The sequence below is a fragment of the Salvelinus alpinus genome, chromosome 28, assembly GCF_045679555.1.
Source record: "Salvelinus alpinus chromosome 28, SLU_Salpinus.1, whole genome shotgun sequence".
In the NCBI taxonomy this organism is placed as follows: Eukaryota; Metazoa; Chordata; class Actinopteri; order Salmoniformes; family Salmonidae; genus Salvelinus; species Salvelinus alpinus.
In genome coordinates this window covers 31,572,279-31,626,595 of record NC_092113.1, presented here as the reverse complement: position 1 = coordinate 31,626,595, position 54,317 = coordinate 31,572,279, and the positions used below count along the sequence as shown (strand labels likewise).

At 43.0% G+C, this 54,317-nt stretch overlaps 4 protein-coding genes and 1 pseudogene across 6 annotated transcripts; 3 read left to right on the top strand and 2 right to left on the bottom strand.

Annotated features, from left to right (window-relative positions):
* Nucleotides 1–11,694: 11,694 nt before the first annotated feature.
* LOC139557683 (protein QNR-71-like) lies at nucleotides 11,695–17,502 on the top strand. The gene is made up of 3 exons (XM_071372774.1): nucleotides 11,695–13,191; nucleotides 14,455–14,550; nucleotides 14,865–17,502. Exons 1-3 carry the CDS (start codon nucleotides 13,131–13,133, stop codon nucleotides 15,065–15,067), a joined length of 360 nt encoding a protein of 119 aa, XP_071228875.1. The 5' UTR covers nucleotides 11,695–13,130; the 3' UTR covers nucleotides 15,068–17,502.
* Nucleotides 17,503–19,257: 1,755 nt separating this feature from the next.
* LOC139557680 (tubulin alpha chain) lies at nucleotides 19,258–21,910 on the top strand. The gene is made up of 4 exons (XM_071372769.1): nucleotides 19,258–19,405; nucleotides 20,274–20,496; nucleotides 20,590–20,738; nucleotides 20,843–21,910. The coding sequence occupies exons 1-4, from the start codon at nucleotides 19,403–19,405 to the stop codon at nucleotides 21,821–21,823; spliced, it is 1,356 nt and encodes a 451-aa protein (XP_071228870.1). The 5' UTR covers nucleotides 19,258–19,402; the 3' UTR covers nucleotides 21,824–21,910.
* Nucleotides 21,911–21,967: 57 nt separating this feature from the next.
* LOC139557677 (melanocyte protein PMEL-like) lies at nucleotides 21,968–34,410 on the bottom strand. Of its 3 annotated transcripts, none has more exons than XM_071372767.1 (12): nucleotides 31,621–34,410; nucleotides 28,723–28,818; nucleotides 28,262–28,408; nucleotides 25,506–25,640; nucleotides 25,208–25,369; nucleotides 24,733–25,077; nucleotides 24,326–24,535; nucleotides 24,101–24,223; nucleotides 23,731–23,839; nucleotides 22,980–23,185; nucleotides 22,713–22,803; nucleotides 21,968–22,417 (listed from the first exon to the last, which is right to left on the bottom strand). In XM_071372767.1, exons 2-12 carry the CDS (start codon nucleotides 28,772–28,774, stop codon nucleotides 22,297–22,299), a joined length of 1,701 nt encoding a protein of 566 aa, XP_071228868.1. In that variant the 5' UTR covers nucleotides 28,775–28,818; nucleotides 31,621–34,410; the 3' UTR covers nucleotides 21,968–22,296. The 3 variants fall into 3 exon arrangements, 2 of the variants coding, with proteins under 2 accessions (XP_071228868.1, XP_071228867.1); XM_071372766.1 differs by lacking the exon at nucleotides 31,621–34,410 and adding an exon at nucleotides 30,117–31,599; XR_011671447.1 differs by lacking the exon at nucleotides 31,621–34,410 and adding an exon at nucleotides 30,117–31,604 and having other exon boundaries at nucleotides 22,392–22,417; nucleotides 22,887–23,185.
* A 6,189-nt stretch (nucleotides 34,411–40,599) lies between these two features.
* On the bottom strand, nucleotides 40,600–45,468 carry LOC139556876 (serine-rich adhesin for platelets-like). Its single transcript, XM_071370972.1, has 6 exons — nucleotides 45,347–45,468; nucleotides 45,079–45,253; nucleotides 44,792–44,933; nucleotides 44,583–44,648; nucleotides 41,662–44,461; nucleotides 40,600–41,484 (listed from the first exon to the last, which is right to left on the bottom strand). The coding sequence occupies exons 1-6, from the start codon at nucleotides 45,466–45,468 to the stop codon at nucleotides 41,292–41,294; spliced, it is 3,498 nt and encodes a 1,165-aa protein (XP_071227073.1). The 3' UTR covers nucleotides 40,600–41,291.
* A 4,811-nt stretch (nucleotides 45,469–50,279) lies between these two features.
* LOC139556875 (SAP domain-containing ribonucleoprotein-like) lies at nucleotides 50,280–53,835 on the top strand (annotated as a pseudogene).
* The last annotated feature ends 482 nt before the right edge of the window (nucleotides 53,836–54,317 follow it).

The following is a 54,317-nucleotide window of genomic DNA, read 5'->3' as shown; positions in this document are numbered from 1 at the left end:
TAAGGGGAAGCGGATAACGATTCTTAACCGTTATGTCATTCAGCCCTCGATAATCCACGCAGGGGCGCAGAGTACCCTCCTTCTTCTTAACAAAGAAAAACCCCGCTCCGGCGGGAGAGGAAGAAGGCACCACGGTACCGGCGTCGAGAGAAACAGACAGATAATCCTCGAGAGCCTTACGTTCGGGAGCCGACAGAGAGTATAGTCTACCCCGAGGGGGAGTGGTCCCCGGAAGGAGATCAATACAACAATCATACGACCGGTGAGGAGGAAGAGAGTTGGCTCTGGACCGACTGAAGACCGTGCGCAGATCATGATATTCCTCCGGCACTCCTGTCAAATCACCAGGTTCCTCCTGAGTAGAGGGGACAGAAGAAACAGGAGGGATAGCAGACATTAAACACTTCACATGACAAGAAACGTTCCAGGATAGGATAGAATTACTAGACCAATTAATAGAAGGATTATGACATACTAGCCAGGGATGACCCAAAACAACAGGTGTAAAAGGTGAACGAAAAATCAAAAAGGAAATGGTCTCACTGTGGTTACCAGATACTGTGAGGGTTAAAGGTAGTGTCTCACATCTGATACTGGGGAGAAGACTACCATCTAAGGCGAACATGGGCGTGGGCTTCCCTAACTGTCTGAGAGGAATGTCATGTTTCCGAGCCCATGCTTCGTCCATAAAACAACCCTCAGCCCCAGAGTCTATCAAGGCACTGCAGGAAGCAGCCGAACCGGTCCAGCGTAGATGGACCGACAAGGTAGTACAGGATCTTGATGGAGAGACCTGAGTAGTAGCGCTCACCAGTAGCCCTCCGCTTACTGATGAGCACTGGCTTTTACTGGACATGACATGACAAAATGTCCAGCAGAACCGCAATAGAGGCAAAGGCGGTTGGTGATTCTCCGTTCCCTCTCCTTAGTCGAGATGCGAATACCTCCCAGCTGCATGGGCTCAGTCTCTGAGCCGGTGGGAGGAGATGGTTGAGATGCGGAGAGGGGAAACACCGTTAACGCGAGCTCTCTTCCACGAGCTCGGTGACGAAGATCTACCCGTCGTTCTATGCGGATGGCGAGTGCAATCAAAGAGTCCACGCTGGAAGGAACCTCCCGGGAGAGAATCTCATCCTTAACCTCAGCGTGGAGTCCCTCCAGAAAACGAGCGAGCAACGCCGGCTCGTTCCAGTCACTGGATGCAGCAAGAGTGCGAAACTCTATAGAGTAATCCGTTATGGATCGATCACCTTGACATAGGGAAGCCAGGGCCCTGGAAGCCTCCTTCCCAAAAACTGAACGATCAAAAACCCGTATCATCTCCTCTTTAAAGTTCTGATAAACGTTAGAACACTCAGCCCTTGCCTCCCAGATAGCTGTGCCCCACTCCCGAGCCCGACCAGTAAGGAGTGATATGACGTAAGCGATCCGAGCTCTCTCTCTTGAGTATGTGTTGGGCTGGAGAGAGAACACAATATCACACTGGGTGAGAAAGGAGCGACACTCAGTGGGCTGCCCAGAGTAACATGGTGGGTTATTAACCCTAGGTTCCGGAGACTCGGAAGACCAGGAAGTAGCTGGTGGCACGAGACGAAGACTCTGAAACTGTCCTGAGAGATCGGAGACCTGAGCGGACAGGGTCTCAACGGCATGACGAGCAGCAGACAATTCCTGCTCGTGTCTGCCGAGCATTGCTCCCTGGATCTCGACGGCAGTGTTGCGAGAATCCGTAGTCGCTGGGTCCATTCTTGGTCGGATTCTTCTGTTATGCTGGTGAATGAGGACCCAAAAGCGACGTAATAGAAACAGAGTCTTTATTCCAGTCTTAAACAAACAATAATTCTCCTGGATATTATTAAAGGTAAATCCAAAACAGGAAACTGAAATCCTCTCGTCAGAAGAGAGGAACGACTGGAGACGCGACCACAGACTGCAGGTCGCTTCAGGAAGGCACAGGCCGTAGCTGACATAGACACCTGCTCACACGCAGCATCTGAAGAAGGCAAAAACACGACAGGGCGGAACAAGGACACAGAACAGCAAACATCAAACAAGAATCCGACAAGGACAGAAGCGGAAAACAGAGGGAGAAATAGGGACTCTAATCAGAGGGCAAAATAGGGGACAGGTGTGAAAGAGTAAATGAGGTCGTTAGGAGAATGAGAAACAGCTGGGAGCAGGAACGGAACGATAGAGAGAGAGAGCGAGAGAGGGAAAGAGGGAGGGGGAGAGAGAGGGATAGAACCTAATAAGACCAGCAGAGGGAAGCACAGGGACAAGACATGATGATCAATGACAAAACATGACATTTATGGTTCTAAAGGGAGGAGAGGACAAAGCTGCATGAATTTAGGAGTCACAAGCGCCCTAGTAATCTTTATTAACTTTACATTCCTGCCATTTTTCCTGCTTGTAAGTAGTCTCTCTTAACAGCATTGTATGACCTATTGTTCTGTTGACACAGAAACGCTTCACTAATCAGTACAACTTCCTCTGTATTCCAGTTATTATACCTCAGATTGTTGAATTTATGCATCAAGAGTGTTGTGGTATTTTATTCACTGTTTATTCTGGCAAGATTTAATCATTATTGCTCGGATTGTCAGAATATTTTAATACTGAATAGCCTCATTAGAATAGAGCTGCAACTATTTGAGGGTAAATCCCAGAATCATTAGGACTACTTTGGGACATATTGAGTCCAGATTGGCCTAAATGCAATGGGTCAGGTTGTATTTTAAGATGGCTATTCACTTATTAGCACGAGTTTTCACACGTGACTCTGTAATCACCAATGATTTATATATAGGCTATACTAGATGACTAATAAGGCATTTTATTATATTGTAAAAAATATTTTGGAAGCAATAGAAATTCATTTATTAATGACTACATTTGTTTGTGACACGTTTATCATATTACAGACACGTTAATGCTTACTTTTAAATTATATTATGTGAGCTAAACATACAAAACCATTTTTTCCCTGAAGTATAATTTTTTAGAGATTACTGAAATCTATGTCCCCACTACAGAATACTTAAATACATGTCATTTAATTGAAATACTGTAGAATTCCATTCATTCCTATGGAGGAATGCTTTTACCCGTGGAGTACCAATATGGCCGACCGGTGTTTTCAACGCCTCTCAATAGCCAATACATAGCAAACACCAATCCAGGGTTTATATACATCACTGGTAATTACCCAATTTTAATAAAAGCTAGTAACATTCTCAACACTCCAGCAGTTTCACTAGACTTCTTACAGTATCCTATAAGAAGTACATCTACTGTACACACCATAGTAGATATTTAGTGGCGATTTTAGAATGTAAATCTTGGTGAGGCAAACTCCTGTCATGACGTTGGCCTGTGGGTAAGGTTTATGACCCCCCCCCCCCCCCCCCCCCCATAAATACCTTTCTCCCTTCCCTCTCTCTCTGACTCTACTGAAGGACTCTTGAATAGCCTTTGTTAAACATAGAGAGTCTGGGAACATCAAACAAGTGGGGGGAAGGAACCATATTTCGGTAATAGAACCAGTTGAATATGATGTCAGTTCGGTTGTCATCTGAGACATCATGACTGATGACAGGACGACATAAAATGTATCTGGGAAAGTCTACACATTCTAGTTATCAGATTCACAAGGAATTGTTGTGCAATTTAAATATTTGAATATGAAACTATTTGTGAAAAGATTAAATGTAATTTTAGCTTCCAAATGAGAGAATTGGGTTTTTATAAGGTTAGAGCTCTGCTCAATCAGTGGCCCGCCCCTGTGAAGAGACATGGGTTATAAACTATGAAACACACCCTTCTCTCCCTCCACTATATAAGCCCTTGACGAAAATGTAACCTCCTGTTCCGAGTACACGAGGGTACATTAGGGTACATTAGGACGACGGTCCGATGTCAGAAGGATTCAGATAATAACTACAGAACGAAGCCAACCTTAGCATGAGCTTTGGTTGCGAATGGTATGAACTTTGAACTCTTATTCACTACAGAAGTGATACCTCCTAGCCGTTGAGTTAGCAGCGGCCGCTGTAAACGTGGGCTAGGAAAGGACGGACGACGTGTCCAGTCTAATACACAATGACGATACTACAACGTTTCCAATTTACCACCAGTGACATTCTTCCGAGGACAGGAAGTACTCTGTTGGCCAACACGGCCAGCATCTACGACCAACCTACCGAAGCGCAGCTCAGAGTAAATATATTATTGCATTTCCCTTCTCCAAATGGGTGGTAATTTAGAATGCATAAGATACTGTATTTACGATAGCATAGCTTATCCCTTTGTTCCTCAGTCTTCCCGCTCTTTCACTCAAACCCAACCACCTTTCCTTTGTGTAACCAGCCGTTATGTCGGCTCCGTCCACCAGGGACGTTTTCTGTATGACATAATTTGCATTCTGTGTATATGTAATTCTGTGTGATTAGTTAGGTATTTAGTAAATAAATAATTAAACCCAATTTTGTATTGCTGATTCAACTTGTTAGCCAGGGTTCGTGAAGATAACCAAGAATTTACAACTTTCAGATGAGATTAATATTCACTGCTATTGATGTAAAATATTACTTGGTCTTTAAGAGTTTATTCGGAAGATAACAGCTCTATAAACACTATTTCGTGGTGCCCCGACTTTCTAGTTAATTACATTTACATGATTAGCTCAATCAGGTAATATTAATTACAGAGAAAGGATTTGATAGAATAGCATGTCATATCACTTAATCCGGCATAGCCAATGACACGACACTCCCCAATTGTTTTGTTGTTGATGCATGCATGCAAAGCTAAACAACACATAAATTGCACTATAACAGTGACAAATGGTGCCCACAAACTGTTAGAGCCTGCATAAAGCTGTCCCAACAGCAGAGCCTTCTTTTCACCACCATGGTGTTAATCCTTTCCACCACTACACCTGACTATCAGCGGAGCGTTGTCTGGCAGCGAAACAGTTCATTCAGCCTCATTTACTGCCTTTAAAAAAACATAGCAGATATCAAATCAAACTTTATTTGTCACATTCGCTGAACACATGGCTGACTTGCTTAAACAAATGTGGTTTCTACTGACAATTGAGATGTACAAACTATGGCATAAGGGACCGATGAGCGGATAAGAGGCAATCCGTAATTATGATTAAGACAGTAATGAGCAAGTTAAGATGGACGTAGTCAATATAACTATTTGTTCAGCATTTTTTAAATGTACAGCAACAGAATTCAGAACATGGGCTGTTCTTACTGTATTCTCCCTGTACACCAAGTCAGAATCGTAGGATAAATAAAGGGGGCATATAAGCAGACAATGAAAGTTCTTACAATATTCGATGATGACATTTCTCTAAAACAGTCTTTAAGCTACAGTTGAAGTCGGAAGTTTACATACATATTTACTTAGCCAAATACATTTAAACTCAGTTTTTCATAATTCCTGACATTTAATAAAAATGTCTGTTTTAGGTCAGTTAGGATCACCACTTTATTTTAAGAATGTGAAATGTCAGAATAATAGTAGAGAGAATTATTTATTTCAGATTTTATTTATTTCATAACATTCCCAGTGGGTCAGAAGTTTACGTACACTCAATTAGTATTTGGTAGCATTGCCTTTAAATTGTTTAACTTGGGTCAAACGTTTCGGGTAGCCTTCCACAAGCTTCCCACAATAAGTTGGGTGAATTTTGGGCCCATTTATCCTGACAGAGCTGGTATAACTGAGTCAGGTTTGTATGCCTCCTTGCTCGCGCACTCCTTTTCAGTTTCGCCCACAGATTTTCCATAGGATTGAGGTCAGGGCTTTGTGATGGCCACTCCAATACCTTGACTTTGTTGTCCTTAAGCCATTTTGCCACAACTTTGGAAGTATGCTTGGGGTCATTGTCCATTTGGAAGACCCATTTGTGACCAAGCTTTATCTTCCTGACTGATGTCTTGAGATGTTGCTTCAATATATCCACATAATTTTCCTGCCTCATGATGCCATCTATTTTGTGAAGTGCACCAGTCCCTCTTGCAGCAAAGCACACCCACAACATGATGCTGCCACCCCCATGCTTCACGGTTGGGATGGTGTTCTTTGGCTTGCAAGCCTCCCCCTTTTTCCTCCAAACATAACGATGGTCATTATGGCCAATCAGTTTTATTTCTGTTTCATCAGACCAGAGGACATTTCTCCAAAAAGTATGATTTTACTTTTTTTAAATGATTACTTTCTTAGCTACAGTACACTTTCTTAGCTACAGACCTCACCCATTTTATAACCAGCATGTCTAGAGATACAACCTCTCTTATCATCACTCAGTGCCTGGGCTTACCTCCACTGTACCCGCACCCCACCATACCCCTGTCTGCACGTTATGCCCTGAATCTATTCTACCACGCCCAGAAATCTGCTCCTTTTATTCTTTGTCCCCAACGCTCTAGGCGGCCAGTTTTGATAGCCTTTAACCGTACCCTCATCCTACTCCTCCTCTGTTCCTCGGGTGATGTGGAGGTAAACCCAGGCACTGCGGGTCCCCAGGCACCCTCATTTGTTGACTTCTGTGATCGAAAAAGCCTTGGTTTCATGCATGTTAACATCAGAAGCCTCCTCCCTAAGTTTCTTTTACTCTCTGCCAACACTGATGTCCTTGCCGTGTCTGAATCCTGGCTTAGGAAGGCCACCAAATATTCTGAGATTTCCATACCCAACTACAACATTTTCTGTCAAGATAGAACTGCCAAAGGGGGAGGAGTTGCAATCTACTGCAGAGATAGCCTGCAAAGTTCTGTCATACTTTCCAGGTCTATACCCAAACAGTTCGAACTTCTAATTTTAAAAATGTATCTCTCCAGAAATAAGTCTCTCACTGTTGCCGCCTGCTATTGAACCCCCTCTGCTCCCAGCTGTGCCCTGGACACCATTTGTGAATTGATCGCCCCCCATCTAGCTTCAGAGTTCGTTCTGTTAGGTGACCTAAACAGGGATATGCTTAACACCTCGGCAGTCCCACAATCTAAGCTAGATGCCCTCAATCTCACACAAATCATCAAGGAACCCACCAGGTACAACCCTAAATCCGTAAACATGGGCACCCTCATAGACATTATCCTGACCAACTTGCCCTCCAAATACACCTCTGCTGTTTTCAATCAGGATCTCAGCGATCACTGCCTCATTGCCTGTATCCGCTATGGGTACGCGGTCAAACGACCACCCCTCATCACTGTCAAACGCTCCCTAAAACACTTCTGCGAGCAGGCCTCTCTAATCGACCTGGCCCAGGTATCCTGGAAGGATATTGACCTCATCCCGTCAGTCGAGGATGCCTGGTCATTCTTTAAAAGTCATTTCCTCACCATCTTAGATAAGCATGCCCCGTTCAAAAAATGCAGAACTAAGAACAGATATAGCCCTTGGTTCACTCCAGACCTGACTGCCCTTGACCAGCACAAAAACATCCTGTGGAGGATTGCAACAGCATCGAATAGTCCCCGCGATATGCAACTGTTCAGGGAAGTCAGGAACCAATACACGCAGTCAGTCAGGAAAGCAAAGGCTAGCTTTTTCAAGCAGAAATGTGCATCCTGTAGCTCTAACTCCAAAAGGTTTTGGGACACTGTAAAGTCCATGGAGAACAAGAGCACCTCCCCCCAGCTGCCCACTGCATGGAGGCTAGGTAACACGGTCACCACTGATAAATCCATAATAATCTAAATTTCAATTAGCATTTCTCAACGGCTGGCCATGCCGGCCAACAGCTCCCCCCCCCCCCGCAGCTACTCGCCCAAGCCTCCCCAGCTTCTCCTTCACCCAAATCTAGATAGCAAATGTTCTGAAAGAGCTGCAAGACCTGGACCCGTACAAATCAGCTGGGCTAGACAATCTGGACCCTCTCTTTCTAAAACTATCCGCCGCCATTGTTGCAACCCCTATTACCAGCCTGTTCAACCTCTCTTTCGTATCGTCCGAGATCCCTAAAGATTGGAAAGCTGCCGCGGTCATCCCCCTCTTCAAAGGGGGTGACACCCTAAACCCAAACTGTTACAGACCTATATACATCCTGCCCTACCTATCTAAAGTCTTAGAAAGCCAAGTTAATAAACAGATCACTGATCATTTAGAATCCCACCGTACCTTCTCCGCTGTGCAATCCGGTTTCCGAGCCGATCACGGGTGCACCTCAGCCACGCTCAAGGTACTGAACGATATCATAACCGCCATCGATAAAAGACAGTACTCTGCAGCCGTCTTCATCGACCTGGCCAAGGCTTTCGACTCTGTCAATCACCGTATTCTTAACGGCAGACTCAATAGCCTTGGTTTTTCTAATGACTGCCTCGCCTGGTTCACCAACTACTTTGCAGACAGAGTTCAGTGTATCAAATCGGAGGGCATGTTGTCCGGACCTCTGGCAGTCTCTATGGGGGTACCACAGGGTTCAATTCTCAGGCCGACTCTTTTCTCTGGTATATATCAATGATGTTCTTGCTGCGAGCGATTCCCTGATCCACCTCTACGCAGACGACACCATTCTGTATACTTCTGGCCCTTCCTTGGACACTGTGCTAACTAACCTCCAAACGAGCTTCAATGCCATACAACACTCCTTCCGTGGCCTCCAACTGCTCTTAAACGCTAGTAAAACCAAATGCATGCTTTTCAACCGTTCGCTGCCCGCACCCGCCCGCCCGACTAGCATCACCACCCTGGACGGTTCCGACCTAGAATATGTGGACAACTATAAATACCTAGGTGTCTGGTTAGACTGTAAACTCTCCTTCCAGACTCATATTAAACATATCCAATCCAAAATCAAATCTAGAATCGGCTTTCTATTTCACAACAAAGCCTCCTTCACTCACGCCGCCAAACTTACCCTAGTAAAAATGACTATCCTACCGATCCTCGACTTCGGCCATGTCATTTACAAAATAGCTTCCAATACTCTACTCAGCAAACTGGATGCAGTCTATCACAGTGCCATCCGTTTTGTTACCAAATCACCTTATACCACCCACCACTGCGACCTGTATGCTCTAGTCGGCTGGCCCTCGCTACATATTCGTCACCAGACCCACTTGCTACAGGTCATCTATAAGTCTATGCTAGGTAAAGCTTCGCCTTATCTCAGTTCACTGGTCACGATAACAACACCCACCCGTAGCACACGTTCCAGCAGGTATATCTCACTGATCATCCCCAAAGCCAACACCTCATTTGGCCACCTTTCCTTCCAGTTCTCTGCTGCCAGTGACTGGAACGAATTGCAAAAATCGCTGAAGTTGGAGACTTTTATTTCCCTCACCAACTTTAAACATCACCTATCTGAGCATCTAACTTATCGCTGCAGCTGTACATAGTCCATCTGTAAATAGCCCACCCAATCTACCAACCTCATCCCCCTACAGTTTTTATTTACTTTTCTGCTCTTTTGCACACCAGTATCTCTACTTGCACATCATCATCTGCTCATTGTTCACTCCAGTGTTAATCTGCTAAATTGTAATTATTCGCTCCTATGGCCTATTTATTGCCTACCTCCTCATGCCTTTTGCACAAACTGTATATAGACTTTCTTTTTTTCTACTGTGTCATTGACTTGTTTATTGTGTTATTGGCTTGTTTATTGTTTATTCCATGTGTAACTCTGTGTTGTTGCCTGTGTCACAATGTTTTGCTTTTTCTTGGCCAGGTCGCAGTTGTAAATGAGAACTTGTTCTCAACTAGCCTACCTGGTAAAATAAAGGTGAAATAAAAAATGTAAAAATATCTCCCTGGCATATTACATAATTTATGCACCAGTATACAAGACATTTTTGAACTCACCGTTGTGCTGTGCTCACTTGAAAAGGAAGGTGGCGCGGCGGTCCTTGCTTGCAAATTTTGTCATGAAACTTTGTCATCAAAGTCTGGCATTCTCTGGATGTATGGTGCTTTCAAGACAACTGAACTCAGAAAAAAACTATGTTAAATCATGACGTCAGGTCGGAGCTCTAGAAAGAGGTCTGAGTTCCTGACTTGGAATTTCGAATTGGATGACCGCTCAAAACGTATTTTCCTAGTTGGAGCTTGTTCTTTTCCAAAGTTCCCAGTTGTCTTGAACTCACTGAAATCGGAGATTTCCCAGTTCTGAGTTTCCAGTTGTTTTGAACGCAGCAGAAGTCACGCCGGATTGACAGCATGACCAATGTATTCAACCTTTTCTGGCCCATGGTGTTGCTTGTGAGTGTTTATTCTTTTAAGCTAGGAAAAGTGACCCTTAAACCCAGACTGGGACCACACACCCTCTCCACTGAATAGCAGGGGAAGCAAAATAATGATTGCTTTGCAACTCTTGCAGTTAGCCACTGATTCCTTCCAAACCCGTCATGTTGCATTTGTAATTTCCAACTTGTGTAATGTCCAATGTCCAATGAGCACTGATATACGTTTTTATCTATAATTTCTCTTCATATCACAAAGATTGAAAAGGATTTGCCAGTAGATTTTCGACGTGCTTCATGAAGATGACTGCTTGTCTAGCTTGCTAGCTAAGATTTTGAAGGTATGATGTTGATCAGTGTTGATCAGTGTATGACATGATCAGTCCAATCAAAACTACAGTAGATATAGTGTGATTTTGGCGCAGCTGTCTAAGGCACTGCATAGCAGTGCTGAGGCGCCACTACTGTCTTGGATTTTACCCCATGCTGTGTCACAGTGTCCGTGACCGGGAGCCCCATGGGGCGGCGCACAATTGGCTCTGGTGGTTAGGGAAGGGTTTGGCCAGGAAGATTTCCTTGTCTCATTGTGTTCTAGCGACGCATTGTGGCGGGCCAGGGGCCTGCATGCTAACTTCGGTCATCAGTTAGACGGAGTTTCACCCTACACATTGATGCTACTGGTTTTCGGGTTAAGCAAGCGGTGTGTCAAGAAGCATTGCGGCTCGGCAGGTCATGTTTTGGAGGACGCATGGCTCTCGACCTTGCAGCGATGAGACAAGATGAACGGAAAGGCACTGGATCAACGAACCTCCATTGCTGTATCTGCCTGGCCGGTTCCCATCTCTTCACTGGGATTCTCTACCTCAAACCCTATTATGGGGGCTGAGTCACTGACTTACTGGTGCTCTTCCATGCCGTCCCTAGGAGGGGTGCGTCACTTGAGTGGGTTGAGTCACTGACGTGATCTTCCTGTCCGGGTTGGCGCCCCCCCCCCCCCCCCCGGGTTCGTGCCGTGGGGGAGATCTTCGTGGGCTATACTCGGCCTTGTCTCTAGATAGTAAGTTGGTGGTTGAAGATATCCCTCTAGTGGTGTGGGGGCTGTGCTTTGGCAAAGTGGGTGGGGTTATATCCTGCCTGTTTGGCACTGTCCGGGGGTATCGTCAGACGTGGCCACAGTGTCTCCCGACCCCTCCTGACTCAGCCTCCAGTATTTATGCTGCAATAGTTTATGTGTAGGGTCAGTCTGTTATATCTGGAGTATTTCTCCTGTCTTATCCAGTGTCCTGTGTGAATTTAAGTATCTCTCTCTTTTTCTCTATTTTTCTCTCTCTCTCTTTCGCTCTCTCTATCTTTCTCTATTTCTCTCTGAGGACCTGAGCCCTAGGACCATGCCACAGGACTACCTGGCCTGATGACTCCTTGCTGTCCTCAGTCCACCTGGTCGTGCTGCTGCTCCAGTTTCAACTCTAGAGACAGCAGGTGCTGTAGAGATACACTGAATAATCGGCTATGAAAAGCCAACTGACATTTACTCATGACATTTACTCCTTGCACCATCTACAACCACTATGATTATTATTATCTGACCCTGCTGGTCATCAATGAACATTTGAACATCTTGGCCATGTTCTGTTATAATCTCCACCTGGCACAGCCAGAAGAGGACTGACCACTCCTCATAGCCTGGTTCCTCTCTAGGTTTCTTCCTAGGTTCCAGCCTTTCTAGGGAGTTCTTCCTAGCCACTGTGCTTCTACACCTGCATTGCTTGCTGTTTGGGGTTTTAGGCTGGGTTTCTGTACAGCACTTTGTGACATCAGCTGATGTAAGAAGGGCTTTATTAATACATTTGATTGAAGATCGTAACTACCAATTGGATTTCACAAAATGGGGGAGAATAAAGGGGGTAAAATATAAAAAATATATAACATGATTTGACATAATTTTTTCTGTGGCCAATGACCTTGAGCCTTCTTGGATGGGCACGTCTAATGTAAATCTGTGGCAGCACCCAAGGGAGTTTGAACTTTCTTGCGGTCCCTGTATATTTCGCGGTGACGTAGTGTCCCCAAGAGTGGCAGAACACTGAGCAAATCACGGCGCAACTAGAGAACATTACCAAACCCTACGCTCTGTACTTTCCGCTGGCGGCCCCACCACCACAGAAAGCACTGAGCTAGGCTGAAACACCTGCATTTTGGAGCTGCCTTACTCAAGAAAGCAAGAAAGAGGCCATGTTTGTATGCAGCTTTATTAACTCAATGCCTTGGGAAGGTAGACTGCTGATTTCACAAGTTGTTGCACCCATCCGTAATCAGATTAACAAATACAGTATGAATCTAAGTTCACTCATGAGGATGTGTAGGTAATAGTGAGTTTATAAGGCTACAGTATGGAAACAAACTAAGATAAAGAAGACAGAAATAATTTCCTGAGTCCCAAGACTCTGCACAGCCTAATGGGAAATAATCACAACAGGTGTGTTCTCTTTTATTCATGTCTTACTTTTAACTGGATTGGTGGATGTCACTCCCCAAATTACTCCCTGTGTCACCAGACAAGTTAAACTTCTTTCTCACACTCAGGTATCTTCTGAAATCTTGTACACATGGTCTACAAAGGTCAACCTAAATCGTGCATGTAAAATACATTTGAATCTCCATTTCATTGTGTGCCTTACATAAGTGAGCCCTCCTTTACTGTTCTAGGAAAACCAGATAGGTCACTAGTGCCTTTGGGGAGGTGGGATCACAGGTTTCAGTAGGGTAGGAGGGGTCTAGTACTACTGCTGTTATGTCAGAGATTAGAGCATTTATAAAGCCAGGAATCACAATGCTTTTGTGAGTTTGTTCTGACCTGCAGTGTAGGAGAAGAAAAGGGATGTTCCATATTTAAGGTGGAAAGGAAGCGTGCACACTTAGGACATGAGGACAGGGACAGCTCTTGCAGTGTTGGTGCTGGCACTTTTTTCATCTGCTACAGCAAGTAAGTACAGCCACTCTGGATATCATTATGTATACCAGATAATCCAGGAATATATACATTATATGTTTTCAAGAAAGTCATTTTTAAATTTACAAAAGGGATTTATTCCTCATTTAAGGCTGTGGCTCACCAGGATTTCCCAATGTGGGGGCCTTAAGGATAACAATGGTTCGGTGAGGGGGCCTTAAGGATAAAAATGGTCCAGTGAGGGGGCCTCAAGGAAAAAAAATTGTCCGGTGAGGGGGCCTCAAGGAATTTCTAACACACCTGCCCATTTTCTTTCCTTGAGGCCCCCTCACCAGACTATTTTTTTCCCCTTAAGGCCCTCTCACCGGACATTTTTTTCCCTTGAGGGCCCTCACCGAACCATTTTTTTCCCCCTTGAGGCCCCCATTATTAGCCAGATAATGATCATATTGCCCAAAAAAATTATCAAGTTAGACATGCCCACTGGGCTAAAAATGGACCAGCACATCTGGCATTTCAGGCAACACTTGTTTTATTCAAACCTTTCAGTGTATTGAGGAACACTGCATTTGGTCTTGTCTTAGATGCTTTATGAAAGAGGCTCCACAGTGCAACACTATGTGCCCTTTGCATGACCAAGGGTCAGTTTCCCAGACACAGATTAAGCCTAGTCCTGGACCAAAACCCTTTCAATGGAGATTGTCCGTTTTGATAGCCAAATGCTTTGCAAACATTGCACAAATCTGAATTAAACCTGTTGACATCCTTGATTTTATGGGGAAGCATCATTGCAGTCATAGGGCCTCTAGGAAGATCCAATGCAGTAATGCATGCTATCTTCAACATAGGTCAAGTAGCATGAGCTTTAAATTAATTGTTAAAAATCAAGAGTGTCATTTGTCACCAATCAGCAGTTTACATTAATTCCAAACAATATAGAGAGTATCTGTCAGCGGCTGTTAATTCTTAATTTAACAGTAAACTTGTACCGTTGGTGGGATCATTGCACAATACAGTAGCCTATTGTAACAATCATACTCTTGATAAGCACCTTGCGGTCTCCCCCAATTGGGATATCCGTATTGTGATTTTGGCTAGGGTGCCATTTATGGATGACCGGCGTTCAATCCCAACTCAGGATTAAAAAGCAAACATACTACTACTGCATATGAAAATAATCAGTGTTTATCAGTGCCCTCCTTTAAGGTTGCAACTGAAAGTGTGGTCAGCTCCTTCCTTTTCAACTCTAATGAATGCATGCTCTGCTTTTATGTAATTTCTATGATTATATTCCAGAGCCCAAAAGTCGCTTCACACGATATCCATCATGGAATACGAAAATGTATCCAGTCTGGAAAGATGAAGATCCTCGGTACAAAGACTCTTGGAAAGGTATGCACAATTATCCTCTGTCTCAACACAATGTGTGTACACTGATGGTGACAGGAATATCTCTGTGAAATTTGTGGACATTTGTGGATTACCTCTGCTGCTCATACAGTAAAGGGGTTTAAAGGCCCAATGCAGTCCAACATTTGATTTTCCTGTGTTTTATATATATTTCCACACTATGAGGTTGGAATAACACTGAAATGTGTGGACATTTTTGGATGACCTCTGCTCACTTTATGTAAAGTAAGTCAAGTAATCTCTGTGAAATAGTATACTAATGATATTGACTTCAAAGTGTACATTCTTCCCAACAGGTGGCAAGGTGAAGTTCATTGTGGGTAATGATGCACCGACCCTGACTGGAGCCAATGTGACCTTTACCATCGAGCTGCAGTTCCCACACAACCAGAAGGTCACGCCCGATGGAGAGGTGGTGTGGGCTGAGAACTGCACCGTCAATGTTAAGTCCTCCTCCAGGACTGACTGGGTTTTGGTAACCTCATCCCATGTCTGGTGAACAAGATCAGGGTTCTGGTAACCTCAGTCCCAAGCTTTTGGCCATATGAGGGTCTTTTGTCACTTATACACCTGGCACCTGGAACCAAATATTGCACGAATGCTGGTTTCTAGCCAGCTATTGCTAAATTGCTAAATTCTGGAGAAACAGCTAAATGTTTTTTTTAAGTGCCAACTGTATTTTTGAAAACTCCAATCTGGTTTTCAGGCCCAACACAGCACAGAGACAGTATTGGTCAAAGTGGTACATGATCTTAGAGCCAACACAGATGCCAAACAGCTCTCTGTCCTTGTACTCTTAGATTTAAGTGCTGCATTCAACACTATTGACCATGATGTCCTTCTGGACAGACTGGAGAGGTGGGTTGGCCTCTCCAGTCCAGTTCTAAATTGGTTTAGGACCTATTTAACCGGTCAATAGTTTTTTTGTCACCCTTGGTGAACATAACTCAGAGAAAATACATATCACATGTGGCATTCCGCAAGGTTCGATTTTGGCTCCGGTACTGTTCAGTTTATATATGTTACCCCTTGCCAACGTATCAGAAAGCACAGCATTGATTTTCACTGCTCTACAGACAATACACAATTTTGTATTTCTTTGTCAACAGAGGATTATAGTTCTACGGATAAATTATTAGACTTTATTAGTGATTTAAATACTTGAATGGCTCACAACTTCCTCCAGCTAAATCAAGACAAGACCGAGGTACTTATTGTTGGAGCCAAAGCACAGAGAGAGAATTTAGCTGCACATTTTAATTCACAGGCAATAAAGATAAAATACCAGGTAAAAACCTAGGTGTTATTTCAGATTCTGAACTCAATTTCAAATCACACATTAGTAATTTTACCATAATAGCTTTTTACCGCCTGAGGAGCATTGCCAAAGTGTTTCTCAGGTCATAATGGACGAGTCTCTCTGATACATGTTTTTATTACAAGCGGGCTTGACTACTGTAATGCTCTCCTGTCTGGTCTACCCAAGAAAGCCATTGGTCAACTGAAAAACATACAGAATGCACGGGTACTGACCAAGACCAGACAGAGAGCACACATTACAGAGGTGTTAAGGTCTCTGCAGTGGCTGCCTGTGAGTTTCAGAATTTATTTAATGATTCTTCTATTGGTTTTACTTATTTTTTCCTGTAGCACATTGTGTTGCATTCCATGTCTGAAATGTGCTGTATAAATAAAGCTTGATTTGATTTGAAGTTGGCTTTAGCTAGCCCAGATAGGTTCCCAATCTCCCAACCTCTTAACTAGCTACCAAGAAGCCATTTCAGGCTATCAAGTTATAGTAGCTACCTGCTGGGCACACACTGATTGAATCAACATTATTTCCACATAATTTCAATAATAATTACGTTGAGCCAACATGGAATAGACATTGAATTGACATCTGTGCCTAGTGAGTCTAACTATCTTAGCTGGCATGCCTGCTGGCAAGGTTGGTAGACTTTAGAAAATCAAGTAATAACTAAATGTACTGAATAAGACTCACAATCCTTTCAATCTGTTACCCAGATTTTAGCATAGATGCAGAAGAGCATACCGTATTTATAAAAAAAAGAAAGAAACACCAGTCAGGAGGATATAGACCTCTCAAGAGGTATGCTTAGATATGCGGAGACAAATATACCTATTTTTTACTTAGAATTAAGCATAATGCTAAATTCTCCAACTTCTGGACATTTTTTACATTTCAATCATTTACCAGAAGCTCTGGACTTAAAGTGTATACATTTTCATACTTTTCCCCTGTACTGGTCCCCTGTGGGAAACGAACCCACAACCCTGACAAACGCCATACCAAACGCCATTGCAAACGCCATACCAACTGAGCCACAAGGGTCAGCCCCCACAGTACCACTACTCCCACAGTACCCCCCCACCCCCACCCACCCATCCATCCTCACGTACTTTGTGCCCCCTTAGATTTTTGGGGCGCATGACACCCCTGAGTAGGCCTATATGTCACGCCCTGACTTCAGTTATATTTGTTTTCTTTATTTTTTGGTTAGGTCAGGGTGTGACAAGGGTGGTTTGTTTAGTTTTTGTATTGTCTAGGGGTTTTTGTCTTGTCTAGGGGTTTTGTTTATCTATGGGGATTTGGTATGGTCTAGGGGATTGTAGGTTTATGGTGGCCTGAATTGGTTCCCAATCAGAGACAGCTGTTTCTCGTTGTCTCTGATTGGGGAGCCTATTTAGGTTGCCATTTTTCCATGTTGGTTTTGTGGGTAGTTGTTTTCTGTTTTGTGTGAGTACCTGACAGAACTGTTGTGTTTTCGGTCCTGCTCTTTGTTATTTTGTTTAGTGTTCTGTTTAAATAAAAATAACATGAACACCTACCACGCTGCGCTTTGGTCCACACCTAATTCAACAGACGATCGTTACACTATAACTGCTTTTTGACTGCATTAAAGGCTTTGTATTCCAAAACATGATCTACCTGTGTTTTATATACTGTATATTTCCACACTATAAGGTTGGAATAATACTGTGAAATTGTGCAAATTATGATAATGCGCTTTTAGTGTAAGAGTTATTTGAAAAGACCGCCTGAAATGTCAGCCTGTTTTGGTGGAATGGAGTTTTGGCCTGCCTGGTGACGTCACCAGGCGGTAAATTAGTTAATAGACCAATAAGAAAGAGTTACAAACGTCTCTGCCAATAACAGATAGTTTTCAGTTTTCCCCTCCCTGCTCAGACCCCTCCCAGACAGTCCTAGCAAAATTCTTGCTTGATAAATAAGCTATTTTTGTTTATTTTTGATCATTTTAATCGAAAACAATCACAGTAAGGTACTTAAGTGTTACCCAGAAATTATTTTATATTGAGATACTAAAAACTTCTACAATGGACCTTTAAAGGAAAAGTGTGCTCGTTCCATGGAGGACCACTCCCATCTCAAACACTCCACCCTCTTCTTGCTTGCAACTGTTTAATGTCAGGCTCCTCCTTGTCCCTCAACTGTTGGGGAATGAGGACCTTCTACTGGAACAGTTTGCATGGGGCCACACGTCTTGTTTTGCCTAAATCACACTTACACTTACTGTATTACCCCACACTTTACATCTTTGTTGCTTGGTAAGCCGCCCAGTGAGAAAAACTGATTGAAAATACGTAATTTCAAAAAAAATTGCTCACTGGGTGGGCTATATTTAGAAAAGTTAAAAATAAAGCTCCAAATAGCTATTTGTATTTGTATTTATTATGGATCCCCATTAGCTGCTTCCGAGGCAGCAGAGAATGTATCGAGGCGACAATTCACTTTGTAGCACATGACTTTGTAGTACAAACTGATGTAAACTTTAATTTAAATAGCTGCCAGCCAAATTCCAGTATTCAGGATAGTCTGACAAAATGCAGGACTTTCAAGCATCGGATGTTGTGTAATCCTTCTGGGGAACATGAGTATCATGATGTACGCTCTGGCTTTATCAGAAAGCTTGGATTACCAAAATGCACTTGCAGAGACCTGAGCCCTAAAAGTCAATACATGTTTGGTCATCGTGGGTATTGAATTGGATAGATGGGTTGAAAGAAAAACAGATTACTTCCTTAACATACATACACTAAGGCCAGCACAGTGCATTCAGCAGCAAGACACTGTGATCACGTGATCAGCCCAGATGGATGACATCATCATTGAGGAGAGTCTAGGACAAAGAGGAAGGAGAGATAGGAGGAGGATAGTGAGAAGGATTGGCTCCTAATTCTGCCATTCTACGTGATTTATCCGGTACTGTTCCACAAAATGACTTTGGATGCAAATTTATATATAACCATACTTAAAAATGTGGGTATTTGTTTTAGGTATGGTGACATTGCCAGTTTTTTTTTTAGCATTCTGGCATGGCTTCCACGGTCACTCCCATTGATTTGTCATCAATTATAATGATAAAGCTGTCCCTACATCTAAACATTGGATTGCTCACTTTCAGTGGTATCCGTGATAAGATGCTTTTTTAATTGGGGTGAACTATCTCTTTAAACGGGGTGACAGAGGACATCCTTTAGGGTAAATCCACTACCTTCCCATGCATTCCCTCAATTGGAGAAAATATGTCTTCTCCCTACATAACATTTCTTTTTTTTGTTCAATCGCAAAGCGATTTAAAAACGTAAATGTCAGCCTCATACAGGCGCATTACATAGTGTGCACTGGCTGTGCATAAATCTGGGAGCGCCGCCCCTCTCCATCAGCAGTTGTTGCGTCGGCGCTGACGGGCTGAGCATACAGTACACCCATTAATTCAGACACAAATAGAGATCTCTCTGCGTAGGCTATTTCTTTGTATTATCCCTTATTGTTCGATCCTCCTCAGAAAAAATGGTAAGTCATGTAGTTTTTCAGCAATAATAAGCCTGAAATAAGTACGTGTTTGATGTTTTCTGTTGAGAATTTCTCAAATGATGAGACAATCACTACACGACCGTATAGTGGCTATAATGGGTCGATTTTTATTGTATCGGTCAATGAATTCGAAATAGGGGCGAATTTGCAACATCTTGGTGTTGCTAACCCACTTTAAAATGACGAATTTACTTAGACTGAATCAACGCGTTTGGGATAGGTATTGCATGCTATTTCGGTTTATCACAAGGCTATTACATAAAATGGGGATGGAATTAAAGAACACTACATTTAGAATGCATACTTTTTGGTAGCTATTGAACACAGTTGAATTGTACAGTATTCATCAAATACAGCAGCATTTATTTATCTATCCAGGTAATGGATAGGACATTGGAATAAAATGGGATCTTATTCTTAAGGTCATCCATTGTGTTGCTAGGTGGGAGAGGGCAGACTAGGTGGGGACAGAAGGGGAATATATGTCTCTCTCTACTGTAACATGTGTCTACAGTTGTAGACTGTCTAGTTTAACCCTGAAAATAAACCTATTCCACCCCAGCTTCCTTTTAATTCCTTAGTGTTGTAATATGACCTCCTTGTCAGCTTAGTAATGGTTATAGGTGTAAATGGCAATATTCCTCTGCACATCAGTTGATTTGTCTCCATTGTAACTGTTCTCTAGTTTATCCATTGTAACTGTTCTCTAGTTTATCCATTGTAACTGTTCTCTAGTTTACATGTAGCCTACCCATTCTTCCACTAGGTGGTGTTTTAGCCAATTGTAAATTTTTGTCAAATGTATTGTAATTCTTTTACATTACATGTTTTTCCATTTATTTTCCAGCGTGAGTGTATCTCTGTCCATGTAGGTCAGGCTGGAGTCCAGATTGGCAATGCCTGCTGGGAGCTCTACTGCCTGGAGCATGGGATCCAGCCGGACGGGCAGATGCCCAGCGACAAAACCATCGGCGGAGGAGATGACTCCTTCAATACCTTTTTCAGTGAGACTGGGGCTGGAAAGCATGTCCCCAGGGCTGTGTTTGTGGACCTGGAACCCACAGTTGTTGGTAAGATTTCTGTTTCTCGTTTAATTGAAAAAGGTTTTCCTTTGCTTTCTTGCTATTGAGCTCCTTAATGAGCTGTTAATTTTCTCTCCTCAGATGAGGTGCGCACTGGGACCTATCGCCAGTTATTCCATCCTGAACAGCTCATCACTGGCAAAGAAGACGCTGCCAACAACTACGCTCGTGGACACTACACTATTGGCAAAGAGATCATCGACCTGGTGCTGGACAGGATCCGCAAACTGGTGGGAATTTCAGAATGACTGAATTAAATATTTTATCAACTATCTGATCATAATGTGGACATCTTTTTCTGCCCATTTATTGATGTGTTCCTCTTTCTCCTCAGGCTGACCAGTGCACAGGCCTTCAGGGCTTCCTGGTTTTCCACAGCTTTGGAGGTGGCACCGGCTCTGGTTTCACCTCCCTGCTGATGGAGCGCCTGTCAGTTGACTACGGCAAGAAGTCCAAGCTGGAGTTCTCCATCTACCCAGCTCCCCAGGTGTCCACAGCTGTGGTGGAGCCCTACAACTCCATCCTGACCACCCACACCACCCTAGAGCACTCTGACTGTGCCTTCATGGTGGATAATGAGGCTATCTATGACATCTGCCGTAGGAACCTCGACATTGAGCGTCCTACCTACACCAACCTCAACAGGCTCATTAGCCAGATCGTTTCCTCCATCACTGCTTCCCTTCGATTTGATGGTGCCCTCAATGTTGATCTGACAGAGTTCCAGACCAACTTGGTGCCCTACCCCCGTATCCATTTCCCTCTGGCCACCTACGCCCCAGTTACTTCTGCAGAGAAGGCTTACCATGAGCAGCTCTCTGTCTCTGAGATCACCAACGCCTGCTTTGAGCCGGCCAACCAGATGGTGAAATGTGACCCTCGCCACGGCAAGTACATGTCTTGCTGCCTTCTGTTCCGTGGTGACGTGGTACCCAAAGATGTCAATGCTGCCATTGCCACCATCAAGACCAAACGTTCCATTCAGTTTGTTGACTGGTGTCCAACTGGTTTCAAGATTGGCATCAACTATCAGCCTCCCACTGTAGTCCCTGGTGGAGACCTGGCCAAAGTCCAGAGGGCTGTGTGCATGCTGAGCAACACCACTGCTGTGGCAGAGGCCTGGGCTCGGCTTGACCACAAGTTTGACCTGATGTACGCCAAACGTGCCTTTGTGCACTGGTATGTGGGTGAGGGCATGGAGGAGGGAGAGTTCTCTGAGGCCAGAGAGGACATGGCAGCCCTGGAGAAGGATTATGAAGAGGTAGGGGTTGACTCCATTGAGGGTGAGGGAGAGGAGGAGGGAGAAGAGTATTGAAATGCCCCTGCAGGCAAGCCATTGTCAAACACTGTTACTGTTGCATGATCTTATTATGACACCTAATAAAACATTGAATCAATTAGCTATTTGTTCTCTTGGACCTTATTCACCACCTTATCTTGACAAAAAGAAAGACATTAGTACAGTTTTGGGGGATTTTAATGGGGAAAAGACATAAAAATGTCTGACTTCACAGTAGTTTACAATACTATTCACTGATAAAACTTCCAGTATAAACATTTGAGGATGCACATTTAAGTTTGATGGAAATAAGCCAAATTATATCCATTAATGAACTTTCAGTTAAAAATAAATATATTTAAAAAACGATAAAAGAAAAAGAAAAACATTTCAGATGACAGATGAAAATAAGATGTTTCTATGCTGTTGTGTATTTGGCAGTTGAATGGGTTGTTTTCCATTCGCACCAGCCTGTCATCGAGAAGTGGGCTGTTCTCTATAAGGCCCCATCAACTCAGAAGGTTCCAGAACAGTAGAGACCCAGAGCTCCAACCAGGACTGCTCTCAGCGCTCTGGGAGGTGGAGCCAACCACAGACTCCTCCTTCAGAGGAAGGTAGGCTTTGAACCGCCTGTGGAACAAAAGGAAAATTATTAATTACATTCATTTTTTGCAAGGCTCACTTACAAAAATATGTAAATCTCAATGTGACTCTTCTGGTAAAATAAAGGATAAAAAGGTCATGAGAAAAGTGTTATCAATGGTACAATATGCTGCATACAGTTGCCCTGAGACATGGCTATACAGTGTAGACAGACACCATAGGGGTCATGTCTCAAGCAAGCTGAAAAGGTTATACCTTGTGGTGATATGGAACTCTTCAGAGAGCTGTGACTAGAGTAGACCAATGTTGATTTGTGACTCACTTGTAAGTGTAGGCCATGGTTCCTGCGACCAGGGCAACGATCAGGACCACCATCGCCATGGCTACAGTGCCCGCTGAGGACAGACTGGAACCTGCCACCAAAAAACCCAGACAATAATTTGTGTAAAACAACTTAATATAACATCATATTACAATATATTAATTATATTATTACCAATAACAATAGGTGTTGGACTGATTGTCCCAGGGACCCAGGTTCAAGACGTGGAGAGGCAGATGTGCAGAGCAGACATCTTACAGTACATACCCACGGTCACACTAAATTTGGTGCTGGTGACTGCCAGACTGACATCGTTGGTCATTGACACGTTGATACAGAAGATGCCGGAGTCATTGAAAAAGTGACGCAGTACCAGCTGGCACTCAGAAGAGGGGGCCACTGTGTTACACATGGTGTGGATGGGCATAAAACAGTCTGCATCGGACACAACCGTGCACACCTCTGTGGGAAGGCTGGATGGAGAACAGACACAGGGTCAGAAACACTCAGTGAAACTCTAAGGACCGGATTCCTTTGCTATTTATTTTTAGATGTGATATGTTTTCTGACTGCTGCAAGATGAATTGCCTCTCTGAGGACATTACAGTTTTCTGAATCTGAATTCCCTGACCCAGACTAATCCTGGACTAAAATGCAAGAATGATTTTAAATCCAGGATTAGGATTAATCTGAGGCAAAGGCGGCTGGTTTCACCTTAATCGGGGAGGACGGGCTCATAGTAATGGCTGGAACGGAGTGAATGGAATGGTATAAAACACGTTAAGCACGAGGTTTCCATGTGTTTGATACCATTCCATTTATTCCAATCTAGCCATTATTATGAGCCATCTTCCCCTCAGCAGCATCCTGTGATCTGGGGCAATGAAACTGATCCTAGTGCCTAAGTGGTGGAATATAGGTCTACATACCTAGTGGATTTGTCTGCTTAGGGAAATAATAAATGGTGGGATTGTCTGAGACAGTCTCCCTTAATTGGGTCTGGAGAAGGAATACTCACCTCCCTTGGCAGGTGACAGTTAGATCCACTACGTTTCGTTCAACCTCAGATTCATCCATCTTGATCACAGCATTGTCCACTTGCACTATCTTCAAACTCTCAATGCCCTCTGAAGACAAAGACAGAAAGACGGTCCGTAAAATAATCCTGAATGTAAATCAAATACAATAATAGGATAGAGATTTACATGTTACATGTTACTCTTTAATTATTTCTTATTCTTATCACTTGCCTTTTTTTTAAGGTATTTTCTTAAAACTGCATTGTTGGTTAAGGGCTTGTAAGTAAGCGTTTCACTGTAAGGTCTGTTGTATTCGGCGCATGTGACAAATAAAATTTGATTTGATTTATTTAGAGACAGTGGACTTACCAACGATGTCAATGCCAGTGCAGAAGGACCCATAGCGATAGATCACACAGTCATCATCCTTTTTGTCATTGGCTTCATGCTTAACAACTATCCCCACGGGAGCTTGGCCTGTAGCAGTCTGTCCTGTATCAGGAGAAACAACAATGGATTCCAGTTACTAAATTGAAAATCCAACAATCTAAAGCACATTAGATGAACAGTTAATTTGTTTAGAACATACAGCACCTGCTGGCTCTAATTCCTCAGCAGCAGGGCCAGTTGGAGTGTCAGGATTAACTTGAGAAGGTATCTTCGTGTCCCGAGCGGTGGAGGCTCCCTCCTCAGTGATGTCCTCTGTGTCAGTCTCAGAGGGAGCTGATGGGCCTACATTTATTGTAGCTTCCTGTGTGGCCACCATCACTGGAGCAGCTGACGCATCAGCAGCAGGAGCTCTCACTGGAGGTAGAAACAGGACGATTAAATGTTCTATTTGCTTTGTCAATCCTGGCATAGCCTACATATTGAGTGAATCTCAAAAGTATTTTCCATGATTCCCCACATCCTCTCTTCTGAAGACACTAAGGATGCAAAAAATCCAAGTTAAGACTTTAGAAATTCACTTCTGGACTAAGGCGCTTCAAGATGAGAATGACCTGTTGTGCCGGCCGGGTTTGCAGGCCCGATGGTGACAGCATTACCAGTGGGCTTGACTCCAGCTGGTGTGGCACATGCTTTATCAGAGATAACGGCCTGTACAACCACCTGGGGCTTGAAGCCACCAGCCACTATATAGGTGTGGGTGACAGTCAGCTCTCTGGAGATGAGCGCCCCGCTGCTGTCACCAAAGTCCCAGTTGTAGGTGATGTCGGCGTCACTCAGGTACTCGCTGGGGTCGTGGAGGCTGATGGTGAAGGCTATGGCTCTGTTCTGGACGAAGCTCAGGTCTGCCTCGTTGATGTCGTTCACTTGGGTCATCGAGACTGCGAAAGGGATTTGATCTAAAGATATAGAGATGGAGAAAAACCCTCAGACACGTATCTTATTTTTCAAGTCAGCTACTCATTCATTCATCCATTAATTCGTTCATCCATTCATTCATCCATTTATTCATCCATTTATGACACTAACCAGTGATGGAGAACTGTGTTGAGGCGTATCCCAGAGGGATGAACTTCTCATGGCTGCGGTAGTGGTAGATTACAATGTCCACGATGTAGGAACCCAGAGGGACATCGTCTGTCCCAATGGTGAGGGAGGAGGATGTGCCATCAGACACTTGCCAGTACTGACCTGTAAAGCAAAGAAAATGGCTTATTACATGCTTATAACAGTGTTATTACAGGTTTATAACATCTTTAGCAGACATTAAGTAAAACATGAATTACGTAGGCCCTAATAGGTGAGAGGGGTCGCAGCTGCACTTTACCCCATGTCTTCCATACAAACACATATGCAGGGGGCTTGTCACCGCCCTTCTTGAAGGGTGTTCCGTCAGGAAAGATACCATTCCAGTCCATGTTTTGTGCAGGATACACTGGCTCAGACTGATGGTAATTTGTTCCTGGAGGAAAACAGGGCGAGTGTTGGTTTCTGCTTTGTCTTTAGACAGAGGAGTATGTATTATGAATTACACTATATATACAAAAGTATGTGGACACTCCTTCAAATTAGTGTATTCGGCTATTTCAGCCACACCCGTTGCTGACAGGTGTATAAAATCGAGCACACATCCACACAATCTCCATAGACAAACATTGGCAGTAGAATGGCCTGTCCTGAAAAGCTCTGTGACTTTCAACATGGCACAGTCATAGGATGCCACCTTTCCAACAAGTCAGTTCGTCAAATTTCTGCCCTGCTAGATCTGCCCCGGTCAACTGTAAGTGCTGTTATTGTGAAGTGGAAATGTCTAGGAGAAACAACGGCTCAGCCGCGAAGTGGTACGCCATGCAAGCTCACAGGACAGGACCGCAGAGTGCTGAAGGGCGTAAAAATCGTCTGTCCTCGGTTGCAATACTCAATACCGAGTTTCAAACTGCCTCTGGAAGCAACGTCAGCACAATAGTTATTTGTCTGGAGCTTCATGAAATGGGCTTCCATGGCCAAGCAGCCGCACACAAGCTTAAGATCACCATGCGCAAGGCCAAGCGTCGGCTGGAGTCTTGTAAAGCTCGCCACCATTGAACTCTGAAGCAGTTGAAACGCGTTCTCTGGAGTGATGAATCATGCTTCACCATCTGGCAGTCCAACTGACGAATCTGAGTTTGGCGGATACCAGGTGAACGCTACCTGCCCGAATGCACAGTGCCAATTGTAGAGTTTGATGTAGGAGGAGTAATGGTCTGGGGCTGTTTTTCATGGTTCGAGCTAGCCCCCTTAGTTCCAGTGAAGGGAAATCCTAACGTTACAGCATACAATGGCATTCTGTACAATATTGTGCTTCCAACTTTGTGGGAACAGTTTGGGGAAGGGCCTTTCCTGTTTCAGCATGACAATGCCCCCGTGCACAAAGCGAGGTCCATACAGAAATGGTTTGTCGAGATCGGTGTGGAAGAACTTGACTGGCCTGCACAGAGCCCTGACCTCAACCCCATCGAACACCTTTGGGATGAATTGGAACGCCGACTGTGAGCCAGGCCTAATCGCTCAACATCAGTGACCGACCTCCCTAATGCTCTTCTGGCTGAATGGAAGCAAGTCCCCACAGCAATGTTCCAACATCTAGTGGAAAGTTTTCCCAGAAGAGTTGAGGCTGTTACAGCAGCAAAGGGGGGAACAACTCCATATTAATGCCATGATTTTGGAATGAGATTTGAAGAGCAGGTGTCCACATACTTTTGGTCATGTAGTGTATGTAGAAAAAAAGAGAATGTGGTATTTAACCTCAAAATGTAATGTTTGCAGACAGTAACATGGCACTGTAGTCTCCAAATGGAGAAAAAAAACAATACAAATACTGTAGTCTCTCTCGTGACAGACTTCTCTAGGATAGGGGGCAGCATTTTCACTTTTGGATAAATAGCGTGCCCAATTTCAACTTCCTTCTACTCATCCCCAGAATATAAGATATGCATATTATTAGTGGATTTTGATAGAAAACACTCTGAAGTTTCTAAAACTGTTTGAATCATGTCTGTGAGTGTAATAGAACTTATGTAGCAGGCAAAACCCCGAGGACTAACCATTAATTTAAAAAAAATGTAGGTCACTGTCTGTTCAATGAGTTTTCATTGGGATACTAGATTTCTAATCACCCTGTTTTCAGTTCCTACCAGCTGGATGTCACCAGTCTTTGGAAATAGGTTGAGGTTATTCCTTTGTGCAATGAAGAAGTACGGCCATCTGGAATCAGTGTAACGTCATGTGTACTGTTTGAGAGTTGCGCAAGACTAAAAAAGTAGCGTTTGTTTGTTGCCCTCCTGTATTGGAAACAGATAGATCCGTCTTCAATTTGATCGATTATTAACGTTTAAAAATACCTACAGTTGTATTACAAAAGTAGTTTGAAATGTTTTAGCAAAGTTTAGAGGTAATTTTTGAGATATTTTGTAGTGACGTTGTGCAAATTGGAAGCTGTTTTTTTCTGGATCAAACGCGCCAAATAAATGGACAATTTGGATATATATGAACGGAATTAACCGAACAAAAGGACCATTTGTGATGTTTATGGGACATATTGGAATGCCAACAAAATAATCTCGTCAAAGGTAAGGCATGATTTATATTTTATTTCTGCGTTTTGTGTTGCGCCTGCAGGGTTGAAATATGCTACACACTTTGTTTACTGTTGTGCTATCATCAGATAATAGCATCTTATGCTTTCGCCGAAAAGCCTTTTTGAAATCTGTCATGTTGGCTGGATTCACAACGAGTGTAGCTTTAATTTGGTATCTTACATGTGTGATTTAATGAAAGTTTGATTTTATATAATTTTTTGGAATTTGGCGCTCTACATTTTCCCTGGCTATTGGCCAAGTGGGACGCAAGCACCTATCCCAGAGAGGTTTTAACAATAGCTGGCTAGAAACCAGCATTCGTGCAATATTTGGTTCCAGGTGTATGAGTGACAAAAGACCCTCATATGGCCAAAAGCTTGGGACTGAGGTTACCAGAACCCTGATCTTGTTCACCAGACATGGGATGAGGTTACCAAAACCCAGTCAGTCCTGGAGGAGGACTTACCATTGACGGAGCAGTTCTCAGCCCACACCACCTCTCCATCGGGCGTGACCTTCTGGTTGTGTGGGAACTGCAGCTCGATGGTAAAGGTCACATTGGCTCCAGTCAGGGTCGGTGCATCATTACCCACAATGAACTTCACCTTGCCACCTGTTGGGAAGAATGTACACTTTGAAGTCAATATCATTAGTATACTATTTCACAGAGATTACTTGACTTACTTTACATAAAGTGAGCAGAGGTCATCCAAAAATGTCCACACATTTCAGTGTTTTTCCAACCTCATAGTGTGGAAATATATATAAAACACAGGAAAATCAAATGTTGGACTGCATTGGGCCTTTAAACCCCTTTACTGTATGAGCAGCAGAGGTAATCCACAAATGTCCACAAATTTCACAGAGATATTCCTGTCACCATCAGTGTACACACATTGTGTTGAGACAGAGGATAATTGTGCATACCTTTCCAAGAGTCTTTGTACCGAGGATCTTCATCTTTCCAGACTGGATACATTTTCGTATTCCATGATGGATATCGTGTGAAGCGACTTTTGGGCTCTGGAATATAATCATAGAAATTACATAAAAGCAGAGCATGCATTCATTAGAGTTGAAAAGGAAGGAGCTGACCACACTTTCAGTTGCAACCTTAAAGGAGGGCACTGATAAACACTGATTATTTTCATATGCAGTAGTAGTATGTTTGCTTTTTAATCCTGAGTTGGGATTGAACGCCGGTCATCCATAAATGGCACCCTAGCCAAAATCACAATACGGATATCCCAATTGGGGGAGACCGCAAGGTGCTTATCAAGAGTATGATTGTTACAATAGGCTACTGTATTGTGCAATGATCCCACCAACGGTACAAGTTTACTGTTAAATTAAGAATTAACAGCCGCTGACAGATACTCTCTATATTGTTTGGAATTAATGTAAACTGCTGATTGGTGACAAATGACACTCTTGATTTTTAACAATTAATTTAAAGCTCATGCTACTTGACCTATGTTGAAGATAGCATGCATTACTGCATTGGATCTTCCTAGAGGCCCTATGACTGCAATGATGCTTCCCCATAAAATCAAGGATGTCAACAGGTTTAATTCAGATTTGTGCAATGTTTGCAAAGCATTTGGCTATCAAAACGGACAATCTCCATTGAAAGGGTTTTGGTCCAGGACTAGGCTTAATCTGTGTCTGGGAAACTGACCCTTGGTCATGCAAAGGGCACATAGTGTTGCACTGTGGAGCCTCTTTCATAAAGCATCTAAGACAAGACCAAATGCAGTGTTCCTCAATACACTGAAAGGTTTGAATAAAACAAGTGTTGCCTGAAATGCCAGATGTGCTGGTCCATTTTTAGCCCAGTGGGCATGTCTAACTTGATAATTTTTTTGTGCAATATGATCATTATCTGGCTAATAATGGGGGCCTCAAGGGGGGGAAAAATGGTTCGGTGAGGGCCCTCAAGGGGGAAAAAAATGTCCGGTGAGGGGGCCTTAAGGGGAAAAAAATAGTCTTGTGAGGGGGCCTCAAGAAAAGAAAATGGGCAGGTGTGTTAGAAATTCCTTGAGGCCCCCTCACCGGACAATTTTTTTTCCTTGAGTCCCCATCACCGAACCATTTTTTCCCCTTGAGGCCTTCTCACCGAACCATTATTTTTCCTTGAGGCCCTCTCACTGGACCATTGTTATCCTTAAGGCCCCCACATTGGGAAATCCTGGTGAGCCACAGCCTTAAATGAGGAATAAATCCCTTTTGTAAATTTAAAAATTACTTTCTTGAAAACATATCATGTATATATTCCTGGATTATCTGGTATACATAATGATATCCAGAGTGGCTGTACTTACTTGCTGTAGCAGATGAAAAAAGTGCCAGCACCAACACTGCAAGAGCTGTCCCTGTCCTCATGTCCTAAGTGTGCACGCTTCCTTTCCACCTTAAATATGGAACATCCCTTTTCTTCTCCTACACTGCAGGTCAGAACAAACTCACAAAAGCATTGTGATTCCTGGCTTTATAAATGCTCTAATCTCTGACATAACAGCAGTAGTACTAGACCCCTCCTACCCTACTGAAACCTGTGATCCCACCTCCCCAAAGGCACTAGTGACCTATCTGGTTTTCCTAGAACAGTAAAGGAGGGCTCACTTATGTAAGGCACACAATGAAATGGAGATTCAAATGTATTTTACATGCACGATTTAGGTTGACCTTTGTAGACCATGTGTACAAGATTTCAGAAGATACCTGAGTGTGAGAAAGAAGTTTAACTTGTCTGGTGACACAGGGAGTAATTTGGGGAGTGACATCCACCAATCCAGTTAAAAGTAAGACATGAATAAAAGAGAACACACCTGTTGTGATTATTTCCCATTAGGCTGTGCAGAGTCTTGGGACTCAGGAAATTATTTCTGTCTTCTTTATCTTAGTTTGTTTCCATACTGTAGCCTTATAAACTCACTATTACCTACACATCCTCATGAGTGAACTTAGATTCATACTGTATTTGTTAATCTGATTACGGATGGGTGCAACAACTTGTGAAATCAGCAGTCTACCTTCCCAAGGCATTGAGTTAATAAAGCTGCATACAAACATGGCCTCTTTCTTGCTTTCTTGAGTAAGGCAGCTCCAAAATGCAGGTGTTTCAGCCTAGCTCAGTGCTTTCTGTGGTGGTGGGGCCGCCAGCGGAAAGTACAGAGCGTAGGGTTTGGTAATGTTCTCTAGTTGCGCCGTGATTTGCTCAGTGTTCTGCCACTCTTGGGGACACTACGTCACCGCGAAATATACAGGGACCGCAAGAAAGTTCAAACTCCCTTGGGTGCTGCCACAGATTTACATTAGACGTGCCCATCCAAGAAGGCTCAAGGTCATTGGCCACAGAAAAAATTATGTCAAATCATGTTATATATTTTTTATATTTTACCCCCTTTATTCTCCCCCATTTTGTGAAATCCAATTGGTAGTTACGATCTTCAATCAAATGTATTAATAAAGCCCTTCTTACATCAGCTGATGTCACAAAGTGCTGTACAGAAACCCAGCCTAAAACCCCAAACAGCAAGCAATGCAGGTGTAGAAGCACAGTGGCTAGGAAGAACTCCCTAGAAAGGCTGGAACCTAGGAAGAAACCTAGAGAGGAACCAGGCTATGAGGGGTGGCCAGTCCTCTTCTGGCTGTGCCAGGTAGAGATTATAACAGAACATGGCCAAGATGTTCAAATGTTCATTGATGACCAGCAGGGTCAGATAATAATAATCATAGTGGTTGTAGATGGTGCAAGGAGTAAATGTCATGAGTAAATGTCAGTTGGCTTTTCATAGCCGATTATTCAGTGTATCTCTACAGCACCTGCTGTCTCTAGAGTTGAAACTGGAGCAGCAGCACGACCAGGTGGACTGGGGACAGCAAGGAGTCATCAGGCCAGGTAGTCCTGTGGCATGGTCCTAGGGCTCAGGTCCTCCGAGAGAAATAGAGAAAGATAGAGAGAGAGAAAGAGAGAGAGAGAAAAATAGAGAAAAAGAGAGAGATACTTAAATTCACACAGGACACCGGATAAGACAGGAGAAATACTCCAGATATAACAGACTGACCCTACCCCCCCCAACACATAAACTATTGCAGCATAAATACTGGAGGCTGAGTCAGGAGGGGTCGGGAGACACTGTGGCCCCGTCTGACGATACCCCCGGACAGGGCCAAACAGGCAGGATATAACCCCACCCACTTTGCCAAAGCACAGCCCCCACACCACTAGAGGGATAACTTCAACCACCAACTTACTATCCTGAGACAAGGCCGAGTATAGCCCACGAAGATCTCCCCCACGGCACGAACCCGGGGGGGGGGACAGGAAGATCACGTCAGTGACTCAACCCACTCAAGTGACGCACCCCTCCTAGGGACGGCATGGAAGAGCACCAGTAAGTCAGTGACTCAGCCCCCATAATAGGGTTTGAGGTAGAGAATCCCAGTGAAGAGATGGGAACCGGCCAGGCAGATACAGCAATGGAGGTTCGTTGCTCCAGTGCCTTTCCGTTCATCTTGTCTCATCGCTGCAAGGTCGAGAGCCATGCGTCCTCCAAAACATGACCTGCCAAGCCGCAATGCTTCTTGACACACCGCTTGCTTAACCCGAAAACCAGTAGCATCAATGTGTAGGGGGAAACACCGTCTAACTGATGACCGAAGTTAGCATGCAGGCCCCCGGCCCGCCACAAGGAGTCGCTAGAACACAATGAGACAAGGAAATCTTCCCGGCCAAACCCTTCCCTAACCACGCAGAGCCAATTGTGCGCCGCCCCATTTGGCTCCCGGTCACAGACACTGTGACACAGCATGGAGTAAAATCCAAGACAGTAGTGGCGCCTCAGCACTGCGATGCAGTGCCTTAGACAGCTGCGCCAAAATCACGCTATATCTACTGTAGTTTTGATTGGACTGATCATGTCATACACTGATCAACACTGATCAACATCATACCTTCAAAATCTTAGCTAGCAAGCTAGACAAGCAGTCATCTTCATGAATCACATCGACAATCTACTGGCAAATCCTTTTCAATCTTTGTGATATGAAGAGAAATTATAGATAAAAACGTATATCAGTGCTCATTGGACATTGGACATTACACAAGTTGGAAATCACAAATTCAACATGAGGGGTTTGGAAGGAATCAGTGGCTAACTGCAAGAGTTGCAAAGCAATCATTATTTTGCTTCCCCTGCTATTCAGCGGAGAGGGTGTGTGGTCCCAGTCTGGGTTTAAGGGTCACTTTTCCTAGCTTAAAAGGATAAACATTCACAAGCAACACCATGGGCCAGAAAAGGTTGAATACATTGGTCATGCTGTCAATCCGGCGTGACTTCTGCTGCGTTCAAAACAACTGGAAACTCAGAACTGGGAAATCTCAGATTTCAGTGAGTTCAAGACAACTGGGAACTTTGGAAAAGAACAAGCTCCAACTAGGAAAATACGTTTTGAGCGGTCATCCAATTTGAAATTCCAAGTCAGGAACTCAGACCTCTTTCTAGAGCTCCGACCTGACGTCATGATTTAACATTTACATTTACATTTAAGTCATTTAGCAGACGCTCTTATCCAGAGCGACTTACATAGTTTTTTTCTGAGTTCAGTTGTCTTGAAAGCACCATACATCCAGAGAATGCCAGACTTTGATGACAAAGTTTCATGACAAAATTTGCAAGCAAGGACCGCCGCGCCACCTTCCTTTTCAAGTGAGCACAGCACAACGGTGAGTCCAAAAATGTCTTGTATACTGGTGCATAAATTATGTAATATGCCAGGGGGATATTTTTACATTTTTTATTTCACCTTTATTTTACCAGGTAGGCTAGTTGAGAACAAGTTCTCATTTACAACTGCGACCTGGCCAAGAAAAAGCAAAGCATTGTGACACAGGCAACAACACAGAGTTACACATGGAATAAACAATAAACAAGCCAATAACACAATAAACAAGTCAATGACACAGTAGAAAAAAAGAAAGTCTATATACAGTTTGTGCAAAAGGCATGAGGAGGTAGGCAATAAATAGGCCATAGGAGCGAATAATTACAATTTAGCAGATTAACACTGGAGTGAACAATGAGCAGATGATGATGTGCAAGTAGAGATACTGATGTGCAAAAGAGCAGAAAAGTAAATAAAAACTGTAGGGGGATGAGGTTGGTAGATTGGGTGGGCTATTTACAGATGGACTATGTACAGCTGCAGCGATAAGTTAGATGCTCAGATAGGTGATGTTTAAAGTTGGTGAGGGAAATAAAAGTCTCCAACTTCAGCGATTTTTGCAATTCGTTCCAGTCACTGGCAGCAGAGAACTGGAAGGAAAGGTGGCCAAATGAGGTGTTGGCTTTGGGGATGATCAGTGAGATATACCTGCTGGAACGTGTGCTACGGGTGGGTGTTGTTATCGTGACCAGTGAACTGAGATAAGGCGAAGCTTTACCTAGCATAGACTTATAGATGACCTGGAGCAAGTGGGTCTGGTGACGAATATGTAGCGAGGGCCAGCCGACTAGAGCATACAGGTCGCAGTGGTGGGTGGTAGAAGGTGATTTGGTAACAAAACGGATGGCACTGTGATAGACTGCATCCAGTTTGCTGAGTAGAGTATTGGAAGCTATTTTGTAAATGACATGGCCGAAGTCGAGGATCGGTAGGATAGTCACTTTTACTAGGGTAAGTTTGGCGGCGTGAGTGAAGGAGGCTTTGTTGCGAAATAGAAAGCCGATTCTAGATTTGATTTTGGATTGGATATGTTTAATATGAGTCTGGAAGGAGAGTTTACAGTCTAACCAGACACCTAGGTATTTATAGTTGTCCACATATTCTAGGTCGGAACCGTCCAGGGTGGTGATGCTAGTCGGGCGGGCGGGTCCGGGCAGCGAACGGTTGAAAAGCATGCATTTGGTTTTACTAGCGTTTAAGAGCAGTTGGAGGCCACGGAAGGAGTGTTGTATGGCATTGAAGCTCGTTTGGAGGTTGGTGTTGTCTGCGTAGAGGTGGATCAGGGAATCGCTCGCAGCAAGAACATCATTGATATATACCAGAGAAAAGAGTCGGCCTGAGAATTGAACCCTGTGGTACCCCCATAGAGACTGCCAGAGGTCCGGACAACATGCCCTCCGATTTGATACACTGAACTCTGTCTGCAAAGTAGTTGGTGAACCAGGCGAGGCAGTCATTAGAAAAACCAAGGCTATTGAGTCTGCCGTTAAGAATACGGTGATTGACAGAGTCGAAAGCCTTGGCCAGGTCGATGAAGACGGCTGCAGAGTACTGTCTTTTATCGATGGCGGTTATGATATCGTTCAGTACCTTGAGCGTGGCTGAGGTGCACCCGTGATCGGCTCGGAAACCGGATTGCACAGCGGAGAAGGTACGGTGGGATTCTAAATGATCAGTGATCTGTTTATTAACTTGGCTTTCTAAGACTTTAGATAGGTAGGGCAGGATGTATATAGGTCTGTAACAGTTTGGGTTTAGGGTGTCACCCCCTTTGAAGAGGGGGATGACCGCGGCAGCTTTCCAATCTTTAGGGATCTCGGACGATACGAAAGAGAGGTTGAACAGGCTGGTAATAGGGGTTGCAACAATGGCGGCGGATAGTTTTAGAAAGAGAGGGTCAAGATTGTCTAGCCCAGCTGATTTGTACGGGTCCAGGTCTTGCAGCTCTTTCAGAACATTTGCTATCTAGATTTGGGTGAAGGAGAAGCTGGGGAGGCTTGGGCGAGTAGCTGCGGGGGGGGGGAGCTGTTGGCCGGCATGGCCAGCCGTTGAGAATGCTAATTGAAATTTCGATTATTATGGATTTATCGGTGGTGACCGTGTTACCTAGCCTCCATGCAGTGGGCAGCTGGGAGGAGGTGCTCTTGTTCTCCATGGACTTTACAGTGTCCCAAAACTTTTTGGAGTTAGAGCTACAGGATGCACATTTCTGCTTGAAAAAGCTAGCCTTTGCTTTCCTGACTGACTGCGTGTATTGGTTCCTGACTTCCCTGAACAGTTGCATATCGCGGGGACTATTCGATGCTATTGCAATCCGCCACAGGATGTTTTTGTGCTGGTCAAGGGCAGTCAGGTCTGGAGTGAACCAAGGGCTATATCTGTTCTTAGTTCTGCATTTTTTGAACGGGGCATGCTTATCTAAGATGGTGAGGAAATTACTTTTAAAGAATGACCAGGCATCCTCGACTGACGGGATGAGGTCAATATCCTTCCAGGATACCCGGGCCAGGTCGATTAGAAAGGCCTGCTCGCAGAAGTGTTTTAGGGAGCGTTTGACAGTGATGAGGGGTGGTCGTTTGACCGCGTACCCATAGCGGATACAGGCAATGAGGCAGTGATCGTTGAGATCCTGATTGAAAACAGCGGAGGTGTATTTGGAGGGCAAGTTGGTCAGGATAATGTCTATGAGGGTACCCATGTTTACGGAATTAGGGTTGTACCTGGTGGGTTCCTTGATGATTTGTGTGAGATTGAGGGCATCTATCTTAGATTGTAGGACTGCCGAGGTGTTAAGCATATCCCAGTTTAGGTCACCTAGCAGAACGAACTCTGAAGCTAGATGGGGGGCGATCAATTCACAAATGGTGTCCAGGGCACAGCTGGGCGCAGAGGGAGTTCAATAGCAGGAGGCAACAGGGAGAGACTTATTTCTGGAGAGATACATTTTTAAAATTAGAAGTTCAAACTGTTTGGATATAGACCTGGAAAGTATGACAGAACTTTGCAGGCTATCTCTGCAGTAGATTGCAACTCCTCCCCCTTTGGCAGTTCTATCTTGACAGAAAATGTTGTAGTTGGGTATGGAAATCTCAGAATATTTGGTGGCCTTCCTAAGCCAGGATTCAGACACGGCAAGGACATCAGGGTTGGCAGAGAGTAAAATAAACTTAGGGAGGAGGCTTCTGATGTTAACATGCATGAAACCAAGGCTTTTTCGTTCACAGAAGTCAACAAATGAGGGTGCCTGGGGACCCGCAGGGCCTGGGTTTACCTCCACATCACCCGAGGAACAGAGGAGGAGTAGGATGAGGGTACGGTTAAAGGCTATCAAAACTGGTCGCCTAGAGCGTTGGGGACAAATTTCTGGGCGTGGTAGAATAGATTCAGGGCAAAACGTGCAGACAGGGGTATGGTGGGGTGCGGGTACAGTGGAGGTAAGCCCAGGCACTGAGTGATGATAAGAGAGGTTGTATCTCTGGACATGCTTGTTATAAAATGGTTGAGGTCTGTAGCTAAGAAAGTGAACTGTAGCTAAGAAAGTAATAATTTTAAAAAAGTAAAATCATACTTTTTGGAGAAATGTCCTCTGGTCTGATGAAACAGAAATAGAACTGTTTGGCCATAATGACCATCGTTATGTTTGGAGGAAAAAGGGGGAGGCTTGCAAGCCGAAGAACACCATCCCAACCGTGAAGCATGGGGGTGGCAGCGTCATGTTGTGGGGGTGCTTTGCTGCAAGAAGGACTGGTGCACTTCACAAAATAGATGGCATCATGAGGGAGAAAAATTATGTGGATATATTGAAGCAACATCTCAAGACATCAGTCAGGAAGTTAAAGCTTGGTCGCAAATGGGTCTTCCAAATGGACAATGACCCCAAGCATACTTCCAAAGTTGTGGCAAAATGGCTTAAGGACAACAAAGTCAAGGTATTGGAGTGGCCATCACAAAGCCCTGACCTCAATACTATGGAAAATCTGTGGGCAGAACTGAAAAGGAGTGTGCGAGCAAGGAGGCATACAAACCTGACTCAGTTATACCAGCTCTGTCAGGATAAATGGGCCCAAAATTCACCCAACTTATTGTGGGAGGCTTGTGGAAGGCTACCCGAAACGTTTGACATAAGTTAAACAATTTAAAGGCAATGCTACCAAATACTAATTGAGTGTACGTAAACTTCTGACCTACTGGGAATGTTATGAAATAAATAAAATCTGAAATAAATAATTCTCTCTACTATTATTCTGACATTTCACATTCTTAAAATAAAGTGGTGATCCTAACTGACCTAAAACAGACATTTTTATTAAATGTCAGGAATTATGAAAAACTGAGTTTAAATGTATTTGGCTAAGTAAATATGTATGTAAACTTCCGACTTCAACTGTAGCTTAAAGACTGTTTTAGAGAAATGTCATCATCGAATATTGTAAGAACTTTCATTGTCTGCTTATATGCCCCCTTTATTTATCCTACGATTCTGACTTGGTGTACAGGGAGAATACAGTAAGAACAGCCCATGTTCTGAATTCTGTTGCTGTACATTTAAAAAATGCTGAACAAATAGTTATATTGACTACGTCCATCTTAACTTGCTCATTACTGTCTTAATCATAATTACGGATTGCCTCTTATCCGCTCATCGGTCCCTTATGCCATAGTTTGTACATCTCAATTGTCAGTAGAAACCACATTTGTTTAAGCAAGTCAGCCATGTGTTCAGCGAATGTGACAAATAAAGTTTGATTTGATATCTGCTATGTTTTTTTAAAGGCAGTAAATGAGGCTGAATGAACTGTTTCGCTGCCAGACAACGCTCCGCTGATAGTCAGGTGTAGTGGTGGAAAGGATTAACACCATGGTGGTGAAAAGAAGGCTCTGCTGTTGGGACAGCTTTATGCAGGCTCTAACAGTTTGTGGGCACCATTTGTCACTGTTATAGTGCAATTTATGTGTTGTTTAGCTTTGCATGCATGCATCAACAACAAAACAATTGGGGAGTGTCGTGTCATTGGCTATGCCGGATTAAGTGATATGACATGCTATTCTATCAAATCCTTTCTCTGTAATTAATATTACCTGATTGAGCTAATCATGTAAATGTAATTAACTAGAAAGTCGGGGCACCACGAAATAGTGTTTATAGAGCTGTTATCTTCCGAATAAACTCTTAAAGACCAAGTAATATTTTACATCAATAGCAGTGAATATTAATCTCATCTGAAAGTTGTAAATTCTTGGTTATCTTCACGAACCCTGGCTAACAAGTTGAATCAGCAATACAAAATTGGGTTTAATTATTTATTTACTAAATACCTAACTAATCACACAGAATTACATATACACAGAATGCAAATTATGTCATACAGAAAACGTCCCTGGTGGACGGAGCCGACATAACGGCTGGTTACACAAAGGAAAGGTGGTTGGGTTTGAGTGAAAGAGCGGGAAGACTGAGGAACAAAGGGATAAGCTATGCTATCGTAAATACAGTATCTTATGCATTCTAAATTACCACCCATTTGGAGAAGGGAAATGCAATAATATATTTACTCTGAGCTGCGCTTCGGTAGGTTGGTCGTAGATGCTGGCCGTGTTGGCCAACAGAGTACTTCCTGTCCTCGGAAGAATGTCACTGGTGGTAAATTGGAAACGTTGTAGTATCGTCATTGTGTATTAGACTGGACACGTCGTCCGTCCTTTCCTAGCCCACGTTTACAGCGGCCGCTGCTAACTCAACGGCTAGGAGGTATCACTTCTGTAGTGAATAAGAGTTCAAAGTTCATACCATTCGCAACCAAAGCTCATGCTAAGGTTGGCTTCGTTCTGTAGTTATTATCTGAATCCTTCTGACATCGGACCGTCGTCCTAATGTACCCTAATGTACCCTCGTGTACTCGGAACAGGAGGTTACATTTTCGTCAAGGGCTTATATAGTGGAGGGAGAGAAGGGTGTGTTTCATAGTTTATAACCCATGTCTCTTCACAGGGGCGGGCCACTGATTGAGCAGAGCTCTAACCTTATAAAAACCCAATTCTCTCATTTGGAAGCTAAAATTACATTTAATCTTTTCACAAATAGTTTCATATTCAAATATTTAAATTGCACAACAATTCCTTGTGAATCTGATAACTAGAATGTGTAGACTTTCCCAGATACATTTTATGTCGTCCTGTCATCAGTCATGATGTCTCAGATGACAACCGAACTGACATCATATTTAACTGGTTCTATTGCCGAAATATGGTTCCTTCCCCCCACTTGTTTGATGTTCCCAGACTCTATGTTTAACAAAGGCTATTCAAGAGTCCTTCAGTAGAGTCAGAGAGAGAGAGAAGAGAGGGAAGGGAGAAAGGTATTTATGGGGGGGGGTCATAAACCTTACCCACAGGCCAACGTCATGACAGGAGTTTGCCTCACCAAGATTTACATGCTAAAGTCGCCACTAAATATCTACTATGGTGTGTACAGTAGATGTACTTCTTATAGGATACTGTAAGAAGTCTAGTGAAACTGCTGGAGTGTTGAGAATGTTACTAGCTTTTATTAAAATTGGGTAATTACCAGTGATGTATATAAACCCTGGATTGGTTTTTGCTATGTATTGGCTATTGAGAGGCGTTGAAAACACCGGTCGGCCATATTGGTACTCCCTGGGTAAAAGCATTCCTCCATAGGAATGAATGGAGTTCTGCAGTATTTCAATTAAATTACATGTATTTAAGTATTCTGTAGTGGGGACATAGATTTCAGTAATCTAAAAAATTATACTTCAGGGAAAAAATGGTTGTGTATGTTTAGCTCACATAATATAATTTAAAAGTATGCATTAAGGTGTCTGTAATATGATAAACGTGTCACAAACAAATGTAGTCATTAATAAATGAATTTCTATTGGTTCCAAAATATTTTTTACAATATAATAAAATGCCTTATTAGTCATCTAGTATAGCCTATATATAAATCATTGGTGATTACAGACTCACGTGTGAAAACTCGTGCTAATAAGTGAATAGCCATCTTAAAATACAACCCGACCCATTGCTTTTAGGCCAATCTGGACTCAATATGTCCCAAAGTAGTCCTAATGATTCTGGGATTTACCCTCAAATAGTTGCAGCTCTATTCTAATGAGGCTATTCAGTATTAAAATATTCTGACAATCCGAGCAATAATGATCAAATCTTGCCAGAATAAACAGTGAATAAAATACCACAACACTCTTGATGCATAAATTCAACAATCTGAGGTATAATAACTGGAATACAGAGGAAGTTGTACTGATTAGTGAAGCGTTTCTGTGTCAACAGAACAACAGGTCATACAATGCTGTTAAGAGAGACTACTTACAAGCAGGAAAAATGGCAGGAATGTAAAGTTAATAAAGATTACTGGGGCGCTTGTGACTCCTAAATTCACGCAGCTTTGTCCTCCTCCCTTTAGAACCATAAAAGTCAGTGTAAAAAAAAATGTGTATTAATATTTTATGGTCAAATTGTGAGACTGTTTAAACAATGTCACCATTCAGAGCAAAGATATATAATTACTCTCTCCTAATTTTCTATTTAATATTCCTAACTTAACACTTACATTAAGAAACTACACATTGTAAATAAATGCTTTTGTCTTTTTTAGAAAATAAATGCATTTAATAGCTCAATGTGATTCAAAATATTGTAAGCAAATGCTTCTACCATGTATGTCCAAGTAAACATGTGAATTCTCTTCAGTTATCACTCTCGCTGTGAGGAGAGGTGTTGGAGGCAGTTCATGAATCGGCGCGGGGTGTCCCACTCTGAGCCAAAGTGCTGAGCGTCTCATTGTCAGACGACAGTGCAGCCAGATGTGCGGCCATCTCACTCTCAACAACGTCCTCCCGAACAGACAGCATTATCTCTGCGACGAGTCTTTTGGATGAGTCTATATTAAAGATAGACTCCTTGTCTGAGCTGTCCACCGCTCTTAATGAATAAAAAAATACATTTAATTTGTGCAACGCTTTTCATAACAGAGTTCTCAAAGCTCTACGAAAGCTCTACAAAAACAAAAACATTTAGAATCAAGGCTGTTCAAATATCAACAGTGGGTTAAGTGTTAAAAAGCTTTTCAGATTAGGACTATGAGAAAGACAGTATTACCTTGGCCTCTGGGACTCTGGAGTTGAGAATTCTCCCTCGAATGATGATGGACTGGTCGATCGCATTGTCTCAGTTGGGAAATGAAAAGCATCCCTGCAAACTGTGTAAATGTGCATCTTTTTGGGGGGCTCCTCTGGAACCTTCCTAAGGCGAAGCATTGGGCGCCGTGGCAGCCTCACCTTTGGCTTTCCCTCTGGAGGAGTAGGGACGAGGCCAGAGACATTGAAGACTGATTTGGAAGAGGTCAGGAGGGATTTGGACAGACTGTCTTCTTCGTCTGTGGAGGAAATCCTTTGGGCCTCTTTGTCAATAGGAGAATCAGATCGACTGGAGGGAAACTCCAATGAGCTCCGACAGTTGCTCATGGCATAAAGTGAGGATGATGCAGAGACATCCTTTTGCAACTGTGTCAGTTTCAATTCTGTGCCGTATGAAACTTCCTTTGAGGTTGAAGTAGGCACATCAATTACGGAGAGAGAGTCAATGCTTCTACTGAGGTGAGTAGCATTTTCAATGTCTTCAGTATTCTTCAAAGTATCAAGGTAGGACATTGACAGGCATCCTTTGACGGGCATGCAATTGACTGGGGATGCTGGTTTTGAAGTAATTACCTTCTGAAGATCAAGGTCTTCCTGTGAGGATATTGCACCAGCGCTCCGTCTGAGGAAACCATCCTCATCCAGTAGGTCATCACAGACAGTGTCCATGAGGCCTGAGGCAATATATTTTATCTTCAGGGATGACATCCAGATCCCTGGATATCCCTCAAAAGCTTCAGTTGAGTAAGACGCTACATCATCTAGGTCAGGCTGGAGTCCAGCCACATTAAGAACAACTGGTGTGTTGCTTGCCTTGAGAGAGGTTCCCATAGCACCCAAAATGTTGCTGACAGCATTGATGGCAGTCTGGCTTGCCTTGGGGGAAATCGTCCTGTTGGGAGAATCTTGTCTAATCATATTGATTATTTTAGTGTTGACCTGCTCCAGAACTTTGATGATTTGGTCTTTGGCAGTAGACTGTAGTTTGGGGGTAAGTGAAATGGCATCTACGTTGGCATTCATGGTCTCACTGGCTTTCCTGGTCAGCTGACAGGCCTGGTCTTTACTGAGTTTTCTGGATACACTTTTCAACATATCCTCAATCATTTCTTTCTCTGAGCAGTCCTCGCTTTTGAGGTTCACCGATCCAAATTGAGGCAAAGAGACAGAATGTCTTACCTCATTCCTCACAGATTGGGCCAGGGTTTCTTTGAAAGGTTCTGTGCTAATTTGGTCCAGAACTCCATCCACAAGGGTGACATAGAGGTTAGGGAAAGAGGTGCTTCTGGTGGCCTGGTGAGCTTTCCTTCTAGGGGATGAGTTAAAGACATAACTTACTCTAATGACTCTTTTTTCATCCGTATTCTTCTCACCTGGAGATATGAGCGCTGTGTCTTGGATCAAAATTGGCTTTACCTCATGGTTTTCAATCTTTACTGCAAGGACCTGTGATTTTGTGTGGCGTTCATCAAATCCAGACAGGCTGCTCTGAATTGGTCCAGGAACAACAACATTTGATGTACCTTCTTCAGGATCGTCATGTAGTAGGGCTAGTGGCTGGTCGTCTAAAATCATTTCACTGCACATATCGATGGCATCTTCCACTAAATCATCAGCGATCAACTCAACTTTTGCAGAGGCCATTGATTTCGCTGGGTGCTCGCCTGTTGCCTCAGAGAGCATTCCTTCCATATCTGCTCTGGAAGTAGTACAAGAACATGGAACACTGGCCATCACAGTCGTCTCCTGGGACGAGGTTGATGCAGCTGCGGAGGTCTCTGAGCTGCTTGTCTTACTGTTGTTTTCTGCAACCTCTGAAGTGTCAGATGAAAACAACATTCCATAACTGGGAGAGTTGGATAAAGATGAGATCACTGGCTTCGAGGGAAGTATTTCCAGAGTCAGGGAAGGAGCTTTTTCATCTCTTTCACCCTGAAGCTCAGGAAAAGCCAGCTCGAATAGGATGCTGTCATATGCAGTGCTAATAAGGTCACAGGCGACACCTTCTAGTTTTGAACAGGAATCTCGGCGGTTCTCGGTGTCTGCCTTTTTTAATGCAGTCAATGCAGGTGGCTGAATGTTTGTTATACCTGAGGTGCCTTCTTCAGCATCACAGTCTAGTGCAAGCTCTTCAATGTTTTCCTCATTTAATAAGTGTCTAATGTCTTCCAAAACATTGCTTACCACATCAATGGCTGTTTGGCTGGCCTTTGCAGAGACAACTCTGAATTGGGTAGGGGAGTCTTCTCGGATCATTACGATAACCTGCTCCTGGACTTCCTCCAGAACGTCAGTGATCAACGTTGTCACATAGGTGTTTATGTCTTCTCCGTTGGCCATCCGCTCCTCTGGTTCTGGATCATCTGCTTGAGCATTGGGTTTGATTGTGTTTCCCCCACGGAGTCTGCAGGCAGGTTCATTGCTGGGATTGGCCGCTCGAGAGACGCACTTCAACACATCGTAAGCGATTCTGGCACTCAGAGCCCTTTGTGCCGCTGGTGTAGACCCTGGAATCGTCAGTTTGACCTCATCCCTGATTGACTCCGCCAGCTGCTTCCTGACAAGCTTGGAGCCTAAGTGGTCGAGGATGACAGATTTCAGCTGAGCTCTGTCTGGGATGCTTTGTCCCTTGATGGCTTTGAAGATCCTTAAAACAGGTTCTTGGAAACCCTTCAGCGGTGCCAGACCATCCAGGCATGGTCTCCTCTGGAGTGGTGCAAGGCTTGGTCTCTGTAGCATGGCTGGCTTGTCCTTAGATTTCCCTATTAATAACACACACACATTTTTAAAATTTGATTTAATATAGCATTCACTGGCTATGAACATACTCTGAAAGATATTTCGTAATGAAATTATGGTTCTTTAGTAAGGAAATGTTCTTACCTGACAGAGAAACTGTTTTCTTTACAGTTTTGGAGTGAGCAGGTTTGAGAGCAGGCTGAGCAGATGCTATAATAGATTTTTTTATTTTTTTTTATACAAAATACGATATGATATACAGCACAACACATTCAACTGCTCCTTGTAGGTTGCATTTGGCATAGTCATTTAAACATTGCTTAACTGTGTGATGAATTCAAATTAAATCTTACCTGGTTTTTCAAATATTTCTTCCAGCAGCTTATTTGGTTTGATAGAGGCCTCTCTCAACCTCTCAAACTCCTGGAGGTTTTTCAATTCCTCTTCCATTTTCCTCAACTGAATAGCCTGTTTTTGTTCCATAATGCACATTTTCTGTGAAGAACATAGAGTCCAAAAATAGCAACTTAGCATCCACAAAAGTTGAGGTAAAATGATTTCTTAATTTTCATGATTTATTCAAACTTGAAAATAATTGTGGGTAGTTTTGTGAAGTATGATGAAAGTGTGACATTTGTACCTTTCTGATGCGCTTTTCTTTGGCCTCTTTCATATACTTGGCCTTGTTCAAATCGTGCCTCACATCCTTTTCAATGAGTTTCAGCCTGGATCGCTCCTTAGAAACCCAATCCTCTTTAAACTCTCTCTCTTGGTCATACAACGCAGTTTGCAGGCCATATTTCTGTCCCCTGTCCCTATCAATACATTAAACAGATGAGTCATGACATTGCCAACACAGAGTAGGCCTATATAACTCTACTTTATTACCTCATGCACTTCTTGCCTACCTGGAACCAATGGTTGACTGCAGATGCTTCAGGTTCTGTGCTCCTTTATTCAGTAAGTACTCTATCATATCTTCCAGGGTAACATCCTTAGGTATATGGCCTTCCTCTTGCAACTGAACCATTCTCAGTATCTGTTCCTTCTTAAATAGGATAAATACAATTGTTGTACATTTTAAACACTTATCTACCTAATAAAATACATGTTACATTGTTTTTAGAGTGATGAATGATCATTTCACATTTTCTCATGAAAATAACGTGTGATCTTCACAGAAGTTCACATTTAAGAACGCAGTCATACTGCCCACATACCAACTTTTTGCCGTACGTTTTATGATTGTCAGTCTTGACCGTATCCAGGTAATGTTTGTATGTGTTATACTCCTTTAATGAGCATACAACCTTGAGAAGAGAGAGAATCAAAATGTTTCCTGCTATAATACTCCTGGAGTTAACTATCGGTAAAGCTTACAGTCTTCTACTACACTGTTCAGAAACAATAATATTAACTTCAAACTTACGTTGTCCTCTTTAGTGATGAAGTTTCGCTTCTTTAACTTCTCATGCATTTCTTTCTGATGGTAGTATTCATTGAGGTTTGGGTCATGCAAACTGTTGTACGTCGGCCTCATAATGTGACAGTTTGGGTCACTGAGGTTGAAATCAGATGTAGGCTGATACAACTGAAGGAACAAGGATATAAACAAAAAAAATAAACATTCTACTGGATCCTTCTTCCATTCTAAAGCACCACTCTACTGCACCATTCTACTGGACCCTTCTTCTATTCTACTGCACCATTCTATTGTATGCATGTTCTTAAAAAAAATGTTATACTGTATCTTGTTAAATATATGTTCTGCTTACCTTTTTACCCAAGCTGGCTCTATGAAATTTAAAGGGGACCCCAGGTAGGACCGGAAGCTTTGTCATGGCAGCCAATCTGCTGCTCACTGACGGCTTTGTTTCTATCATGATCTGAGGATGCTTCCCTTTCAGTGGACGAGTTTGCTTCTCTGGTCGCGAGGGTATCTGACACAGGGGCTTTGAGGTCTTCTCCTGAAAACCAACATAGCAATAATGTATTTCTTACAAACTCACCTGTGATAGTTCATCCGACCATTATGACATGGCGGCGAGCCTGATGTGTCATCATAGGTTGACGCCCAATGAACTACTGTTGCTGTAGCCTGAGTGCCAGTCTATTTGTTTTTTATATCAACTCACTGTCATGCCAAATATGATTTTTGGCTTAGCTATAAGAGCACAAACAGATCTGGGCCCAGGCTAGTGTTGCCACAGAGATTCTAATTATGTGACCTGTGTCTGACCAGTAGCGGTGCATGTGTAAAATCACTGGGGAAGCTGTGGGAGTAAATGGTACATATAGGGACAGATATAAATTTGTACATCAGACCACAGGAGGAGAAGGCGACACATAGGCGCATAGGACAGCTGGACACACTAATGTTAGAGGGACACATAGTCTGCTGATCCTAATAAGGGCAAACATACCAAAGAGCACACCATGCTAAACATAGGTACGAAGGCCAAAGACATAGGCCCATAGGATAGATGGACATATATTATTTTTAGGACAAGAAGGGGTCCTGCCACCATTATAACCTATCTGAAAGCAGATTTGGGCGTTATTGGGCGTGAACAAGCAGGAAGTTTAAACTGAAAGATAATGGTGGCAGATGGACTAAGGGAAGGAACTTCATTTGCATGTGGGATGGACTCATTTGATGTATGTGTATAAGAACAGAGCCAGTGCTTATGGAAGTTGGTCTTTTCAGCGGACTGAGACGACTTCTGATATTTTGTATTAAAAAGCCTTTATTGAATTCACAAGTTCTTGTAAGTGTTATATTTGTAATACGATTTTCCACGACAAAGCCAAGACAGTAAAAAAGCCATATTACAACCTATGTTGTGATATTTGCTCTTTATACAACGGCTGGATCTAATCCTGAATGCTGATTGGATTAAAGCTAATTCCAGCCGGTGTCTATTCCACAAGTTACCACCGGCTAAATCTATGATGTTAAAATGCCTATTTACTCTGTTCCATCTGACTGCGTAATCCACTGTCTCGTCAGTCCAGGCAGGGAAGTTAAAACTTGATCTCCACTGTAAAAAGCATCTAGACATTATTTAACAATTATTTTATACTAATAGTGAGTTTTCAACAGCAGAGATTTGTATAAACCTTGCTGTCTGTCTCTCCGACATTTGCAACATTGTTTCAATATTAAAATTTGATCTCCAACTGTCACATAGTAATGAACGTGTAGGGGTCGGGTTTTGGGACGAGAGAGAGGCAGACAGCATTTCTCAGCCAGTCAAAATCACGAATCAGCTGGCGTGATGTTTATGGATATATGCTGCTGAGCGAATGCCTAGGCTCTAGCTCAAGTATTAGGCAAGGTTATTCTGTTCACGGAACCACCGCTACACTTCACCCCTCCCCTGACCTCCTCTCACAACACCCCAGTAGCTGATCGACATCAACTGTGCGATCAAGGTCCAATGGCACCAATGAGACTGACTGTGATTGAACCCAGATCATATCCACACCACAAGACTGAGGGGATTAGTTTATGTGGCCCGGGTTACCTCGGTGGGAGGAGTTTGAACTGGGTGAAAAGTGATTGCATTCGTTTTGGAACCGCACCGCCTCCCGGGGGTGAGCCAGGTGCCCCGCTCTGGCCGAAGGCGAAGTCGGCTCAAAACAAAAGTGACGTAATTATTAAGCTCATGGAGTGATGAGTAGGATTATGTGTTTTCACATGCAAAAGTGATTGCTTTGATAAAAACGCTTTATCTGCCTTCCCAATGAAAACTAGTTTGAAAATTCAAACATCTATTTTATGCAAAAGAGATGTGTTTCTGGAAGGTGCACCATGCTGCCTTGTTGACAACATGACCGACTGGCGCAGATTACTGTTTTATTGAGAAGGGTGCTCCTTCCTCCCTGCTTTCACCCAATGATGTGACTGGCCATTGCCTGGTTCAACCCGGGCCAGCGTAATATCAAATCAAATTTATTTATATTTATATATAGCCCTTCGTATATCAGCTAATATCTCGAAGTGCTGTACAGAATTTTTTTTGTAATAGAACTCCCTCACTGTGTGTGTTGGCCAGAGGGTTGTTGCCAGGGGTCGGATCCATAGGATGTCCCACGGACATCAACCATGAGACTGACTGGGTTTGAACCGAGGTCAATCTGCATGTCACAAGACTGTGTTAGCCCACTGAGCTTAAATCTAGGCATTAGCTCAGACAGATAACACACATTTCAGGCAAGGTTACTCATCACACAAGAATAGTTCACTTTGTAGTCCTTTGTAGCTCAGTTCAGAGCATGGGACTTTTAAACTTTGATGACAATTAGGCTTGATTCACACAGTCCTACTGTTTATGTTCAGACTTCATATTATTGGAGTACACAATCATCTATTTTACCTTTTCAATTACACAATACTTAGGCTAGACAATTGTTTACAAGTTTAGCAAAATGCAAAGGTGAAAGCAAAAGTGTTTACCTGACAGCTTTTAAAAACGTCGTTCTCCATTGCACAGCAGAGAACAAAATGCCTCTGAACATGATTATTTGTCAATACATATGCATCATAATGTAGTGAGAATACTGTACCATCTGTGACGCAACGCATTGGCATATCCGAAATTCCATTGATTATACCGCATGTATTGGAGTCACATTGTTTAATTTTTCCCTTCTAAATCTGTTGGATAAAAAAAGTAAAGATCAATGTATATAATGAACGATTTAGGCCTATCAATAAATATATTTTACATGAAAAACTGGGCTATACATTTCATTGTGTCAAAGCAAATTACTAAAGTTACACCGAATTTACACACAAAACAAAAAAAGATTTATGATAGCAATGTACCAACTCAAAGCGGTTGGGATTTTACTGAAGAAGCAGACGGGTCGATTTCTGATGGATGAAACAGATTCCGCATTTAATTATCCAAGTCGTAACGGGCATTCCGAGGCTTTTCGGTGACTGGTATCATTTAATTTTGCTCCCTACATGCTTTTTGTTCAGTAGTTCTTAGGAATTGACCTAAAACCATGATAAAATTGTCAATATATAATTTAAATCGTAAACAGTTGCCTACCACATCGTGAAATTTGAGTTCAAATACATTTTTACCTGACCAGATTATTAGGTGGCCTGCAAAAACAAATTGAGAAAGAAATGTAATGCACTGAAAAAATGAGCGCGAACTAGACTGAGGCTCCTCACTAGATTGTTCCTGCACTGAGCAATTACCATCTTCAGTGAATATTTTTATAATTTGTCAGCAGATAATCGATGTCTGGATTCTGGGGCTCAAAAAGCAATAACAGTAGGCTATGCAAATCAGGAAGCCAAATTATCGGCTCTTTCATGTAGTATCTGGGATCTACACCTGTTTATATTAGTTACTATGCTGTTACTAAGCGGTGATGTATTACGACAGTGTTACTACTACACCTATTAGGAAATGCACATGCGCACTAGTGTGCCCGGGAACTGTAGAGCTCGAGAGGTTTTGACTAACGAAAACTAACTACTCCCGTCTCCTGCCTGGTCATTTCTCCACAACACAAATATTACAGTGGCGACGAGGTGATTAAACTTCTTTAACGGACATTGCTTGAAGGGAAGAATGTTGCGTGAGTAATGAAACTCAAAATAATTATTTAATTCGTCAGTTATTTTTTTCTTTTCTTTCGCCAGTAAAAAAAGGCTAAGCACTGCGAGCATGTACAGTGTTCAGGAGCTGCCAAGTAGCAAGACTATTGGAGTCCAGAATAGCGACACTGCCCTCTGGTGGTTAAAGAATAATAAAAAAACTAATTGAACCCATTGAAATTAGGCGATCTCAGTGGAGAAATCTTGTGAAGAAAAAGATGGAACGTAACACGGTGTGTACATTATTACAAATGAGTGCAGTGAATGAAGTAATTTCAGAAACTTCTGAAGTGAAGAATTAGATGAAAATGAAGGAATACAAGGAATAAGGAAACGGAACAATTAACTGTGGAAATGGCAAATTTTGATTCCTATTTGGAGCGTTTTGAGCGTTGGCTGGCTGCAAATGAAATCAAAGATGAAAAGAAAGCAGACGTATTTCTCAGTGTTTTGGGTCCCACTGAGTATGGATTGCTGAAAGGTCTGTTTTGATTTTCATCCTAAACATAGGATGACATGGGCCTAAATGAAGATGATGTTCTGGGAGAAGAGCCAGAGGTAAGTCTGGTTTTAAACCACTATAGCAGCAATGGCACTTCATGTATGGATTAGATGGGTTCCACCATGTCCAGTAGAATTTTGATCATACAGTATAAAGTCACTTTGTACATGCTGCAATTGCTTTGGTGAAATATCTGCTAGGAAAATAAATGTAAAATCGTAGGTGCATTTCTTGATGATGCTTTATGCATTTGAACATGTAGGACCTCACGAAAGAGGATGCCATCACTGAGGATAATGACAAGAAACCCATAGTGTCTGAGGAGTACGTTTTTTCCTTTTATGTGAACACACATTGAAGAGTGACATTTTCTCTCCATTTTCCTGATGATCTGATGTCCCTATTGAAATATGTTATTCATGTGAATTTAATGTGTTTCAGGACGGCTGAAAAGAAAGTGGTAAAAATCACACCCCCAGCGTCTGTGGATGAGGTGATATGATGCTTGCTGCACTCTCACCAGTCATGACAAGTCTTCAATGCAATGGTGGTGTGCTAACCTTATAATTCAAATGTTTTATCCAGTTTTCCCAGAGGGTACAGAAAAGAGTAGAACGCTTCAATGTCGTGTGTCAGCTGATGGCAAGAAGGCCATACGTGCTGCCCGGTCAGTATCCCACAAATATTCCCCACACTATTGATTGGGCATATCTATTAACCTATATTGACAATTTGCATTGTGTTCCCCCCCAACCCCCCCCCCCCCTTTACGCTGCTGCTACTCTCATATATGCATAGTCACTTTAACTATACATTCATGTACATACTAGCTCAATTGGGCCGACCAACCAGTGCTCCCGCACATTGGCAAACCGAGCTATCTGCATTGTGTCCCACTACCCGCCAACCCCTCTTTTACACTACTGCTACTCTGTTCATCATATATATATGCATTGTTACTTTAACCATATCTACATGTACATACTACCTCAATCAGCCTGACTAACCTGTCTGTATGTAGCCTCGCTACTGTATATAGCCTGTCTTTTTACTGTTTTATTTATTTACTTACCAATTGTTAACCTTATACCTTTTTTGCACTATTGGTTAGAGCCTGTAAGTAAGCATTTCACTGTAAGGTCTACACCTGTTGTATTTGGCGCACGTGACAAATAAACTTTGATTTGATTAAATATGTATTGTGTTCAGGTTTGGTTTGCCCGCTGCTGCACCTCCAACCTCCACCCCAGGTCAGTGAGAATCTTCCAGTCATTTTCACAGTTCTCATGTGTGGTTTTAATTTTTTTTAAATCCAAGAACCATAACCTGCAGTCAGTTTATAAACAAGGGTTGAACAACCTCATTATCACAAGTAATTATTTTTTCTCCTGCATTTGCACTCTGGTTTTAATGAGTGTTTCTCTCTATCAAAGGTGTTACTGTGAATAAATCCACTGTGAGTAATCCAAATATGTGATAAACAGTGACCTCCCCTCATTTAAATAATGTAACCATAAGTGACCCAGAAGATTTAATCAAACATCTATCTCTATGTTCTGTGTAGGCGGTCAGCGTTGAACAGCTAAAAAAGCGAGCAGAGCGATTTGGCGGGAACGTTTTTTCAGTTTCCAAGAAGGTGAGCGCCAGCTTCTATCCTCCCTGGACAGCTTATTAGGTACACTTATCTAGTACTGCCTTAGACCCCCCCTTTGCCTCCAGAACAGCCTGAATTCATCAGGGCTTTCTAAAAGGTGTCGGAAACATTTCACAGGGATGCTAGTGCGATAGCATCACGCAGTTGTTGCAGATTGTACGGAGGTACATTCATGCTGCGGACAGCCTTTTCCATCTCATCCCAAAGATGCTCTACTGGGTTGAGGTCTGGGGACTGCGCAGGCCACTCAAGTAAACTGAATTCGCTGTCATGTTCCATGCAATGTTTTTCCACTTTCCACAAATTGTCCAGTGTTTGATTGCGTGCCCACTGGAGCCACTTGTTGTTTTTAGCCGATGGGAATGGATCCCGGTCTGATCGTCTGCTGCAATAGCCCATCTGTGACAAGGATTGATGAGTTGTGTGTTCCGAGATGCCGTTCTGCGCCGTTATTTGCCTGTTTGTGGCCCGCCTGTTAGCTTGCACCATTCTTGCCAATCTCCTTTAACCTCAACATGTTTTCACCCACAGGAGTGCTGCTGACCAGGTGTTTTTTTGTTTTCTGCACCATTCTTGGTAAACCTTAGACACCGTCATGCTTGAAAAGCCCAGGAGTGCGGAAGTTTGAGATACTGGATCCGGTGCACCTGGCACCGTAGATTATACCACACTCAGTTGCTTAGATCACTCCTTTTGACAAGTCTAACGTTCTATCGAACAGTAACTGAATGCCTCTGCCTGCTTTATATAACAAGCCACAGCCAAGTAACACACTGTCTGTAGAGGCGATCCATTTTCGTGAATGGGGTGGTGTACCTAATGAACTGTATAGTGTGTATTTTTGACTACAGGGCATCCTGAAAGAAATACTCAATTGAAACCTTGTGATTATTACACTTCAGCATTTCTGATTAAGCCACCTCCAAGTTAAATATTTAAGACCATATGTCAAATCACATTTTATTGGTCACATACACATTTAGCAGATGTTATTGTGGGTGTAGCAAAATGCTTGTGTGTTACAGGTTGAGGAAGATGAAAAGCTGAAGAAGCGGAAAGAAAGATTTGGGATCCTCGCTGCGGTTACACCTGACGTTGAGGTATGTTTTCACATTCTGTATTGAATCAATACAGGTATTATACAATTTCTTTGATACTTAATACCGTAGAGATTTTTTTTTGTGGTTTAATTTTTTCCCCACGGGCAAAGAAACGGAAGCGTTCTGAACGATTTGGAAATGTGACTGTAAATTGTGGTATTTACAGATGTTTTATGTTTTTATTTTATTTTGTTGCAAACAGAACTGAAATGTACTGTATATAGCTTGTGTAACGGATGTGAAATGGCTAGCTAGTTAGCGGTGGTGCGTGCTAATAGCGTTTCAATCGGTTACGTCACTCGCTTTGAGACCTTGAAGTAGTGGTTCCCCTTGCTCTGCAAGGGCCGCGGCCTTTGTGGAGCGATGGGTAACGATGCTTTGTGGGCGACCGTTGTTGATGTGTGCAGAGGGTCCCTGGTTCGCGCCCGAGTCAAGCGAGGTGATGCCATAAAGTTAAACTGTTACATTTGTCAATTATCAGTTGCATTACATTTTGTCATTAAAGTCGTTTTCAATTATTTTCTGTGATTCTTTCTATGGGTTTGCTACTTGATTATCATCTAGTTGTACCAAGTGGAGTACACGGCCTGGTAGCAGGGCACCCGCCTCATTGGGTCCCCCAAGATAGCGGCCTGAAACAGCATGCTGGACCATGCGCTTACATTGCCAGACCTGTGAGCTGACAAGTCAGGACCTTTCTCACTAATCAGTATCAATATAGGAAGCCAGACAAGTAAAGGGAAGAGTTTATGCAGCCTTGTCTCGTTGACTAGACGCAACATAGTGAATGTAAATCCGGGACCCCCCCCCAACAAAAATAAAGTAGGTGGGGTGGAGGTATAACGCAAATGTCTAGCATCCTAAAGGTTGAGAGTTCAAATCTCAGACATGAGCATTTTAGCAACTTTAACTACTTTTTAGCTACTTTGCAACTACTTAGCATGCTCGCTAACCCTTCCCCCAACCTTAACCATTTTTAGCTAATCTTAACTCTAATTTA

Excerpts from the sequence above, each read along its gene's own strand:
- LOC139557683 (XM_071372774.1), top strand. The coding sequence starts at position 13,131 with ATGAGGACAGGGACAGCTCTTGCAGTGTTGGTGCTGGCACTTTTTTCA. Across the intron at positions 13,192-14,454 it reads TTTTTCATCTGCTACAGCAA|AGCCCAAAAGTCGCTTCACA; the intron begins GTAAGTACAGCC and ends ATTATATTCCAG. Across the intron at positions 14,551-14,864 it reads GTACAAAGACTCTTGGAAAG|GTGGCAAGGTGAAGTTCATT; the intron begins GTATGCACAATT and ends TCTTCCCAACAG.
- LOC139557680 (XM_071372769.1), top strand. Across the intron at positions 20,497-20,589 it reads CCTGGAACCCACAGTTGTTG|ATGAGGTGCGCACTGGGACC; the intron begins GTAAGATTTCTG and ends TTCTCTCCTCAG. Across the intron at positions 20,739-20,842 it reads TGGACAGGATCCGCAAACTG|GCTGACCAGTGCACAGGCCT; the intron begins GTGGGAATTTCA and ends CTTTCTCCTCAG.
- LOC139557677 (XM_071372766.1), bottom strand. The coding sequence starts at position 30,177 with ATGAGGACAGGGACAGCTCTTGCAGTGTTGGTGCTGGCACTTTTTTCA. Across the intron at positions 24,536-24,732 it reads AAACCCGGCCGGCACAACAG|TGAGAGCTCCTGCTGCTGAT; the intron begins GTCATTCTCATC and ends TTCTACCTCCAG. Across the intron at positions 22,804-22,979 it reads CAAATTTAGTGTGACCGTGG|GTTCCAGTCTGTCCTCAGCG; the intron begins GTATGTACTGTA and ends TTTTGGTGGCAG.
- LOC139556876 (XM_071370972.1), bottom strand. The coding sequence starts at position 45,468 with ATGGTTCAGTTGCAAGAGGAAGGCCATATACCTAAGGATGTTACCCTG. Across the intron at positions 45,254-45,346 it reads CAGTCAACCATTGGTTCCAG|GGACAGGGGACAGAAATATG; the intron begins GTAGGCAAGAAG and ends ATGTATTGATAG. Across the intron at positions 44,462-44,582 it reads GAAAACAGTTTCTCTGTCAG|GGAAATCTAAGGACAAGCCA; the intron begins GTAAGAACATTT and ends TGTTATTAATAG.